This window comes from Anastrepha obliqua, chromosome 1, assembly GCF_027943255.1.
Source record: "Anastrepha obliqua isolate idAnaObli1 chromosome 1, idAnaObli1_1.0, whole genome shotgun sequence".
Lineage (NCBI taxonomy): Eukaryota > Metazoa > Arthropoda > Insecta > Diptera > Tephritidae > Anastrepha > Anastrepha obliqua.
The window spans coordinates 19,119,178-19,191,266 of record NC_072892.1 but is presented as its reverse complement, the minus strand read 5'-3'; the positions used below and the strand labels follow the sequence as shown (position 1 = coordinate 19,191,266).

Sequence of the window (72,089 nt, the reverse complement as noted above, 5' to 3'; positions counted from 1 at the left end):
TAAAACTTATTTTTCTTTTGATTATACAATAGGTTATCATTATTATTTGGAATGTCCCAAAAAGGGCTTAAAAAGGAGATAACTTTGGCTATAAATTGATCAATGTTATAAACTAAATTTTCATCGTTGAAGTTGTAAGTATTGTATCGCCTATGATAATACATTGCTTTACTATTTTTATGTAACATATTATTATTTTTTAGTATTTTTAAATATATTGGTGATAAATATTTTTCTGTTAGAGGTAGTGATATTTCCTTTGCCTTTGACAGATATTTATTTATCAGTTCATTTTCTATGAATGTCAGTTTATCAACAAATCTTACCGACGATTTCATTAAGAAAAAGTCTATGCGTGATATTTTACATTTTTCATATAAACTTTTATTAGAAACTCTTTTCCGAAAAGTACCACTTCTGTAAGGTTGGCGGTTAAGACCGCTACAAATTCTTAAAACACATCGTTCAAATCGTCTGAGTCTCTCCATTGTGCTCGACGAAATGTTGAACCATATCGGATGAGCATAAGATATGATTGGTCTAATTATTTGTTTGTAAATATTTATTTTAATACAGTTCGATAATCCACCCTGCCTTCTTATTAAATTACAATAGCTAAAGAACATTTTTTTTTGCTTTTGTCAAAATGGAATCTATATGTCTTACAAAGGTGAATTTGCTATCCAAAATTATGCCCAAGTATTTGATTTGTTTTTTGTATTTTATATTGAATCCATTTATTTTAATTTGAGGCTCATATTTACGAGCATTTGGATATACGTTTTTACGTATTCCTTTAACAATAGTTCTTTCGCTTTTATTGAAGTTTAGTTTTAGCTTCCATTTGTGAAAGTATGTATTTAATTCATTTAGGTATGAGTTAACGGCTTCATTAGCTTTGGTTATGCGTTAGTGAGATCCCAATATAATTATATCATCTGCGTATATGAGCACTTTAATATCGCAATTATTAATTTCGGAACTTAATGGTGGGTCAGGGAAATCAGCTAAGAAGATGTTATAGAGAATTGGTCCCAACAAAGAACCTTGTGGCACACCTGAGCTAACGTCTCTTGTCAAAGAATTAAATATACCTTCATTAACATAAAATGATCGCTCTTTTAAATAACTATACAACAAGGAAGTTGAACTTCCTGTACATTTTAAATAAGATTCCTTCCACCCAAGCAGTATCGAATGCTTTTTCCAAATCTAGACTGACTAATATCGTCGCCTGTCGTCTATTTAAATTACTACAAATAAAATCAGAGAGTAAAGTTAGTGCGTGGCATGTTGAATGATATGGCCGGAACCCAAATTGATAGTCTTTTAAGACATGTCGCTCTTCAATATGTTGTTTTATTTTTTCAAGCAAAAAATCTTCCAATAACACAGGTCTGCAACGTTTTGTCCTAGGAAAGTGTAGGGTCATTTTCGAAGTAATTTTTTGCGTAGAATCCGAATCCGGGGTTTAAATTGCTCTATCACGTCAGGATTTTGAGATATAACGGGTGATCAATCATGAGGTGCTTTTTTCAATAGTTAAAAAAAAAACAAAAATGTAAATTATGTTCAAAACCTTTATTTATCATTTGAAAGGACATTCTTTGACATTTACTTTTTGAATATGACTTCATTCAAATGTTGGCCGCAACTACGCTTAAGGTGGTCCATTCTGAAGGTCCAATTTTCAATCACTCGTTCGAGCATTTCGACTGGTATGTCGTGAATAACACGCGTAATGTTGGCTTCCAGAGCTTCAATCGTAGCTGGTTTATCAGCATAGACCTTGGACTTCACGAATCCCCAAAGAAAAAAGTCCAAAGGTGTGATATCACAAGATCTTGGTGGCCAACTCACAGGTCCTAAACGTGAAATCAGCTGCTCTCCGAAATGACTTCTCAATAAAGTCATTGTTTCACGAGCTGTATGGCAAGTGGCTCCGTCTTGTTGAAACCAAATGTCGTAGAGATCATTAGATTCAATTTCAGGTAGCAAAAAGTCCGATATCATGGTACGGTAGCGAGCACCATTCACAGTTACGTTGCGGCCATCATCATTTTTGAAAAAATATGGACCGATGATTCCACCAGCCCATAAACCACACCAGACCGTTGTTTTCTCTGGGTGTAAAGGTAGCTCTTGAACCTGTTCTGGTTGCTCTTCATCCCAAATACGGCAATTTTGCTTATTGACGTAACCATTGAGCCAGAAATGCGCCTCATCGCTGAACAAAATTTTGCTCGAAAACAGCGGATCTTCTTCAATCTTTTCAAGAGCCCAATCAGCAAAACGGTGACGTGCAGGAAGGTCATTTGGCTTTAGTTCTTGTACGAGCTGTATTTTGTATGCTTTTAAATGAAGATCCTTCCGTAAAATTGACCAAGTTGTTCCATACGACAGCCCAAGTTGCTGAGAACGGTGCCGAATCGATTCATCGCGGTTTTCACGTACACTCTCTGCTACTGCCGCTATATTCTCAATGCTTCTTGCTGGACGTGGTCTATTCGGTCGAGAATTATCCACCAATGAATATTCGGATTCAAATTTGTTGATGGTATGTCGAATAGTGTTTAAGGCAGGCCGATTATGTTGACCATAATGCGGTCTAAGCGCACGAAAAACATTTGTCACAGAACGCTGATTTTCATAATACAGTTGAACAATTTGTAGACGTTGTTGCGGTGTGAGTCTTTCCATGATGAAATGCCAAACGCTGTTCAACAAATCCACGATGACAGTTTGCCACAACTCGCGCGCGATCTGTAAAAAAAAACGCAAATGAAAAAAACTCCTCTTAATTGATCACCCGTTACTAACCTAAAAGTGCAAAAAACGCTGTTTTTGTCCATTTTTGAGGTTATGTAGCTATGCAGATTTAGATCTTCATAAAAAAGTAAACATAGTACAATATTTTAAAGCATAATTCTTCCTCTTTTAAATGCCGTTGAGTTTGCTTAAATATCTTTATTTTTCACTGAGATATCGCATTTTGAAGTTTCCATGTTTGTGAATTTTTCGATATTCGAAAATCCATTGAGATAACATGAGATGTGATGCGGTCGATTACATAGTCGCACAAAAAACAAACATGGAGACTTCAAATTGCGATATCTCAGTGAAAAATTAAGATATTTGAGCAAACTCAACGGTATTTAAAAGTGGAAGACTTATAATTTAAAATACCACGTCTACTTTTTTATGAAGAACAAAATCTGCATAGCTACATAACCTCAAAAATGGATAAAAACAGCGTTTTTTGCACTTTTAGGTTAGTATATCTCAAAATCCTGACGTGATAAAGCAATTTAAACCCCGGATTCGGATTCTACGCAAAAAATTACTTCGAAAATGACCCTACACTTTCCTAGGACATTCCGAACCCATTTTTTTGCAGACCTGTGTAATTTACTAATATTTGAAAGAAGAGATATTGGGCGGTAATTAACAAGAGAACTAAGGTCAGTGTTTGGTTTCGGAATGCATTTTATTTTTGCTGTTTTCCATTCCAGTGGGAAATAGCCTATATTAAGTGAGTGATTAAAGATAATTGCTAAGAATCTCCAGAAAGTGTTTGTTGTTTTCTTTAGCAAAAAGTTTGAGATACCGTCTTCCCCACAGCTCTTTTTACTATTTTTTAATCGTAAGATTATGTCAATTTTCTTTGCGTTTATAAAAGTGTATTGAGATTCAACTGTAGTTTGTTCACCATCAGCTGTTATGCTGTTCGTAAAATGTACAATTGGCTCAGCTGTGTTAGCTAATTCTAACTCACTACTTTCAACATGAGCTGTAAAATTTGTATCTCCGAGTTGCTGGTTCTGGCGATGTATTTGTTCAAACTTATAGGCTAATGCATTTATTTTATGTAAGTTTTCTGTAAGAACAATGTTGTCACTACTATTGTTACCAGCCGGATTTGCATAAGGGAAGTCAATATCAATATCGTTTTTATTAATTACAAGGTCTGGTTCTTTAACACTTTTTTTAATCCACATAATCCCTTACTATTATTGTATGTTTTGTTATTCGTGCGTATATTGGAAAAGTAATTTGTCCAGTATTTTTCTTCGTGTATACAAATACGCTCTTCTATAATCTTACTAATATAATATTACGCACTATAGCTGTCAAAGTGTTTTTCCTCTGAGGATTAACACATCTTGACGCAATGCGACGTAATCGTTTCTTTTCGGAAATTAAATGTAGTATATATATCACTAGGTAGGTTTATAAGCCCATGATTGCGCACTTCTACTTAAGGAACAGCTCCTGAGTTAAGAGCTGTGTCGAGGGCTTTATTTAAATTTATAATGCAGTTATCAATTTCATTTCGTGTAACGTTACGATTGATTGGTAAATAGTTTGTACTGAGATTGCTTAACAATATATCATTAAAATGTTTTACATCAGTTTTATCATAATTGAAAAACTCAGTTAACGGACAACTAAGTACATTATGATCTGATTTTATGATTAATTCTACTCCACTATGATCCGATTCGTATTCATGAGTGTTTAAGCAATTACAATAATATATCCATTTACTTCATTAAATTGTATTCCAACAAACGGTGACACTAAAAATATATCTAAGTATGAAGCTGAATGCCTAGATACCCTAGTGGGATGCTTTGTTGGTATTAAGTTTAATGTGGGACAGTGTTGAAGCCAATTATTTAGTATACGCCCATTATTATTTATAACGGAGTCTCCCCAATTGGTATGCCTAGCATTGAGATCTCCTCCAATTACTATTTTATTTGAATTAAGAGAGTCTAGAACTAAATTAAGATCATTTACATGTAATAAATCAGATGGGCGATTATATAATGATACAAACGAGATTTCTTCCCCATTTGTACAGTAAATTTTTAAAGCTATTTTCTCCAAATGAACGGTGTCTGGAACTTTTATAAGTTCGTATTTATATTCTTCTCTTATGCAAATAGCAGTAGCCGTACCACCGTGTTTTGCCTATTATGTACCTGTTTAGCGCTGTCGGTCTGTTTAATAAAGTTATAACCTTTGAAATTAATGTTGTGTCTTGGATTGAGGCGATGTTCGGCTATACGTACTATATCCGGTTTGTGTTTTTTCAAAAATAGGTTAAAGTAGTGCCTTTTGTGCTTTGATATCAAAGAGTTTACGTTTATGAGTATGCATTTGATATTTTTGTTAATCATTATTGATTCTTAATTCTGTTAGTAACGCAAACAGGGCAATTGATTTTTCGTCATCATTACGTAACTGTTTATATACTTTTGAAAAGCTTACAATTTTTTTCATGCAGTCAGAAATATTGCTACCAAATAATCTAATACATTCACTATTAACAGTATCAAACGGCTTAGTCACTGTTAAATTTTTTGTTTTAGTGTTACCGCTTTTTATGATTCTTTTAGGCTCATTTCCATGCATAACCGAAGCATATGAGGGTGAATTTACTCGTATACCCATGTTAACATTACTTGTTATTGCTGTATTTGTTGGAATTTTATTTGGGCTCTGAGACTTGCGTGCGTTCATTCCTTTTACTATTTCTAAGCGTTTGGGATAATTTAGATTGTTGGCAGTGTGACCTTCCTTATTGCAATTTATACACCTTACAGGGATGCCTATTTCCTTAACTAACTGACCTGTCTCACTATCAGTATAAACATGTTCCTTGTGATTATTTTTCTTAAGAGGTATTTTACATTTTCCAGGGCCATGATTATCTAGGCATTTAATACACCGGTAGGGTAAATAACAATTACTTGCCATATGTGTATAACGTTGACAGTTTTTACATTGTGAGGGTATCATTGTTTTTAATTTTTCAAAATTAACCTTACAATTAAGAATATATCTAATATTATAGAACTCCGACAAGTTAGATTTATGGCTAAGTTGAATTAGCCAATTATTATTTTTGAATTTTGATAATTTTACAATTTCAATATCAAGATTTAAGTCATTAAGATAACTAACTATTTGATAGTTTCTTAATAATTATTGAATAGGGTTTTTCTTCATTGGGGGTATAAGTATAAAAATTTACTTTACTATCTATTAAATAAGTTTTAATATTTTTGTAGTCATTTATGACACATGAACTTATGTGTGTTACATTTTTGTTGATAATATTAAACACAAAGTTTTTGTGTTTTAATAACTGCTGTAGGTTATTTGTCATTTCTTTTTGATTGATATTATATTATAGCAAATAAACACAGGCGGGTTCTCTTTCTTTTTTTTAATTTCAGGTTTTGCTAGTATGGATTTTGTCAACTTAAGCGTTGTTTTTGGACAACTTTCCATTGTCTGTATGCGGCTCTCTACCATGGGAAGAGAAGGAAAATTGTGCTCCCTTTCATTTTGATTGCTTACTTCTTCTGACATAGTAATATCTGTACCATCTTTGCTTTGATTGACTTTTGCGTATATTTTTAATTGTGCGTTTTCCTCTATGAGAGAGGCCTTCTCAGAGTTAAGATTCACTATTATGCTTTTTAGTTCAGCGACCTGTGCAGTAAGTGCATGCAGTAGGGCCAACAAAGATTTTTTGTTTTGAATTTCTTCAACATCGGGACGTTCTTTGGTTTGCCCGTCTCTTTGCTCTTTTCTTCTTTTTATTGTTTGTTTTACATTGTTTTTAGAGCGAGAGTTATCACTAGCATTGGTGTTGTGGATTGTGTTTTGTAAGTTAAGGTCACCTTGTGGTTCATTTTGCTTTAAATATGTAATATTTGTACACATTTCTTGTTCTGTATTCTGGACCGAATTGTTTTTATTTAGGGGAAAACAATATTCTTTTGAATCACTTTCCAATAATCCGTACGGATTGTTGCTATTATCTTTATCACTCATAGCGTTTTTGATTGATTTTTTTGTTTTAGTCAGTAAGGTTTTTATTTTATTTATTTATTTTCTTCACTTAAGTACACGCCCGCTCCCGTCAAGTTGCGCGCTTCCTCATGAATACTCACAAATGGAAGTAACTCCTGAACGAACTCTTGGAATTAGTGCACGAATTTCTTTTTTTTTTAATTCAATTTTAAATTAATATTTCAAATTCGAAAAATTTTCACTAAGATTTCAAACTTTTCAATGAAAACTTAAAAAAAAAATTAGTGTAATAAAGCGCAGGTTTGAAGTAACTCAAAATTCTCGTTGATTTTTTTTAATTTTTTCCCCGACGGCTGTCGCTTTTTCGCCATATAAAGAATGCACGACTTTTTTTTTGGAGGAAAAAATTTGAAATTTTGCTGAAAATTTGTCGAATTTATATAAATCTCGTACAAGGTTTTAAACTTTGACTTCTCTGATATTTGTTGTAGAATGACGTAATTGTGCATTTACTATTTTAACTGAGTGTACGTAGAAATGTCTATTACTATCCCTGCCTCAGATAGAGCTAATCACTCCATCAGCAATCCGTTTAAATAAACATCATAAATGTAAGTCGTAAAAAGCAGATTCGTAACACCAACGTGATCTTGGGATGACGAGCTGCGTATGTATGTATTAGTAAGATAAGTACATTGCATACTAATTAATTTTACGGTTTTAAAGTGTGCTTTAAAATTTTGAAATTTTATTTCGATGTACTTTTACAGGAGGCAAAAAAAGTCTGCGTACATTCCCAAGACTCAACGTATTCTATTGCCTTTTCATTTTGTTCTACTGTTGTATTCAGTGCGTTTTGCTAGTTTAATCAGCAAAAATTGATGCGACATCGATGAATGTGTTTGTATATAGGGTTTTCCAATAAGAGGTGTTATTTTGATATTCAAAGAAAAATGCTATTTTTTAATATAAATCATCGGATGTTTATTTCATTATGAAGAGGAAGGTATGCCGTTAATAGTGGAAAATAACATCAGGCAAATGACCACCACGACCACGCTTACAGGACAATATCCTTTTCATGAAACTCTCCATAACCGAATTGCAAAGTGGCTGCCCTATGTCCTCGATAGCCTCACGAATTCCATCTTTGAGGTCTTGAATCGACCCTGGGCTGTTGGCGGGGCCCCAAAGAAAAAAGTCACAAGGTGTTAAATCACAAGATCTCGGTGGCCAATTGTGATCACCTATTCGAGAGAGATAACACGGTCCGGCAACTTTTCGCGTAAAAGATCAAGGGTTCGTTGCTTGTGTGGCACGTAGCGCCGTCTTGTTAAAAATAAACGTTGTCCAGATCAAAACCATCCAATTCCGGCCACAAAAAATTGTTAATCATCTCTCAATAGCGCTATCCATTCACCAATAACACCTGTTATTGGAAAACCCTTTATGTACTTACATACATATTAACGTGCATATGATTATTATGGAAATCAAGGAAATTAAAGTTAAATAATTTTGAAATTTTATTAAAACTGCGAGAAAATATTGAGACACTCAAATTTTTTTTACACCCAAACCCAATGAAGACATTTTCGGTTATATACAATAGTATTTAGTGTTGAATTTCAAATGATATTAAATGTGAAAATATTAATTTTAAAGCAGTAATTTGAAAAACTAATTCTGTCAAAAAAGTACCGGGAATTGTTCAATGAAACGCAATATATTTGTTTACTCATCAAAATTTATTTTGTCGCCTTCAAAATAAGCTCCATTCGAAGCAATACCAACGATTAGTCCAGTCATCAAAGCACCTTTTAAAAGCGTTTGAATAAATCTTCTTTAGCTTCATCAGCTCCTTCAGCGAATTCTCCTTAATGGCCTCTATCGACGCAACAATCAAAGCGGCGTCCGCGGAGTGGCACTTTAAGTTTTGGGAAAGGAAATCGTCACAGGGGGCTAAATCTGGTGAATACGATGGTTGATCGCTCATATTGTCGAGTTTTTGAGTTATCATGGGGCAAGATCTACGAGTTTTCTTTCCACAAATTAGGCCTTTTCCCACGCACATTCTCTCTCAAACGTTGCATAACATCCAAATAATACTCTTTATTTAACGAACCATTTGGAATGAATTTCGACGGCACAACACCTTGATAATCAAAGAAAACGAGTAGCATGACTTTCACTTTTGACTGACTTTGACGGGGTTTTTTCGGTTTCGGCTCATGTGAATAGCGCCATTCAGCCGCCTGTTGACTGGTTTGCATGTCAAACTCATAATGTCTCATCACCTGTTATGATGCGTGGATAAACGTTGGGTCTGAATTCACTTGCTCAATCATGTCTTCAGCCACCTTCTTCCGATGGATTCTTTGAAAGAAATTCAACTCTTTTGGAACGAGTCGCACAGCCACGCGCCTGATGCCCAATTGATGGTGTAAAATGTTTGCGAACTGATTCGCGAGACACGCTAAGGTGACGAGCTACCTCCCTCAAACTTAAATGATGGTTTTCCAGCACCATTTCTTTGACTTTGTCGACATTTTCGTCCGTTGAAGACATTGATGGGCGACCAGATCGGGACATTTCTTCCACGACTTCTCGGCCCTCTGCAAAAGCCTTATACCATTCGTAGACCCGTGTTTTTGATAAATCATACTCGCCATAGGCTTTCTGCAACATTTGCAACGATTCGGCACAAGAAATCCCGTTCAAAATACAAAATTTAAGACAAATTCTGGCCATCATTGGAATCCATCACAGGACCCGATTTGTCTGTCTCACTTTAAGGAGGCGGATAGCACTGAGCTTCTTCTCTGTGAGTGTCCTGTCTTTGTTAGAGGAAGGCCGATGTCATGAGAATGACAAACTGTAGGATATTTTCAAATTTACCAAAGAATCTGGAAAATTCTGACTAGCTATCTTTGTCTCTATTCTTTTCTATCTCTTTCTCTCTGCTATTTCTTTCCTTTCCTCCTTGACTATCTACCCTTTTACTCTACAGAGATTTGAATACAGTGGATTTTTTAGCCTGAGTATCTTAGGAGTTATCAATCTCTCGATGCTTCTTGGCAAAAAACGTGTGAAAATGTCCCACTCGTCACAAACGAATGACCCAGTACTAAATTTTATTGCTTCTACAATTTTTAATTTGGTTCAGTGTACAAATCATAATGTCGTAGTTTCGCCCCACTGTACCTTAAAATTATCTTTTCTTTCATAAGAGGCTTTAATTAGCTATAAGCTTTTCCATTTAGTGCTGCTATTTCGCAATAATAAAAACGGTAGATAAATATTTGACGCTGAGAAAAGTACGCTCGCCAGTTACTCTCGCAAAAATTTTCAAGTATCGGCGATTGTGAAAATTAAATCAAGCCTTTTTTTAAGAAAGTTGAACGAATAATAAATTTTTACTTATGCGCCCTGCAATGCCAATAACTTTGCTTTTGTCATTTTAATTAAAATTTATCGCTTTGTTTAAAATTTTCGCTTTGTTTATGTGTTTTACTAATTTAATTTATGATAATTGTGACTATTCCCTTTTTTTTTTGCTGCATGAGACCTATCGATATCGATAACTATGGCTTCACAGCTGAGAGGGGCAAACTTACATTTTTGTTCAGCAAGGTTTGGCAAGTCGTCATGAATCGTTTAACGCCAGAGCAACGCTTCCAAATTGTGGAAAAAACTAATTTGTTCGCGAAGTTCAGAGAGAACTGACGGCATCATCGGCCCTTATTTCTTTCGAAATGAGGAAGGAGCTGCCGTTACGGTGAATGACAACGCTATCGAGCCATGCTGACGAAATTTGTTCCAACAAGGCGATGTAACTTGCGATGTAGCGCGCTTAACAATTGATTTATTGCAATATTCAAGCCTCTATTGGCGCCATACGACCAGATTTATTCATTCCAAGAATATTTCTGTTTTATCATTTTCCAAATTCAAGTTCCCAAGCTCTTAAAAAAATACCTTTTACTTAAAAAATTCTCTTGTACGTCCTTTGATTGGAATAAAACACTCAAATAACAGCTGTGTTTCGATGGTCAGTAATCGGGATCCGGATACAAATTTTGTACGTGATACTGGGCTGTATAATCCAAGGAAATACGATTATACAGGCAAGAAATGTCATTCAATTCAAAAGGTGAATTAAGCCCCCACTTTGTTTCCAGCAACAACTTCAAATGCAGAAATATATTAGGTGCGCAACCAAGTTCTCGCTGTTTTTTTATGAAAATACAACTTTACGTATTCTGAATAAATTGTTACAAGTGAATCATTGAAAGTGTTGCCCATCGCTGGCTACTACTTTTCCCCATATTTCTAGTAGATCTCGCATACCGTCGCGGTAAAAATGTTCATCTTTTGAGGCTATCCACGGATCAAGACATCAAAAAATCTTCATATGAATGGAACTGCTGATCAGCTAGACCATGTGCCATCGATCGGAACAGGTGTTGATCGGATGGCGTAATATCTGGAGAATATGGCGGGTGGGGCGGATTTCCCATTTCAGTGTTTCCAGGTATGTTTTAACGGGTTTGTCAACGTAAGGCCGAGCGTTGTCATGCTGTAGAATCACTTTTTCGTGCCTCTCCGCGTATGCGGGCACTTCTCGCGCAGTGCTCGGCTCAATCGCATCAATTGAAGTCGATACCGATCCCCAGTGATGGTTTCGTTTGGTTTTAACAGTTCCTAATAAATAACACCAGCTTGGTCCCACCAAATACATAGCATAACCTTCGCAGCGTGAATATTCGACCGAGGCGACGACGTAGAAGCATGACCGGGCAGTCCCCATGACCTTATTTTCTTTGGATTGCTGTAATGAATCCATTTTTCATCACCCGTCACGATGCGACGAGCAGTTGTTCACAGGCGAAAAAACGACGTTTAACATTCGTTGGTTTTAACTCATAAGGAACCCAAGTCCCCTGTTTCTGAATCATTCCCATGCAATCGATTGAAAATGGATTGGCGGGTAACTCCTAACACGGATCCTCATTGAGCAATGCCTCAAATTCAGCATCTTCAAAGTTTTTTGGCCTTCCTTCACGCGGACGGTCGTTAACATTAAAATCAAAAATTTCGGCACGTTGTTTCGCTTAAAGCAGCATCTCCATAAACTGTTTGTAGCTCTCGATGCGCTTCAGCCGCCGTTTTTTCGAATGAAAGAGGGAAATCAACACTTCCCGTAAATGACGATTATTCGGCACAAACTCAGACATTTTCACAAAACCAAAAGTAGATGACTTTTTATTTGGTTGTATTTCAACAGTATTGGTTCTGATATGGATGCCTCGAGAAACTTTAACTAAAGTATTCTAATAAATATTTCGAATCTCGGTGAAAGCAAAATTAATAAAAACATTTTTCTAATAGCGGTCGCCCCTCGGCAGGCAATGGAAAACCTCCGAATGTATTTCTGCCATGAAAAAGCTCCTCATAAAAAATATCTGCCGTTCGGAGTCGGCTTGAAACTGTAGGTCCCTCCATTTGTGGAACAACACCAAGACGCACACCACAAATAGGAGGAGGAGCTCGGCCAAACACCTAACAGAAGTGTACGCGCCAATTATTTATTTATTATTTCGTACACTGTAAAGTAGTGCCTTGTTTTGCATTTTACATCCAGCAGTTTTACCACACGAAATACTTACCCGCCTTGAAACTTTCCAAAATTATGTAATTCCTTACTTAATTTTCCACTCAGGTTAAGTTAGGTTGAGTGGTTGTCATCTGACACACTTAGACCTGAATAGGCCCATTGTGATACCACTGGAGCTTACACCCAGTCTATTTGTGCCGGCGTGGTTCCATTCTGGCCAAGTTTGGCTACTTATTTGGCAAGAAAATCATTGCCTCCAACTGGCATTAGCAGCATTGATAGAGTTAGAGTCTATCTATTAATAATTTGCACGAATCTAAGAAAATCTCTGTTAGTCCATTATCTGGTTGAATATTTAGTGTTGTAACTTTCCTTGGAAGCTCATTTGCTTTGCAAACACCTTCTATATTTCTATGGCCGGGCACCCACATCAGGTATATTTCAAAATATTGCGGTACTTTGCATAAAAATTTGTGGCACTACCACTTTTGACGTGTTTTTTACTGACTTTAACGATATCAGAGCTGCCTGACTATCCGAGTAGACATATAAAGGGTAAACAGGTAGGAGGTACTTTTTCCAATAGGGCTTTTTTTGATAGATTACGCGTGACTACTGTCAAACTAAATACATAATTTCTTTCAGTATTCATTGACATTTTATCATGGAAAGACTTACGCCTCAACAACGACTACAAATCCTTCAATTGTATTACGAAAATGGACGCTGTGTGAAAAATGTTCATCGCGCGCTCAGGCCAACTTATGTTGTTCAGCGATGAGGCTCATTTTTGGCTTAATGGCTAAGTACCATAAATAAGCAAAATTGCTGTTTGGGGGCTGAAGAGCAACCCGAAGCCATTCAAGAACTGCCATTACATCCATTGAAAACAACCGTTTGGTTCGGCCTATGGGCTAGAGCAATCATCCGCCCACATTTCTTCCAAGAGGAGGCAGGCGTGAATGCAACAGTAAATGGCGAACGCCCTCGCCCCATTTTGATGTCGGAAATTGAAGCCCGTGATCTCAACAACATTTGATTCCAACAAGACGGCGGACGGCGCTCCTTGCCATACAGCCCGTAACACAATGGACTTACTGCGTCGTCGTTTCGGTGAACAATTTATCTCTCGTCTCGGACCAGTGAATTCGCCACCAAGATCGTGTGATATCACACCTTTGGACTTTTATTTGTAGGGGTATGTTAAGTCGAAATGCTTTGTGGATAAACCAGCTTCGATTGAGCCATTGAAAGCCAACATTACTAAAGACATTCACGAGATAACGACCGAAGGCCTCCAGCGAGTCACTTGAAATTTGTATTTACGGATGGCCGAAATACGCCACAGTAGAAGCCAACATTTGAAAGGAATTATATTTAAAAAATAAATATAGGGTTTTTCAGTAAGAGCGCTTCAACTTTTGAACTTTTTTGAATAAAACACAAACGGTTTGACTTTTTTAACTAATTTTTTTTTATTATCGAGTTTGAACATATACATTTAAGTATGAAATTCGATTTCTTTTGCATGACCACCGCGTGCACGTTTTACGAAGTCCAATCGTTGAACCCAATTTTCGACCACTCTTTTGCATAAATCGGCCGAAATTCCAGCGATTTCGCGTTCAATATTGGCTCTGAGCTCACAAATCGTCGCCGGCTTGTTACTGTAGACCAATGACTTCACATAACCCCAAAACGGGACGGCTTGTTAAATGGACCGTAAAATGGCCGTAATGCTCTTAAAGTAGCAGCAACAGAACGATTATTTTCATAAAAAATTTGCACGATTTGCAATCGTTGCTCAAGTGTGTAGCGTTCCATGATGAAATGCATACTAATGAAGTTTACAAATGACAAGCGAAAAATAAAAAATATTGCGTCGTTTGCCCTCCCTATCGGAAAAAAGTTGAAACGCACCTATTGAAAAACCCTATACTACGAATTGTACACAAAAATAATAAACATTGCCCAAGCAAATGAATTTCGTTGTTTCATTTTAATTTAAAATCCGATACCCCTTTACTTGCCTCGGGGGTAGGGATTTCTTCTTTAAGAGCAAAAAGCCCTCTCTTATGGCGATAACTGAAAGGCACATCAGGGATTAGGCAAGCGGAAGAATGCGCTGATGCTTAGTTTTTTAGAGTAAAGGCCTTCACTTACCTGCTCATTAAGCTCAGATCCGTTAGTAAACATGACTCTATTTTTGTCATCTAACGTACCACTGTCCCAGTCCTCTTTAGAAGCGAATATTGTGCTAAGACTTTATTAAAATGTCACAGAAATCTGTAGTAGCTAGAATAGTGGAAGATTTTTCTAATACGGTCGAATGACCTTTATTGAATGTTTTTAGGAGTGCGAGTTCCTTGAGCCTCAATGCTGACTTGGCAGCTAGTTGCTTGCCATATAAGTCAATTGACAAATTGCGTTTAGTGCTGCTATGGGAGTGGTTCTAAGAGCTCCACTTAAACACATTGCGGTCCTTTGAATACGAGCAAGTCCGTTCACAATATTTTTTTATCAAGTTCCGGTAACCAATCTAATATTCCGTACAGCACAATCGGTCATACCACTGCTGAGTAGAACCAATGTACTATTTTCGGAGATAAACCCAAAGATAACCGTGTGGTTTTCTTGCATGAGTAAAATGCTGTTGAGGTTTTCCTCACTCTGTCTTCTGCGGTTAAATTCCAATTTATTATTATTATTGATTGGCTGTTTGTGCAGCCATGCAGCCTACTCGAATATGCTATTAATAAATCTTAAAACTGCTGTAGGCTTAATTTCTACCATGAGGTTTGGATCTATGGCTCCATTTCCCAGGTAATTTAGTCTGCGTCGTGCCACTGCTGGGCGGTCGCATAGAACGTATTCTGCTGTTTCTTGTGCCTCTTTGCAGAGTCTAAAGAATCGTTTTCTACAGCACCTATCCTTTTCATGTGATAATTAAGTTTACAGTGTCCTGTTAGTAGTTCAGTGTAAAGTTTTATGTACTTTCTGCTTAGGTTAAGGATTGCTTCTGTCTTCATCCGTTCTGGATCTATGAGTCTTTTCGATTGCAGCTTGCCCGATTGGGCTCACCATTAATCGATTAGACCTCGTTATTCGTGGTCACGTAGAAAGGCATTTTTGAAGCTGTTATTTACGCCGCAGAAAGGTTCAGGACCTATGAAGGGAGTGTTTGCTAAAGTGTCGGCAATTTCATTGCTTTCGTGCCCCTCATGTCCCGGAACCCACAGCAAGGTAACAAAGTTTCTTGATGCTAGGGTGTTGAGGTTTTTAAAATATTCCCAAACCAACCTTAATTGGAATGAGAAGCTATGCAGCGATTTTAGAGCTGCTTGACTGTCAGCGAGAATGTTAATATTGACACCGCGCGAAATAAGCCAATGCGAAAGTCGTGGCTTAAAAAAAATCAACCGGCGTCGAAACGCGTCTTTATTGATTAAATGGTAAATTTCAATTACAAATTTTTATATGCTTACAGCTAGTATTTATAATATTTCCTATTGCTAATAGTTGATTCACTTACAATACAATATTTGGTGAATCAACGAAATATGAATATTGCTTATTCTAAGTTTCCTAAATTATTTGCATAAGTGTCGTTGCACTCATTTCATTACAAGCTAATTGTGTCGCTTGCGAAATGCGTTAGTGCAATGGCACTTATTTGGTTGGGTATCGAGTTACGATGACCAGTCCACTTCAATTGTATTTTCTTTTGGAGTAGAATGGTTGAGTGACGTAACTCCCCTTTCCTTTGATTGAAAACACTCCTGGGTTTTTGCATTTACGTTAAGTTCGATGGCTTTGTGCTTATTTGTGAAATGAATAAAAATTACAGATAAAGCTAATGTGCTTATTGCGATGAATGAAATTGTTAGCCAAATATTAATTTGATATGATTTTTTGTGGAAGGTTAGTTCTTCGATTTTTTGAGCGTTTTCAATTTGGTTAATAATTAATTCGTCAAATGTAGGTTCGAGTTGTGTGTTATTTATATTTGATTCAAGGTGACGTATTACATATTTTTGTGTAAATGATTTATTTAAATTTTTATAAGTTTCGTTTTTTACATAAAGTTCACAATCATTGAATAAAATAAGTTGAGTTCCTATGGAATTTAAAGTTCTTTCGTTACATGTACTTTTTATTTCAATTCCTTTAGAATTTTTTACAATTATTAAGCCTTTTTCGATTTCCATAATTTCTTCTTTATAATTTTTGATTTTCTTACAATTTTTCTTTATTACACATGATTTTGAGGCTTTTAGGTTTTTTTGGTATAAATTTCTTGAAAAAGTGAATGTTGTTTTATTTATTTCCAAAAGATGTTCGCTTTTGAATTGTAATTCTTCCGAGTTCTTGTTTGCACATGGAGTGATGAATATATGTTTTGCTATAGTTGTATTTGTTGGGATTTTTAATGAAAATATAATATTATCTGCGGCGGTTGCTGCTCCTAATTCTATGTTTTCTAGTTTAAATATATCTATATTGTATGTATTTATTTCCTCAGGGGTAAGAATGTTGCTGGACATTAAGTTTAGTCTAGCTGATGCTAAGTTATTTTGGATGTGCTCTATACTATTGCTAAGTGATCTAATTCTCAAAAGAATGTCAAGATGTAGAAGCTCTTTATGTATGTCTTGATTTTGATGTTGTACTGAGTTTAATTTTAAAGAGATTTGTCTTCTATCTGATTCTATAGCTTTTTGAATATTTTGGAATGTTTTGTTAAAGTTATCATTTATCTTTATATTCTTATTTAAGGTGTCTATGGCAAAATGGTTATTCGTGTCAATAACTTTAAAATGTTCTTCTATATTTTGTCTATCGTCGTCGTCCATACTTCCATATAGCCATTTCATTGTTGTACCTAATATGTTAATTAGTCCTCTTTTCTGTCTGTGAGGTAGTAATGTGTAAAGTTTGCTTCGTAATATTGCAAATTCCTGTGTTAGAATTTGTCCCTTTTCGATCAGTTTCGAGTCTTTTGCTAAATTCTCAAGTGCGTCAATAATATTTTCTATTTCCTTTGGTTTGATTATGTGGAGGATGATGTCAAAATCTGTGATCACCTGTATGTTGTCGAGTTTTATTTCAGCAAACCCGTCTTCACTTTTGATGTCTTCAGTTATTATCGTTGCGGTCGATCCTATTATCAGTGTTATTAACATCATTGATGTCAAGAGTACCTGCAAATTTTCCTGGTCTTTTAATGTTACTTGCATGAGTGTTTTGAAGTGGTAGCTTTCGATATCTAGGTTCGTGTTTATGTCTAAGTGCTCTATAATTTTTTAGGTGTCCTGTACTTCTTTCATCGTTAAAAACCTCTCTTTTGTTATTAATCTTGTTAATAACTTTTTCTTTAGCTTCTTTTATTCGGTCATGGATTATCCCTTTGTCAATTTTACCAGATGCTATATCTGAAGGTCTTTCTTTCAGTGTGGAATGGATATTATTATTGTAGGTTTGAATACATTTGTACATTTTCTCTCTTGTTGATAGAGTTGGTGATTGGAGTTCCATAATTCTAAATTTTTCTCCTATCGTGTTATGAAGTCGTTCAATATCTGAGTTCCCTGTATGACTATTCGGTTTAGTAAAATGGACTTCAACTCCTTCTTCTCTTAAAAAGTCTTTTACATTCACGCAATTGAATTCATTATCAGTTATAAAGAGTTTAGGTTTTCCTCTCGTTGCAAAATACATCCGTAGGTTTTCAACAAGTGTAATGCTATTTCTGTCTTCTAAGAGGATAGCTACTGCGAATTTAGAAAATTTGTCGATAAAAGTCATAAAGTTGTGCTTCTTAATTGTGTACGTATCAAGGTGTACTATTTCGTTAGTATCCTTTGGTGTTTCGGTCAGATGAAATTTCGGTTTGATAGGTTTTCTATCATATTTTGTTTGACAACATATATCACAGTTATTTATAAATTTTTGAATTAATTGCTTTAAATTTTTGTGATATATGAGTTTTTTCAGTCCTTCGTAATTTTCATTTATGCCTGAATGGCCACTTTCGGTGAAGTGATAATTTTTTATATACCTAAATGTCTCGTCTTCATTCTGCATGTCTTTAGCATGGTAAGAGCATTTGAAAAATTTTATATTTCCATTAAATAATTCTATTAGTTTTTGCTGTACAGTATTGTAATCACTGTCAGAAAGCTCAGAAAAAATTCCAACTTTTCCTGATTTGAGAAATCGTCTGAATATATCAGAAATAAAACCGCTATTTATATCGTCTAGGCAAATATATATCTTTCTTTTATTTCCAATAATTTCAGTCTCTCTATATTTGTGCTCAACTAATATTATTTGTGTGTGGAAACGATTGACTACTGTATCTAGAATTGGAAAATGATCATTAAGGTCCTCTTCTTGAGAGTGTATGGTTGCAGAGGTACTCATATTGTCTAAGTTATCCTCGATTTGTGTGTCCTCATTCGTTAGGTAGATGTCACCTGTTTCGCTATTAATTCTACTTAGGAAATCGGCTAGGGTATTTTCTTTACCTTTAATGTAACCGATGTTGATGTCATATTCACCTAATTTCAGTATCCATCTTTGTAGTCTTGGATTTATGTCCTTTCCTCTGTATTTTGTTTGTAACCACTTTAGTGGTTGATGGTCTGTTAATAAGTCAAATTTCCTGCCGTAAACATAGGGCCTAAAATAATTGACTGCCCATACTATGGCGAGAAGTTCCTTTTCTGTGGTAGAGTATTTTTTTTCGTGCTCATTTAAAGTTCTACTTGCGTAGCATATGGGATGACCTGCTTGCGTTAATGCGGCACCTATAGCGTAATCACTTGCGTCTGTAGCAATTTCAAATTTTTTTCCGAAATCCGGGTACTTAAGTATCGGTGGGGATATAAGTAATCTCTTCAATTTATAAAAGGCGTCCATGTACTGTGTATCGTGGACATTGACTTTTGCATCCTTTTTTAGGTATTTAGTCATAGCTTGAGCTATTTTAGCGTAATTCTTTATGAATTTACGGTAGTATCCAGTTGCTCCCAGAAATGATTTAATCTGTTTTGCTGTTTGCGGCAGCTTGAGCTTTTGGATTGCCTCCACTTTGGTGGGGTTTGGTTTTGCACCTTCTGTAGTCAGGATGTGCCCTAAATATTCTGTGGTTGTAGCGAAAAAATTACTCTTATCAATTTGAACTCGTAGGTTATGTTTTCGTAGTCTATCGAAGATTTTCTTGATACTGTCCATGTGTTCTTGGGCTGTAGTGCTAAATATAAGAATGTCGTCTAAGTAGACAACGCAAATTTTATTGATATAGTCTCTCAAGACTGAATTCATAAGTCTTTGGAAGGTGGCAGGAGCATTTTTTAGTCCAAAGGGCATACGAACGAATTCGTAGTGTCCTAGTGGAGTAGAGAATGCGGTTTTCGCCCTGTCTTCCTCTTTTATAAGGATCTGGTGGAAACCTTTGGCCAGATCTAAAGTTGTGAAATATTGGGCTCTTCCCAATTTTTCTAAAATGTTTTCTATGTTGGGTATAGGAAATTTATCGCTTACCGTGATCTCGTTAAGGGCTCTATAGTCTATAACGATGCGCCATTTCTTTTTACCTGATTTGTCCACTTTTTTGGGGACGATCCACAATGGTGAGTTATAAGGAGAACAGCTTTCTTTAATGATGCCGTGCTCTAGCATTTCCTTCATTTGCTTATTTATTTCCTCTTCATGAATTTGAGGGTATCGATATATTTTAGAATATACTGGTCTGTCAATAGTTGTGACGATTTCGTGTCTTATTTCATGTGTGTGAGAGAGTTTTTGTCCTTCCTGAAAAAATAGGTCGCCATTTTCGTCTACTATTGTTTGTAATAGACTTTTTACCTCCTCGTTCATATCTTCACGTGAAAGCTTTTGTATAATTGTACTGTCCATTTGTGTAGTTTCCAGTGTGTGTATGTCCTCGTAACTGTGTGGGCATGTATCGATGAACTTCGTCCTTGTATTGTGGATTTCCATGTATCCATCTTTTAGGTTAATTATTGCCTCCATTGGCTTTAAAATGTTTTGTCCAAGTATTCCGTCGAATTTTTTGTTCTTCAAGTTTGTCAACTTCCAACTCATTAAATTTTTTTCGTTGAATTCAGTTGGGAGTGGTGTGATAATCTCTGTATCCACTCTTACATTTCCGTCCAATGTCTTAAAATTGAGAGGCTTCGTGAGTCTTTTTCGTTTATAGTTTTGGAGTTTGTCTTCTCCGAGAAGAGAAGTGTTAGAGCCTGTATCAATAAGGCACGTCATTTCGTTTTTTCCTATTGTCAATTTAACTACCGGTAGGTTGTAGTGTGGGCAGGAAACCGAAAATTTTCACTTTCTTCGTTAGTGGTTTCTATGTTATCCACTTCCATGGGTTCGGTCTGATTCGACTTGTACTGTCCTGAACCCCTACTTGTTGTGTTATTTGGAAATCGCCTACTTTGTTGGGAATTTCTATGAAATTGTCCGGAAGCAGGTTTATTCTGCTTAAATTGTCCTGATGTGTCGGAACTAGTAGTTGGTCCGTGACTCCTTGTATTTTGTCCGGATCCTTGTCGAGGATAGTTTTGTGTCGACTCGTACTATTTGACCTATTGTTCCTATAGTCATATTTCTTGAGCATGCCAGTTTCTTCGAGTATATAGTAAGATTCCCTAAGTGTCTTTTTATTCCTACTATAAACTATACTAGCTAAATTTGGGTCTATCCCATTAAGAAATGTCTTTAAAATTATTGATTCGTTAACCTCAGGTGCAAACTCTACTGGCTTGCTTTCGTCCTGTTCGTATTTTGTGTTCAGTTTGTCTAAAATATTTCTTAAATTAGAAAAATAATCACTTACATTATAATTTTTTGTTGTGATCGCCTGGTGGTACAGATTGTGATAGGTTTCTTTCACGCCGAAATTCCTGATCAGCTCCCTTTTTATTTCGTCCCAAGTAGGTGATTGTCCCAATGTCCTGATTGTGTTTAGTGCCTGTCCCTGGATCTTCGTCCTGATGTGACGCTGGAATATGAACTCTTGCAGCGGTAGATTTTGGCTAAATAGCGGAAGGATGATTTCAACTTCCCGTATAAACGCCGATAAGTCATAAGATCTGTCGCCTCTGAACTCTTTAATGCGGGACGCCTCCTTGATGAGTTCGGTTACTGCTATTGCTGGTTGTGGTTGGTCGTTCATTTTTATAAACTTTTCCTTTTTGTTTAAATATGAAGGACCAATTTAATCGTCTTTTTAGTTTCTTTTGATCACTGTGACTGTTCACTATTATTTTTCGGTCCTAATTCTTGACTTTAGTCAGGAATTTAATTTTTCTTTTTTTTTTTTTTTTTTTTTCGGTCCTTAAGGATGCCGATAGTTATTTTAATCACTAATTCTTGACTTCAGTCAGGAATTTAATTTTTCTTGTTTTTCGGTCCTTAAGGATGCCGATAGTTCTTTTAATCACTAATTCTTGACTTTAGTCAGGAATTTTTTTTTTTTTCTTTTTCGGTCCTTAAGGATGCCGATAGTTATTTTAATCACTAATTCTTGACTTTAGTCAGGAATTTTAATTTTTTCTTTTTCGGTCCTTAAGGATGCCGATAGTTATTTTAATCACTAATTCTTGACTTCAGTCAGGAATTTAATTTTTCTTGTTTTTCGGTCCTTAAGGATGCCGATAGTTCTTTTAATCACTAATTCTTGACTTTAGTCAGGAATTTTTTTTTTTTCTTTTTCGGTCCTTAAGGATGCCGATAGTTATTTTAATCACTAATTCTTGACTTTAGTCAGGAATTTTAATTTTTTCTTTTTCGGTCCTTAAGGATGCCGATAGTTCTTTTACTCACTAATTCTTCACTAGCTCTTTCAATCAATTCTTCGGAATTGATTTCACGGCGGTGTATATCTTAAGTTAGATTTCAATTTTTTTTTTTTTTTTTTTTTTTTATAATCCTTAAGGATTCGACTGGGTTAGTGATAAATTCTTCGGAATTTATTCACGGCGGTGTACAACTTAAGTTTGATTTCCGCGACGGTATTTTAAGTGTACCGTGTTGAATTGTTGTAACGGTCCTTCAGGACTCGTTCCGTTCTATAATCAATTCTTCGGAATTGATTCCCTTTCGACTGCGCCAAATAAGCCAATGCGAAAGTCGTGGCTTAAAAAAAATCAACCGGCGTCGAAACGCGTCTTTATTGATTAAATGGTAAATTTCAATTACAAATTTTTATATGCTTACAGCTAGTATTTATAATATTTCCTATTGCTAATAGTTGATTCACTTACAATACAATATTTGGTGAATCAACGAAATATGAATATTGCTTATTCTAAGTTTCCTAAATTATTTGCATAAGTGTCGTTGCACTCATTTCATTACAAGCTAATTGTGTCGCTTGCGAAATGCGTTAGTGCAATGGCACTTATTTGGTTGGGTATCGAGTTACGATGACCAGTCCACTTCAATTGTATTTTCTTTTGGAGTAGAATGGTTGAGTGACGTAACTCGCGTGCCTCTCCGTAGACATTCTCTAGCGCACAGCTTTAAGGCATGGACCTCCGCCGGGAAAATGGAAGTGTTTTTTCCCATTGCAACGCCTTTTTTGAAATGTGGTCCGACAATTCCAGCCACGGTACTATCGTCCTCCATTTTGGACCTACAACACCTGTGCGCCCTGTTTTAAGGATATTTCATTGTTTCTCTACGCTGAGCGGTCACTAATGACCCCTTTGAATTTCTTGAAGAATTCTAGTTTCCTTTCCATTTTGTCGTGAACTGTCAGGCACGGAGAGTTCCGGATTGAACTCCGAATCCTTACATGTCTTGTAAGATTGCCTTCTTTGAGATGGAGTAGATTAGGAAGCCTTAGAGCTGCACTGACTGCCGACCCTTCGGCTATAAGAGAGAGGGGAATAAGTCCATTCCTAAATCCGCTGTGGGTCATGTTCGCATTGCTCCCGTAACGCTCAGATAGGCGTCGTGCCACTGTATGTATTATTAAGTGTTATCTGAGTCTTAGTTTGGTCTACTTTTGGCCACCATATCAAATTCCAATTGAGCTTTCTATCTAATACCAAGCCTAGGTAGCGCGCACGTTCGCTGAATGACAAGATGTTTGCATTCAATGTCGGGGACCTTACATCTGGTAAATGATGTTTCCTGGTAAATAATACCAGCCATACTCACCTTAGTTAAACATAAGAATTTTCCTTTTTTTAAGTCATTTTCATATAAATATTGGATTTACCTTATCCTAACTAAAATCGACTTTTATTACAGTTTGCTCTCTATTTTACACCAACAAGCATTTTGTACAACACATACAGACACGCTTAGGTGGATTGCGTAAATACTACAAGAAATCGTTTAGAAATTCATATCACATTATTTTAGTTGCATATGTATAAGTAAATGCAAATCATTTACACGCATTTGTTACTATTGGATCTCATCTAGCAGTCCTCTGCGATCGAAGTAAGGTAAAAACGCTATGGTGCTTTCTTGGGTCCTCTTGTTTGTGTACAACAGATTGCGAAAATTCCGCGAGCGTTCCCCATCTCCCATAAAGGCGCTAAACTCGGCTTCATCGGTTTTGTCATTAATGAGTAAAGCCTGACATCCCAGTGACGAAACCACAGCTATGGGGTAATTTTATTTACATAAATGACTTATAGCTGACGCAAATATGCAATATTTAGTACGTACCATAGAATCGGCGTGACTCCATTTGCACACACAACTCGTGCAATGTGGGAATGTGCCCACCGTAGTTTAGTTGACGCAACGTATCTGCTAAAATACCATGATAATATTGAATGAATTCATCTTCACGATGCAATTTAAATTCCAATGGCAGCGATGTGTGGAAAAAGTAATGCAGATCGATAGCCGGTGAGGTCCACGCGCTGAATTGAAAGTCAATCAACAGAATGTCCTTGATTGTCTTGCCACTCTTCGACGGTTCGTCACCACTACCGCTATACCTTAACATCACGTTATTTGTCCACAAATCGCCATGTGTTAGTGTTAGAAAATGCCCAGTCTGCGGCTCAGTAGCGCGCGCTCCATATTCCATAGCATGCGGCTTCAGTTTCAGCAGTTTCTGCTTATAATACGAGCCCAAAGCTGTCGATTTTTCGGCAAAGTCACCACAAGCATCCAAAATACCCTCGAAATATGGCGCAAACCCATTTGTTTTACGATTGAAGATTCCGCGCTGCAATTTATTCAAAATGCCGGGCATTCGCTCATTAAGCACGGCGGCTGTGGCGTGCATTTTGGCCAATTTCTTCAACGTCAACATAGTTTGTGCCTCATTCATGCCAGTCAGGCGATCGGGTATGACGAATTCCAGCACCGCCAAGTCTTCGAAGATTATGGCTGAGTGCTCGTAGTCCACATGAATGGTGTTGGCGAAGAGTTTGTCCGTATCACCGATTTCCTTTAGCAACTCAGTGAGTTTTGGCAGAATTCGCTCGTACATCAGCATCTCCGTTCTATAAATATCGTATTTGCTTATAATGCCGGACGTAAAAGGATCACTCTCGTGCGAAGTTTTCACAATATATGAACCATGTTCGGTTTCTTTGTTGCTTAGCTTAAAGCCGACACCAATGCGCGTCATCACACTGGCATAGTTATCACCCTTTGCCGTTGCCGGTTTAATATCAAGATTTGTAATGGTGAGTCCTTCATCCTGTTTGTATATGCGTAAAATAGGCTCGAGATACTCTGTGGTCAGCCACAGTGGCGCAGGATGGAATGTTGTGTCTTTCATTATATAAGAATAACTGTAAGCTGAAGCGCTCGTATGCAATTGAAATTAGTTTGTTACGGTCGTGTTGGTCTTCACTCAGTGAGAGTTTACTTTATTCTGAAATCTTTCTCCCGCCAGACGCCGGCATATATACCCGATGTGGGGTGGGCTCTTAGCGCATTACGAATCGCCTGTAGTTGTTGACTTGGGGGGTGCTGCCAGTGCATGCACAGTTACAACAGACACGAATATTTGCGATGCTGATATGCAAGTGCAAAAACGCGAATGTTAACTATCATTTAGATATGTGCATATGCATGTATGTATGTGTGTGTGCACGTAGCACTATCGCTTTGTAATAAAATATATTTTAAGCGATAAATTTGTGTACTATTTACAAATATAATTCTTATTATCATGCCTACGTGTGTGTGTGTGTGCATTTGAGTGCATTAATATGGTCCACTTTTTCAAGTTCAGGCATTTGTTTACTCACCGTGGGAATCATAGCTATAACGGTAAATAACTCTTTATGACAAAATAAATGCATGAAACAAAATTTCATTATTTTTTTTATTTTATTTGGTGTATATATATTGAAGGTAGGTAGGTAGGTTAGAGGGGAAGAGTACCCCAGGTACACTACACGTAGCACTTACGTGCCGTTTTGATACTATAATGTGGACTACTAACTGCGAAAAAATTTAGGGAAGAGAAAACCGTCTACAGCCATCCAGTGCTGTTGATGTAGTGGAGGAGAGAAAAGAGATATAGACTGAAGAATTTCTTTAAGCCATCCCCAGACAGCACGCCTAACCGCCAGAGCGGGACATTTGCAGAGCAGAGAAAGTGCTCAACAGTCTCTTTCTCTGCAGGATCCACACAGCTTCTGCAATAGGGATTGTACGGAATTCCAAGCTTCTCCGCATGAGTACCGATCACCCAGTGACCAGTGAACACCGCAATGAGCTCGGAGATTAAATGGCGGGGCATTCCCATCACTTTAAGCGTTCTGTTTCTATCGTAAGGAAGCCATAGTGTTTTCGAAATAGCACTCGATGAGACAGACCTCCTCTATCTGTCTTACGCTTTTTTTAGAAAGATACACAATTTCTTTCTTTTTCCATTTCACAACGGTCAAGGGGGCATCAATGTCTGAGAAAGGGGCAACTGAAACCGGTTCTATCGACCCTTTCCTGGCAAGCTCATCGGCAATTTCATTTATCTCTATATTCCTGTGCCCAGGAACCCAGATAAGGGATATATTTCCTGCACTTTCGAGGCGGTTGAGTTCCTCCGTACAGGAGTTTACGAGGAGAGAGCTGCAATAAGGCGACGACAGGGTTTTGATCGCAGTTTGACTATCGGAAAAAAATATTTATGGCTCCTTCTCCCAACAGCGATCCCGAAGCAGTTTGCATGCTCGCAGGATCGCGAAGACCTCTGCTTGAAAAACGCTGCTTGTTTCCGGCAGTTTAAAGGAGACCGAAATATTGGCTGATTTAGAGAAAGCCCTAGCTCCCACTCCAGATTCCATCTTAGATCCGTCATTGAAAACAGAGGTACCTATATCCTTCTTTCCAATCTTGCATTTTCGGAAAGATAGCCCTAACACATCCTCAAAACCCAGTTTGCGGATGGAGAGATCAGTGCGAAGTACAGAGAAGGAAGGGGATATCTGCTTCAAGATGCTACTATGTCCTATAAGTTGCCTCCAAAGGCCAATCTCCTTCAATCTAACAGCGCTCTGAGCAGCAATGTATTTAACTTGCAGATCCACGGGAAGTAAGTGCAGAATGACGTTCAGGGCAGCAGTTGGACATGTTCTACAAGGCCCAGAGAGGCCCACACATGCAGTTCTCTGCGCTCTCTCTAGTTTAGTGGTGTTGTAGCCCTTCTGAAGAGCTACCCACCAATCTAGGCAACCATATGCAAAAATTGGCAGAACCACTAACTTGTGCATCCAAAGTACGACACGTGGCTTCAGACCCCCTTTTTTTTTGCCGAACATAGATTTACAGGAGAAGAAAGCTATATTGACCTTCTTAACTTGATAGGTATTGAAACTTGCGAGGCAAAATTTCTTGGTACATTAGTTTTTATATAGGATAGAGAAACAAAGAGCTTTTCCATAAGGTAATTTCAAAGGGTTACATATTATTACGCAAAAAGTTTGATGATTTTTTGAAAAATTGTATGTGAGTTTTTGGTTTTCTACAGCTGGTTTCTTACTGGCGGTCTTCACTTGCTTGAAACGCTGACTTACCTCATGAAGCAAGCGAGATGTCCGCAAGGTAGTATTCTGGGTCCACTTTGTTTTTCTTTCTGGTGCATTAATAAGTGTTTCCGTGTTACCCTGTTATTGATACCTCTGTCCCTGTTATTGACACCACGTCCCTGTCACGTGTAAGTGAATTTAAAAACTTGGGTGTTATATTTGACTCGAAGCTTACTTTTGCTAGTCATATAAATATCTTCTTCTTCTTTCATTACAATGCCCGGTGCGTCAAAGCTTCCTTCACCATACTCCACCAAAGCAGTCGGTCTTGAGCTTTTGCTTCGTAGTTACGTATTCCCAAATCCTTGAGATAGTTTTCCACTGCGACTTTCTATCAGTTTCTCGGTCTGCCCTTTGGCCTCTACGCCCATTAGCTTTCCTGGCATGACCTTCTTCACGGCACAGTCAGTGAGGCACACGGCACTGCTAACAATCAACGCGCAGCCAGCAACTTTAAGAGTACATACCTCATATCTATACGTTAAGATTGGTCGGATAAGGGTCTTGTCCATAGTTAGTTTTTTAGTTTTAAACAATAGACTACTACATGCGAACATAATTATCAAATACTTCAAAAGTTAGCTTAGATTAGCCTGGTTGGCATTCAGCCACTCATCGACCTTTTGGTCCCTAGCGATACCAGATTGAGATCGACCTCTATGAATACTGAAAGTAGACATCATGTAGGATATCAGCGCTTTTGGCGAATCTAAGCAGAGCTGGGTGATCCGCTTTTGAGACTTCTTCCAGACCGTCAAACAGTGGGGTTCCCAGGCATTTTAAACCCGTTTTTAATAATGCCGGACAAACGCACAGAAGATGTTGTAAAGTTACACATAACTTTTGCTGTTTTGGATGTGGACAGATTAGTCAAAAGTGTAAGCTTTCACATAAAAATTGTATGCCTGTGTAGGCCGCCACGGCATCAGCAAATATTTCGATTTGCTCTCGTTTACAAGCGGAGCAATGTCGTTCGTAGTTTCGCGATTGCGTTGCGATAACGAGGCTTTTTACTTTAGCTGGAATTCCAAAACTTAGCAGTACCTGGTGAATCCTATCTCATATACATTTTATTATTACCAAATCGTACGCCATGCTTGCTTTTGTTAGGCGTCATAGCTCCGATTTCTCCGACCCTTATACGCTGAAGTCTTTGTGTACGGTGCTTGTCCGTTCCAGACTTGTATTGCATCATCATTTGGTCTCCGTATTATATGTTATGCTATTAGAATCGAACGAATCCAGAAAGTATTCTTGCTTGCGTACGCTCCTCATGTCTTATCCTTACGTATGAAGCTCGGTGTTTAATAATTAGCTTAAAATCATTACAGAACAGGGGAATAATCCAATATGTTTCTTTCGTTTTTGATTTAATCCGTGGAGCTGTTGACTGTCCGGTGCTTCTTGAGAAGATTTTCTTTAATATTCCGGTCAGAGCTCTGCGTAATTCGGAGTTCTTCTATGTTGGTCTCTCAAAATCTCGTCATGCTAAAAATGCTCCTATTACTAGAGCCTGAATCGAGTTTAATGAAATCTCCAAATTTGTTCCGATAAATTTTTCATTTTCAAAAGATCGCCTTTTTAAAAGTTTTGAATATTTATTACAAATATTTTAATTGTACTTCTGTGTTTTTTTTTAATTATTAGCATTAAAATAAGGTCCACTTGGTCTATAAGAAATAATAGATTGTGGCATAATAAATAAATAAAATACCGCTGGAAGTAAGAAGTATGATTTTCCCCGCTTCAGTCGTGGTTTGGCAGCCATTTTCTACTTTCGACGTGTCTTTCATTGAGGTAACTTCGTCCATTTTGGCGGTGAAGACAAATTGATAGACAGCCATTTTTTAAAGTGAACGTAGTACCTGTATATCTACCTAACAACAAAGGAAAATTATTTGACCACCTCTTTCTGTTTTTCATTCACTTTTTCAAAATTTGAAGAGCGCGCAAGGATCTGAAACTGTCTTACTTGACGACAGTTTTTTTTGTTTTTCCTTGTTCACTCCTCTTAGGAGCATAGGGCCTCGACAAGATTTATCTTGGTGATTAACCTGCCGCTGACGACAGGATAGAAATTAAAGATTGTGCTTTCAAATGCCCAGCCTACAAAATTCTATCTCGCTTGCGAGAAAATAAAGTACGACGCAAGCGAGACTTTCAACCGAGTGAAGTGTTGCGCAGATTTTATTTTTCAAAGCGATAATCAGCTGACTGGGCCCGTTTATGTAAAGAGATCCCATCTTCCTCTTCCGAAGGGATGCTATGAACAACTGGGGAGATATTGACTTCAACAGTCATTAGATGAAATGAAGGTTTGAAAAATTGGCTAGATTTTTCATCCTCAAATAGTATTTTCATCCTGCTTTGCTAGACTTTGTCAAATTATTTTCTAAAAGCAACACTTTTTATTTGTACAAGTATAATACAAAGCCGACTTCCTGACTATTCCAGCATCTTCCAGACAGAACTACTAGCGATCAGAGAAGCATGTAAATCACTTGAACTCTACAAGGAAGTTGGAGCTACAGTAGCTATCTTTTCAGAGAGTCAAGCAGCTATCAAGGTCACCTCATCCAAACTAGTCTTACAGTGTAGGAAGGAACTAGAATTGCTTAGTCATTGTCTTAAATTACTGTGAAGTGAGTTCCCGGTCATGGGAACATATGGGGCAATGAGATATTGGATGAGCTAGCAAGAAAAGGTTCGACACTAAACATAGCAGAGGCGGTGGCAGTCGGCAATCCACTCAACACAATAAAAACATTCATTACTTCACATTATCATGATTTAGCCGAAAGAAGGTGGAAGCAATTAACTACATGTATTACAACAAAAAACACATGGCCGTCGTACAAAATCCAACCCTTACAGGTTATTGCAAGGTAGGGATGCAGCCAGACTCAACCTTCCTTTCAATCTCATCTGCAGAAGCCGTCAGGCGGAAGTGGTGAAGGAAAGTCTTTTCCACTATTTATGTGAATGCCCAGGGCACGAATTCGCTCCTTCGGTACGCCTTTCTTACAGCAAATTAGTGAGATCTCAGACATCGAGGTAAAGAATTTGGATTTGACTTAAAAACAAAGAACACAAGACATCATCACACGAAATAGTGGTAGTAAAACGGCGCTGGTCGCTAATTAGGACTAATTCAGTAAAAAAATATTGAACCACTTCAACAGCAACAACAACAACAAAGATTGTGTGGTTCTATATATTAGGTAATTTGATCTTTGAGAGGTTTCCCTTTACGCTTGGAATGGGTTAGAATAGATAAAGAATGAACTTCACAATTCTATTGTGAAGGCTACCACGACTTCACCTTTCAAGTTGTCCTTACCCAGATGCTTCTTTTAATTTGTGTTCACTGCTATTTTCATATCGGCTTAAATGCAGTAGAGCCTATCGTTTAAAAAAGCTCTGTTAAATACTTGCAAGTTTTTTTTGCGCCACAAAGGAAAATTTCTCTGCAAACATAGACCACCCTAATGTTATGCCTTATTAAGAAAGCAGTACTAAAATTGACGAGTGTCTTGTCTTGTCATAAAAGTGTATTTATAATTAATATTTTAAGCTTACACTTTTCTATCGGCACAGGGAATACTTGATTTATCACTGCAATTAATGTACAAATAAATCTGGAGCATTGAGACAATGACACTTGCATATAATTTTTCCTGTCAACATTTTTAGAAAAAAAAAAAATTGTAATTAAAAATAATAGCTTCTAATACAGAGGGGCTCACACGTATGTTTTCGTTAAAACAAACAAAAAATCAAACGAAATGGCGAACGCCGCTTGCTTTGCTTCGGCTCTGCTCGCTTAACGAAAAATTTGCATGTGAAAGCAACAACTTAACAACATATCGATCGAGATTCACCAAAAGCCATAACCGAACTCGTATAACTCATTATTTTTAATACTGTCAACTCTCTTTTCTTATCTTTGGCAAGTTTCATTAGACCGCGTTCACATAGGGGAAATTTTTGTTGCTTCAATTTCTTCGAGTTCTCAATATGCAATGGTTAGGTTTTAGTCCATAGTCAACAAACACATTGTGAGCAACGAGAACACAAAGGGTGTTGACTGAGTATGAGCATCGCAAGTAACGAGTTGAATCAATAAAAGCTTCCCTGTATAAACGCGGTCTTACTAATACTTATTAAGTGCTTCCAAATAAATGTAATTTTTGGCAGACCCTTTCCAGTCCAATGTATTAGCTTTATCTTTTCGCCACACGCTAACGCATGTCGAATCGAAGACCCCTATTGACTTGGTTTATGGTTTAAGGTTGACGCACGGGTATCGGCTGTCTGTTAGTTGGCTATATGACAGTCCAAAGTATTGTTTACAAGCACGCGGAGGCATTTTGGCGCGAGTAAACGCCAAAAAAGAAAATAAGTAATGCATTTCAAACGTAATACTGGGGCTGCATTATATTTGGCTGGAAAATCACAGCCAGCGATTGTTCGTGAGCTCGAGCACCTGAAAGTGAAGAAAGGTTTGTTTATCGCACCATTACTCGTTACAATGATACTGATAACATCACGAAACGTCATAGAGGTTGTAATCAAAAGACTGGAACATCACGAGAAATGGTTCAAAAAGTGAAGAAGCGATTTGAAATCCTTGACGAAGTGCCAATCAATTGGCAACAGAACTGAAAGTATTTGAGCGTAGCATCCGCCACATATTGAAAAATGATCTCAAAGTTAAGCCTTACAAGATCCAAAAAGCGCATGATCTCACACCAAGGCAGCAAGAAGAAGAAGTCAGACTTGAGAGAGCGAAGGAGTTGCTTCGCTTAGCCAAAAACGGTCAAATTCCGAACAATGTGTTTTCTGATGAGAAATTTTTTGAAATTGAGCAATTCATAAACTCCCAAAACGATAGGGTTTATTTGACCAACCGTTCATACGAGAATTTGAGTCATCGATTGGCCACCAGGAGGCAGCATCCGCCACAGGTAATGGTTTGAACCGCTGTAACCGCAGATGGACACTCTCCAATCGTTTTCATCGAGCCTGGCGTCAAGATAAGCACGAAATATTATCGGAAAAGTATTCGGGAGGTTGCTTTGAAGCCGTGGGCAGACAAACATTTCGGTAACAGACCATGGATGTTTCAATAGGACTCGGCACCGTCTCACAAAGCTCGAGTCAACCAAAAATGGCTAAAAAACAACGTTCCGAACTTCATAACGACCACACAATGGCTCTTAAATTCACCAGACGAGAATCCGATGGATTATTCTTTTTGGGCCATTTTGGAGAGTAAGGTCCGAATTAAAAGATTCATCAGTCTCAAGGCGCTGGGAAAAGCCATTGCCCGCGAGTGGGCCAAAATAACGGCAAGTCACATTCGGGCAGCTTGTGATTCGTTTCTGGACCGTCTCAAGGCCAAAGTCGAGGCAAAAGGTGTAAATTGATTCTTAATTTTGTATTATTTTTAATTGGTTACATTTCGAGTGCCGGACCCTGTATTTTGATAAACGTTTGTACACAGATATACAAAAATCAGCTGAACAACGCTCACCCCGTTTTATAGAAGTAGAAAATGCTATACCTTCGCCTGGTGCGAGTACAACAGTTTGAGAAGAGCAAAGAAAAACTTGACAGCTGTGGTGAAGGATGAAATGTATGCGGCAGAATTCCGTGAAAAGAAAACACCACCATATTGAAGCAATCAGCAAAAAAACGAAACAAAAAAATCAAGCAAGGAAGTGCCAAATTTTGTCCGGACTTTACATAGTTAAAAATTAATTGGACTGGAAAAACAAAGACATACGAAGCGTCCTCGCTATAACTTTACTTAAATAGCTTCGCTCTAAAATCCAAATCAAGCCCAATTTAATTTGCAAAATTATACAATTTTTAACACGAATTTTTTAGCTCAGCAATCAGAAATGAGGTTTTTAAGCAAGCAATTGTAAATGCAGATGCCTAAATAAATTTTGGGGACTGTTAATGAGTGATGGCTCTTAACCGGATATAAATCCCGCTCGCTCTAGCAGCATAGACCCCACAGTATTGGCTTAATAGTTCTGAATGCCTTTGATACTTCCGTATAATAATAATCTAAAACAAAGCATACATATCTCTACACATACATACATACGTATATGATGTAGAGAATGTATTTGTAGATTAGAAAATCTGATATATCAACCTGCAGTCTTAACAGCCGGTCGAAGTTAATATAAAATAAAAGCAGCTGAATAAAAATCAATTATGAATGCTTTTCTTTCTGCTACAAATCGAATGCAATAACAATTACAAATATCTCTCACAGCAGTTTTTAAACGAAACGCGGTTATAGTTTCTTGAATTGATTTACATACTTACATACAGATGTGAGGCTGGCGAGAAGAACATATTTCACAATAGTTTAATTAAAATTTTATTATGGCTGTGTGTATTGTGGACATATATACACACATACACCTCACTTTCAAAAACTTAAGAATCTACGTAATAAATTTTACAAAAAGTTCATAAAAACTAATAACCATCAGTTTTGTATTAAATATCAATATTTTCCAAAAGAATATAATCATATTTTCATTATAATATATACAGCCATGGTCATATAAATAGCGCATTTAGACTTTGAAAGCAAAGAGTTGAATATGTTTTTAAATAATTATTTTTTATTGGGGGAAAAAGTAACATAAAAGTAAAAAAATTATTTACTTTCCCTTTAAAACAAAAAAATGGTCAACAAGAATTTTAGTTCTGATTTAATTTACGAGAACGTTGATAACTCACGAAACCTCCTCGACACATAAGTAGCACATCCTAAAAAATTGCAAATAAAAGCAAAAATAGTAAACAAATCCCATAGTTAAGTAATAATATTCTTTTACCAGATTAGTATTTTGTACTAAAGGGTGGTTACGCTTTAAGGGCCGGTGTTGATTTTGAATAAAATACAATTTTTTTAGGAAATTATTGTTATCTCTCTTTATTATGATAATATTGGTATGGCTCAATTACGTATGGAACAAAATTGGGCCGATAATGGCCGCTGCGGCCTCGGCGGCACACCTCCATTCGATGGTCCAAATGTTCGATGACGCTGAGGCATAATTGAGGTTATATGCCGTTAATGTGCCGAATTATCTCATCCTTTAGCTCTTTAATTGTTGCTGGCTTATCGACGTACACCTTTTCTTTCAAATAACCCCAAAGAAAGAAGTCCAACGGTGTCAAATCACATGATCTGGGCGGCCAATTGACATCGCCGCGACGTGAGATTATTCGGCCATCAAATTTTTCGCGCAAAAGAGCCATTGTTTCGTTAGCTGTGTGACAAGTGGCACCGTCCTGTTGAAACCACATATCGTCCACATCCATATCTTCCAATTCGGGCCATAAAAAGTTCGTTATCATCTCACGATAGCGAACACTATTCACAGTAACTGCCTGACCACCGGCCTCATTTTGGAAAAAATACGGCCCAATGATGCCACCGGCCCATAAACCGCACCAAACAGTCACTCTTTGTGGGTGCATTGGTTTTTGGGCAATCACTCTTGGATTATCATTCGCCCAAATGCGGCAATTCTGCTTATTAACGAATCCACTGAGATGAAAATGTGCCTCATAACTGAAGATGATTTTCTTCGAAAATTGGTCATTCACTGTTGCCATTTGCTGCCATCATTCTGAGCATTAACGACGCTTGAAATGGTCAAGAGGCTTTAGTTCTTGAGTCAATTACACCTTGTAAGCGTGTACCTGTAAATGCAAGTCTTTATGCATAATGTTCATCAACGACGAGCGTGAGAGGTGCAATTGTTGGGCACGACGACGAGATGAGGTGGACGGCTCTTCAACCACACTATCGCGAACAGTGGAATATTTTCTGCAGTACGAGCTGTACGAGCATGCACTGGTGTTTTAACATCTCCTATAGACCCGGTTTTCTCAAACTTTTGCACAATTTTTCCGATTGTACGCACTTTTGGACGATTAAATTGAACGACCGTTTTCATAATAAGCCTGAATAACTTTAACGCATTGCTTTCCATGGTTCAAATTTAGTTAGTCTAAAATTGAAAAATTTTAAATGAAATGCAGAAAAAAACTTGACGTTTAGGTGTGGTTCACATTCAACATCGGCCCTTGAAATTTAACCACCCTTTATATCCACCGTTTTTGATCACTTCTTTAAGCCATCGCTCCATGCTTTCTACAAGCTTGTGGCAGCTTTCCTTTGGAATAGAGTACCAAGCCTCCTCTATTGCTGCCTAGAAATCATCAACACTTCAACATTTTTAAAATTTTTGTTAGCGATTTTGACCTTAACGTCATTCCACAAATTTTTTATTGGATTGAGATCAGGGCTTTGCGCCGGCCAATCCAGTACATTAATATTTTCTCTTCTGAACCATTGCTTCACTGTCTTTGCAGTATGCTTTGGATTACTGATGGTTCCAAGCTAAATGATTAAGTAGGTGGAGGCCTTCACTCTAATGAAATGAATGCCAACATCTCATTTCGGTTACCGGATCACTTTAGTGTATTTCAAGCCGAAATTCTGGCTCTCAGGGAAGGCCTGTTAGCTCTAAATAAAAGCGTTCGCACCAGAAGCCTGAAAGCTTTACGATCGCCTAATATTAACTAGTAAAAGAATGTATCGACGTTTTGACAGAACTATCACAGCACTTTGTTAAAAAGCTACTCTGGGTGCCGGGTCATAGCGACATAGAAGGCAACTACAAAGCAGATGAACCTGCGAGATTGGGTACCACATTACCGATCTAACCAGACAAAGCGAACATACCTATACCTTTAGCAACTTGTAAGATGCTTATAGACAAACACACGATCAGAGCTGCAACATGCAGCAGTCCCAGTCCCTGACCTAGCCGGAATGGAACATCGGCCGCACAAACCGACTGTTGAAACTAAACAGGAAAACATGAGAAATCTTCCCGGAGTCCTAATAGGGCATTGTCTAATTGGCAGGCATGCCAGTAAACTGGGAGCACCCTATAACGACTATTGCAGAAGCTGTAACGACATTGAAGAAGAAGAGACTATGCGAGGGCATGGCTCTGGATAGAAGAAGGTTCAATATTTTAGGAAAAAGTTCCCTGAAAAACTTGGCAGAAGTAGCCAATATAAAAATAACAAGTCCTGTCAGATATATCAAAGCACAGGTTGGTTCAATGAGGATAATCTAGAGTGAGGAAAGGGGACAGCCCCGGTGGTATCACTATGAGCCTACAGCAGGCCTAGGTGTGTCAAACGACAACCACTATACCTACCTACCTACCTATGCTTTGGATCATTGTCCTGCATAAATTTCAAATTTAATGGCATAAACTCAAACACAAAAGGCTCCATTTTATCCTGGAGTATATCCAGATACTAAAATATATCCATTTTATCAACCGTGCGAACAATCGGCCCAACAGCATGCCAGGGAAAAGCTCCCCAAACCATGATGCTTCCCCCGCCGTGTTTAATCGTGTTTTTTGTGAACCTATTGATTGATTTTTTTGATTTTTTTTGGACGACGTACAATAATTTTCCCATCTAGTCCCATCCTATTTATTTTGGTTTCGTCGATCCAAAGTACGTTTTTCCAAAACTGAATAGATTTGTTTTTGTGGGCTTTTGCAAAGGCAAGTCGGTGTTTGATATGTCTTTTTGAGAGGAGTGGTTGTGTTTTCTGCTTATGCGGCCGAACAGCTAGGTTTCATTAAGTTGCCTTCCTACAAGTTTTCTGGACACCTGTATACCAGATTCTTGGTCTGATCGACGTCTCAAAATCGGATCTCCCAGTTCTGCTTAGATTCGCCAAAAGCGCTGACATCCTACATGTCTACTTTCAGTATTCATAGAGGTCGGTCTCTATCCGGTATCGCTAGGGGCCAAAAGGTCTATGCGTGGCTTATTGTCAACCAGGCTAACCTAACGTAACCTAACTAAATTAAGACCATTATAAACCACTTTCCGAAAGCACATAATTTCAGCTATTTCTGCGTAGCTTCTTCCGTTTTGTCTCATACGGTATATAAGAGCTCTTTTCTCCGGCGTACAATGTTTTCCACGTTCCATTATCTATCCATGGCTGTATATCTCCGAGGCATCTCATAGGTATACGAATTTATAAATTGTGTATAATAGAATGCGGACTTTTTTCATTTACTCTGCCGACAAATCACAGCAGAGTTGAAAACGATTAGATTTTGCCGAATAAATTTAAGCGCTGACATAATAGAGAAATAGCGGCACGGACGAATATTATTTCAGGGAATTATTCGAACAGTTCACTCGCTGTAAGAAATTTGTATATTTGAAAAGAAAAAATAAATAAATAAAGCCATACGAATGTGGATAGCGGATGACAAGAATAAAATTACTTGAAATACTGTTAGGTAAATAATGTTTACCACAGGTGCACTCAACTATACGCGATTTATTAAGAATAATTAAAATTCTAATGAAACTTGCCGGCGCTAACCAAAGTACCTTTCTACTCTTAAATAACATAAATATGTACATGCATACCTATAAACATATTCTGAAAAGGTTTTTCTTAAATCACATTCACGGAACACTCCATTAGACCCCCAATGCTGGCGTTGCGCGCTCAAAAATGATAGCACACAAGACTGCGCATATTAAAATGGGAAAAGGCCCTAGTCAAAAGTCTCTCTTAAAATTATATGTATATTAATATTGAATATGGCAATAAGTTTCCGTCCTCGTAAAAGAGATGTCGCTGGTGATACTTTTTTTGTGTTCGCTCTCATAAAATACTGGTGATTTGAAGGTGTATGTGAGGTCCCGATCGCAGTAGTTGACATTTGTTTGAAGCGTAAAGATGATTTTTTATCTGACGTCAAAAATTTCTACGTTCATCCTGAAAAAAACAGTATTTGCGGGAAGTCATGCTTCATTATTAGCTTTTAAGGAAAAGTGCAGCTGAAAAGTGTCGGTCGTATTTTGATCAATAGTTACGGTAATCACACTCCATTAGGTACAACTTGTAAAGAGTGGTTTCTGATTTCGACGCTTCCAAAGAGGCAGTTTCGACGTGAATGATAAAGATCACGAAGGGGCACCGAAAAAATGCGAAGGTACTCAACTATTATTGGATGAAGATGCATGTCGAACCCTTGATGATATGTCTAAAGAGTTGGATGTTGACGATCAACCGTCGGTAAGCGTTTGCACGCGATGCGAATGGTCCAGCAAGCAGGTAAGGGAAAGGGATATCGAGAGACGTTTGGTGACGTGTGAGATGTTTCTTGAACGACAGAAAAGAAAAGGTTTTCTGCATCGCATCGTCACTGGCGATGAAAAATGGATCTATTATAACAACCCTAAACGTCGAAAATGTTGGAGTCTACCAGGTGAAACAGGTCTATCGACAGCGAGAAAAAATATTTATCCTCAAAGTTATGTTGTGTGCTATGCTCTGGGGGAAATGGCAACTGTTTTCAAAACGTAAGTTTTTGCCATCCTGAAAGTAGCCGAATGGATAATCGAGAGGAAAGGAGCAGGAAACAGATTGGAGTTTTCAGTGACAGTCAGGCTGCACTGAAGGTCCTGAAGAACGCGAAACAAACCTCAAAGATTGTTCAAGAATGTAAGATGATGCTTAATTCTGTCGCAAGACAAAACAGGCTATGGCGATTTCAGGACACTCCGGTGTTCTAGGAAACGAAATTGCAGATGAATTGGCCAACCGAGGATCAGCGGTTCCCCCACAAGGGCAAGAGCCCATAATCTGAATCAGTTCCGCAGGAATCATGAATTGGATTAGCGATTAAGAACGCTACAGAACTGTAAAGTTTTTTGTGACAAGTCCGAACAGAAAACTGTCAAACTTTTTACTAAAACTTGGAAGAAAAGACGTTCGGTTGATTGTCGGTATTATTACAGGACCCAACCCATGGGGTCAGCATACGACCACGATTGGAATCATTGAAGACCCAATGTGCCTGTCATGCTTGGAGGAGGCGGATAGCACCGAGCACTTTCTCTGTGAGTGTCCTGCCTTTGCTAGAGCACGGCTACAAGTTTTGGGTTCTGATGGCATGAGAATAAGTAATATTCGTTCTCTAAAAGTGGAGGATATTTACAAATTTGCCAAAGAATCTGGAAAATTCTCACAGGACTAACTATCTCTATCTCTTTCTCTGATACTTTTATCCTTCCCTCCTTGTCTATCTACCGCCTTTCCAGAGCTTTAAATACAATGGGCTTTTTAGCCTGAGTGTTTTAGGAGCCACCAAATCTCCTGGTGCTTCTTGGCTCGACCTTTTCAAATTTCAAATTTCATTTCAAGTCAGTCGTTACCGACTGCAGCTAATGAGTTTGAATCGAGCTCTCAAAGGAAAGCGGCCGGAATGGGATGGTAGACATGACAAACTGATTTTGCTGCTTGACAACGCCACACGTTGCTATATCGGTCCAGAAATATTTAGAGGTACTGAATTGGGAAATCTTTTCCAACCCGCCGTAAGCCTCAGATACTGCACCTTTGGAGTACCATCTGTTACTCTTATTGGAGAGCGGCTCACTTCTTACGAGATCATCGCAAACTGGCTCAATGAATGGATCAAGCGAAAAGAACTCGAATTTTTCGGCAGAGGAAACCGTATGCTGCCTGAAAGATGGAGTAGAGTTGTAGCTTCCAATGGCAGATACTTCACATATTATCAGGTATTATTTCATTGCTTAGTTTTAATAATTAATTTAATTGTTTAAATAATTCGAAACTTTGGCTAAGAAAGTACGGAAACTTATTCCCATATGGCCGAGCTCCTTCTCCTATTTGTGGCGTACGTCTTGATGTTTTTCCACAAATGGAGGGACCTACAGTTTCAAGCCGACTCCGAACGGCAGATATTTTTATGAGGAGCTTTTTGTCATTGCCTGCCGAGGGGCGAACGCTTTTCGAAAAACTTTTTCTTCATTTTGGTGTTTCACCGAGATTCGAACCTGCGTTCTCTCTGAATTGCGAATGGTAGTCACGCACCAACCATTCGGCTAATAATAAAAAAATGATGAAGCAGGAAAGCAAGCATCACTTTGAGTGAGTCAACTAAAGGCCTGATCGCATAACTTCGGATAACCTAGTACAACTTTTACACGCTTAAGGCTGGTTATGCTTCGCAATCAATCATACATAAAAAATTAGTGTTTATTAAAAAAAAAGAAAAATGATATACAATAAAATATAAAAAATAATAATAAATTACATTTGCAATTTTCTTATAAAAAGTGGTTAAGTTTCAAGGCCGGTGTTGATTTTGAATAAAATACAATTTTTGTAGGCAATTATTGTCATTTCTCTTTATTATGATAATATTGGTATGGCTCAATTACGTATGGAACAAAATATCGGCCAAGTTGCGCTAATTTCCGGGTAATCAGACACATCCATACGCAAAGCGCATTCAACGCATGTTATCCAACAGTTTAAAATTAATGCGAACTTGTCCGATGTGTGCGTAATCTGACCTTGAGAGCGTAAAAACAATCAGCGTTTGCAGAAAAAATTAAAAGTAGGTCAGTTTAATGGAGCAAGGAAGATTTTTTTATTTCTTAATGAAAGTTGTGTGGTATTTGTACGCTGCTATGTGAAGAAATATAAGCGTCTGCGTTACTACCGAGTCTGTCAATGTGAATACTAGTGGCGCAGCAATTATTTTGAGGAGGAGGGGATTTATTAAAAAATCTGTATTAATTTCGCGTCTTGCTTATTCGATATGGACTAAACAGCATCCGAAACCAGTTGTCAAAATTTACGCAATTTGAATATTTCTAATGGGATAGGCTTAAAATTCGCAGAAATGTAATCCAAACACTTAAAATCCTCAGCTTGAAACTTATCCCCAAACTCAAAACACCCAAATTTAAACCCCCAAGCTTTATATACTTATATTATATAAGTATGTAAAAAATAATAGTGCTCTTCACACCGCGCTAAGATCTACACGGACGGATCTAAAATGGACACCGGTGTAGGATCAGGGTTATATTGCGAAGAACTTGTAATCAGTGAATCCTTTAAACTACCGGATCACTGTAGTGTTTTTCAAGCGGAAATAAACGCTTTTCATGAAGCCTTGAAATGGTTAGAGATAAACAGAATATCACCAACAGATATCTGCATTCTATCAGGCAGCCAAGCTGCCCTACGGGCCCTGGACGCATTCCAAATAACATCAAGGAGTGTCTTACATTGTCGCCAATCTCTTAATGAGATGACGAAACAATATCGTATTATCATATGCTGGGTTACAGGCCACAGAGATATACCAGGGAACTGTAGGGCTGACCAACTTGCAAGAGTAGGTACCTGAAAGCCAAACATAACGTCCCCTTAGTATAACAATAGCCTATGTGCTCATAGGCTATTATTTTTTTTTTGCATTTTTCGATTCTCCATCGTCGATTTTATATGTGTCAAAATTTTGTCAAATTCTTGTTCCACAAAGTGGGTCAAAACGTCAGTCAAAAAATAATAAATATTTACAGACATAACGAGAGCTACTTTGGACAAAAAGTTTGAAATTCATTTTCTCAAAACATCAAAAAATTTATAGGCTATTTTAATACTAAGGGGACGATAAGTAGTTTTATGGGGGTACCTCTCACAACTTGTAAGCTTCTTATTATGAATGCACTTATCAGTTCTGTAAATCAAAGTTGGATTAGTGGCAATACTGGTGAAATTGCTAGGCAAATATGGCCAAGACTAAATCTACGTCTGTCCAAAAATATTATAAAATTGAGTAGACTTCAAATTAGGACTTTAGTAGAGCCCTCACTGGAGATTTTCTCATTGGAAATCATGCTTGGAGATTAGGCGTTTACATGCATGATTTCTGTCGTAGCTGCAGGAATGTGGAGGAGTTGGAAACAATTCAACACCTGGTTAGAAGCAGGAATCGATATTTAAGATCCTACTTCTTAATGAATATAGATAATCTATACACTTTAGGTATCAACAACCTTTGACGCTTTGTCAAAAGTTCAGGATGGTTCAATATGGAAGGGAAAATGTAGCCCAGCCCCTGCAGCTCACAACGGACCCATTTCGTGGTCTAAGTGGGATCGCTGGCTCTATGTGCGATGCGGCTGCCAAACCTAACCTAACCTAACTTCACACCGCGCTTAGTATCCGTTAACTCGGTGCTCGGTAATTTTTCCCTGTGTGTTTGTTTTGTATAAAACTATTTTAATTTCGGTTTACCGATTATCGAATTATCTTGGTGGAACTATCAAAAAAAGAAATGGAAGAAAGTTATTGAAAAGTCTGGATTGTGAAAAATATTTCGAAAATTATTATCAAAATGGAGGTAAATGTTGGAAAAACTAATAAAGAAAATTATTTGTTATTTGCTTACCATCTGCATTCTTAAAATAAAAATCAAGAGCTTCGCTGTTCTTGTGGTGGACCCATAAATTAAATATAACAAAAGCGAATTCTAATTTAAAGGAAATGGCAGTGTTTTCGGGACTTCAAACATCGCAAATAATAAGAGAAGTTATTTTGAACTGTGAACTGCGGCCGCCGTAGCCGAATGGGTTGGTGCGTGAGTACCAGAAAGAGAACGTAGGTTCACGGTGAAGCACCAAAATGAAGAACACATTTTCTCTAATAACGGTCGTCCATCGGCAGGCAATGGCAAACCTCCTAGTGTATTTCTCCCATGAAAAAGCTCCTCATACAAAATATCTGCCGTTCGGAGTCGGCTTGAAACTGTAGGTCCCTCCACTTTGTGGAACAACATCAAGACGCACGCCACAAATAGGAGGAGGAGCTCAGGCCAAACACCCAAAAAGAGTGTACGCGCCAATTATATATATATATATATTGTGAACTGCAAAATCACCTGCACCTTCCATCCAAGCAAGTACAAAAGCGTCAAGTTGTCCGCAATCCCAAATTAGATGATGTATGTAGTCAGAAAGCCGCAAAATTTCTTCTTCTTCTTAATTGGGGCAATAACCGTTTACGCGATTTTGGTGAGTTTAACAAAGCGCGTCAGTCGTTTCTTTCTCATGCTAACAGGCGCCAGTTGGACACACCAAATAAAGCCAAGTCCTTCTCCACCTGATCTTTCCAACGCAGAGGAGGCCTTCCTCTTCCTCTACTACCACCAGCTGGTACCGCATCGAATACTTTCAGAGCCGGAGCGTTTGTATCCATTCGGACGACAAGACCTAGCCAGCGTAGTCGCTGGAACTTTATTCGCTGTGTTAGGTCTATGTCGTCGTAAAGCTCATACAGTTCATCGTTCCATCGCCTGCGATATGCGCCGTTACCAACGTGCAAAGATCCAAAAATCTTACGCAAAATCTTTCTCTCAAACACTCCAAGCGTCGCTTCATCGAATGTTGTCATCGTCCACGCTGCTGCCCCATACTTAAGGACGGGCATGATGAGAGTCTGGTAGAGCGTTAGTTTTGTTCGTCGAGAGGGAATTTTACTGCAAGAGAGATTCTACGTTGGATTTCCAGGCTGACATTGTTATGGGTGTTAATGCTGATTCCAAAGTATACGGAATCCTTTACAACCTCGAAATCATAACTGTCAACAGTGACGTGGGTGCCGATACGCGAGTGCGCCGACTGTTTGTTTGATGACAGAAGGTACTTCGTTTTGTCCTCGTTCACCACCAGACGCATTCGCTTTGTCTCTTTATCCAGTTTGAAGAAGGCAGAACTAACAGCGCGGTTGTTAAGGCCGATGATGTCGATATCATCGGCATTCGCCAACAATTGTACGCTCTTATAAAAAATTGTGCCTGAGCGATTAAGTTCTGCGGCTCATACGATCCTCTCCAACATCAGGTTAAAGAAGTCACACGACAGCGAGTCATCCCGTCTGAAACCTCGTTTGGTATCAAACGGCTCGGAGAGGTCCTTCTCAATTCTTGACTGCTTCGCAAAATATTCCCTTAAATCCATAAAAGATAATAAATGATGCTATTTTTTAGTAGGCATGTTGAAAAGCTTGTCATTTATTCCACCTGCAGACGTCTTACTTTACTACAAAAAACGAATTGCCAGCTCTCAAGATAAGAATTTTAAAAGGATAGGGGTTTGGTTTAAAGAAAACTATTTAACTGGAAAAGCCGGATCGAACAATCCTAAACATGATCCTAAATTTTGGAGTGTCGCAGACTCCTTTAAAGGTAACTTTCCGCGCACTCAAAACTCCAGGGAAGTCTGGTAACGATGACTTAAAGTTGTTGTTGGGGGAAAAAGCTGTGGTCTCTAGAGAATGATCAAAGAACTTGGAAAGGAAATGGTTTTAATAACAACCAACTTACAAAAGTTACAGTGGGAAATAGTCATACCACGAAGAAAGCAAATTTGAAGAAGAAGAAATATAAAAAAAGAAAAAAAAGTCGTAGTAAACTAAGTGAGTTTGAATTTTTACGATCCATATTTTTCTTGCTAGTTAAATGTGTTATATATTTTTTTGTTTTAAAAAGTTGTGTATGTATTGAAATCTCTTATTTGAATTCTTGTTCTGTGAACTTACATGTGGATGAATGTATGTCTCTTAAAAATAAAACAAATGTTCCAACTAAAATAACTTTGAAGGCCAATGTGACCCAAACATGAAATCCCCATGGTTTGTGTGAAAGGTGTTTAGCTTAGGTCTTAAACCGCGGCGATTTTTTTGGCGATTTTGTTTTGTTGATTTCAAGCTCAACCTCTTTCTAATACAATACAAATTTGAAACATTTTTATCTAGAGCTACATTATAATACACGGAAGAAATATAATTAAAGCGCGTTGACGGGTATAGGCCGAGATTCCCTTCAAATTCAATGACGTACATCTTTTGCTGCTTTTCGACCAATTCTCTCATACCAGTCGTACATTTCAAGCAACTCACGAGTCCAGCCCGCAATTTTCCAATAAAATGCATGAAAATTTGTCTTCAAAGACCCCAGGCCACTTTTATGGAATAACAATAATATGTCGATCCACCCCCCCTCCCGTATCCCGTTAAGTATTCATTTGTTAATCTGCTTGATCCACTTCCAAAAGTCCTCGGTTATCGAATATAGGCAGCAAATTTATGAGATTCTTCTGCACCTGCTTATTCTTGTAGGCGTTGTATTTGAACTTGAGTGCCCGCTCATCCTCGCCCATCAATGCAATGAAGTCTGCATCGTCTGTATTTTCGTTGATCATCACCGGCTGTACGACACAGGATGAATGAAAGGCTGAAATAATCAGATGAATCATTAGAAATATGTTGAACTTATGTCATTTTCATGGCACCTTACCGAAAAATCGTTTTTGCTCCACCTGTTGCCGGAAGAGGTTTAACGTAGGCACCGGATGCTTACTATAGTTTAGTCTACTCAACACATCAGTGAAGATGCTGTGATAATACTGGAAGAGTATATCCTGCTTATGCAGACGCAACGGTTCCTGCAAAGAGGTGTTGAACAGATGGTGCAAATCCAGCGTCGGCGAGCCCCAGAATGAATATTGAAAGTCGATGATCAATACATCTACGGGCTCGCTTGTCTTCGGATCGTATTTGAACATTACGTTGTTGACCCAGACATCACCATGCGCCAGCACATTAACATGTCCCGGAGTGGGTGCAAAGCAGCGTTTTCCAATTTCCATATAATAAGGCGCTAGCGCTTTCAATTTGTTGCCGTAGTACGCGCGCTCGGGCATATTCTTCAAAATGAACTCTGCACATGCCAGCAGAGAGCCAACAAAATACGGACTGTAATTGTCCGTGTAGCGATTGAAGAAGCCGCGATCGTAAGTTTCTAGGCAGCCATTCTGCCGCTCATTCAGCACCGCCGAGGTTGCATGCATTTTGGCCAGTTTACGCAGTATCAACTTGACATGTGTCATATCGAGTCCATGTAATCGGTTAGCCATGACAAAGCCTCGCTCACGCAGGTCCTCGAATATCAGCAATTGCCGTTTATAATCCACGTGTATGGCTGTGGCAAAGAGTTGCTCAGTGTCGCCGATTTCGCGTAGCAGCGCGTTTAGTTTAGGCAGCACCTCCTCATATATACGCATTTCACGATTGAAGATGTCATAGGGCGCCATTATGGCACTGGAAATAGGATCTTCTTCGTATGATGTCTTCACAACAAAGCTTTTCTCCAATTTCTGCTGCGCGTTGCTGAGTTTATATTGTGCTTTGACGCGTGTTAGTATGCCGCCATAATTCTCGCCTTTTCCCATGGCTGGTTGGACTTGCATGGATAGCAGCTGAAGGCTGGGATCTGCATGATGAACACGCAATGCCTCCTGCATATAATTCTCGTTCAACCACTCTGGCGCATCCATGTTATTTTGCTGTTTTCTTACTGCTCGTTTACTCTTCTGAGAGTGTAGGAGTATCTAAAAATTCAGATGCTTGTTGCGCCTTTTTATACTGCGTTATCACCGGTTGCTGCGACGATGTGACGTGCTTCAATATCACAGCGAGGGATGATAACGTGCACACAAAGCTACTGTTAACACTTCGTGCTTCATATAAATGTCAATATTTAAATAGGAATTTGTTATTCTAACATTTCAATTCTTTACGACCATTTTAGCTAAGTTTGTTGCAATCGTTTCAGCAGCATTCTTTCATGCTCAGACGGCGAACACGTCGTCCAGACGAACGTGCCGGTATCTGAATGGCAGCAGACCCCGTTTTAATATTATAAAATCAAATTACTCTATGTGTATACCTATATACAATATTTTTATACATATTCATAGCACTCCAATGCAAACATTTACAGATACCTAAGCAAATAACTTCACAGCGTAACGATACATTTTTTATTTTTATTTTTTTGGCGATGCGCTTTTGTGATCCAAAAAATTGTAAAGCGAGTATTAAAGCGGGGAAATTTGCACCGAAGCTTCCATCTCTGTCTTCACTGACTGTTCCAAGATGGAATCGGGAATCGAAGCGAGGGTTTTCTCTAAATCAGCCAATTTATCTATCTTCTTTAAACTGCCAAACCCTGCTAGTGTTTTTCAAGCAGAAGTCTTTGCGATCTTGCAGGCATACAAAATGCTTAGGGAACGCGAGAGCGAGGGAGTTATTAGCATTTTCTCCAATGGCCATGCCGCGACTAAGGCTCTAACGACGCCATGAGGCAGAACGAAATTTGTAAACTCCTGTAAAGAAGAGATCAAATCTCTTGGGTGTGCAGGAAATTGCTGATGAGCTTGCCAGGAAGGAGACCTCCTACCCGGTCATCGGCATCCCCCTGACAGTTGTTAAAGGGGAACTGCACAAATAATTTCTCAGGAAAGCGCAGAAAAGATGGAGCTCCATTTTTTCACGTGGTATTTCGAAAACCCTTTGGCCTCAATACGATATAGGAAGGACTCAGAAAGTTCTTTGGACTCCTCGCCATTCAATTTCCAAACTCGTACCTAGGGTTACCATTTAACCCCCATTGCAGAAGCTGTGGGGGCCTTTCAGAGAAGGAGACTGTAGAGCATTTTCTCTGTAAATATCCGGGTTTGGCAGCTAGACGACTAAAGTCACTGGGCACTCCTCCCTTCGACAGCCTGGGGCCGTACGCCAACCTAAATCCCATCAATCTTCTCCATGATATCAGCATCTCTGGCTGGCTGTAGATATCTGGCTGTTGGAGGTCTCGTAATGGTATCAAAACGGCGCTTTAGTGCTACTAGAGGAGTGACAGGTGCACTCCAACCATTTTACCTACCTATTAAAGCGCTACGGGTATGAGACGTTTTAGATCTTGTTCACCTATTCACTTTTCAGTCTTGTTCCAATTTTGAAAATTTTCACTTTAATTGTTCAAAGTATCATATTTGGAGGGTTAAAGCAACGACGTCCTTCCTCAAGTTTATATGTCAACGCGCTTTCCTAAGTAAATGAAATATTTTCTTTATTAGTTTGTGCATTCGGCAACCGCACAAAGTCACTTAAACTGAGATCGGCGGTTGGACTTTTAAATTAATTTGAGCAGCCTGTTTGCTCTATAAATAGAATTTGTATGTTCTTGTTATGACACAGGAGGCGTAAGAGAGCAGTAGGTTAATAAAAATATGTATGTATGTAAACTCGAATACAAAGCGCATTCTCAAACTAACAACGAGACGTGTGCGACACTCAATTGAAATTTATACATTTATGTGTTGCGACCTTGTTTCTCCTTGTGATCTTGCATAGCAGCATCGAGCATAGCGACGGGTGGCTTCCTTTTATTCTATTGCAGTGTAAAAAATATTGAATATGAACTTCTCTGTTCGAAATGAAACAAATTTGAATTTATGAAAGCATTTCGAAAACATTCCGAAAAGCATGCAAATATGAAAAAATTCATATTGGGTTGTTCGGAAAGTAATTTCGTTTTTATGTGGATAAATCGAGCTTCGAGGTTAAATCCATGCCTTTCAGGTGGTCTTAAACAGTTGATTTCGATAAATTTAACCTCTCTGCGATCTCATGTGTTGTTGCTCGCCAATTTGCATCAACTAATGCTTTTATCGCGTCTTTATCAGCTTCAACCGGCCTTCCAGAACGTGGTGCATTTCGACATCAAAATTTGCTGGATCGAAATTTCGCAAACCAGTCTGGTACTGCCGTATTGTCAACACATCTTCTCCACACACATCGGTTAATTTCTTTCTGGCTTGAACAGCATTTTTACCTTTTTTATAGTAAAAAAGTAACATATGACGAAAATGGGGGCTTACTTTTCTGCTCTAGTTTAAAGACGAGAACTGCTTGTGAAACATTTTCCTTAAGATAATAAATTCCCGACTCATTGGAAAGCGCATGGACAAGCAGTTTTTTATTGTCAAGGGTTAGCTCTTTTTAGAAATGCTTTAAAGAACGCCATTCATTATTTATCGCTGATTTTTGTTTCTTTGAAATAATGGCTGTTTCACCTGGCTTTGCAGTAGCCCACCTAGCCTAACAATTTTTCTTCATATTTAGACAATATTTCTGAATCTTAAGCATGATTTCGAAATTAGCGACAAACCCACTAAAAAAAAAAGAAATAGTCTAACGGTATTAAAAACCGCCGTTCCATGGAGACCTACTTATATCACCAAAGCAGCGGATTATACGTCTATCAAATTTAGTAAAATGTAAGCAGTCGACTGTTGGTCGACTTGTGAAATACTTTCCAAGTCATTTTGCTGAAATCAGAGCTCGATGTGGTGTAAAAAAAGAAGTTAGCATGTCCCTGCAGTACTTAACATTGTTGTTGACTCCGTACTCAACCCAAACAGTCACACTCTCCAGCGCCGTCTTGATACCAATTTGAAATTTCCGATAGGCAGATATCTACAGCCAGCCAGAGCTGTTGATGTAATGGAGAAGACATACAGAGAAAGTGATGAACAGCCCCCTTCTCTGAAAGGCTTGAGTTTAGATTAGATTAGATTTGTAGGCGGTTGGACAAGTCCAAGCACTCAGTCAGAAGACCATTGTACTACACCCGGATAGATTTCAGTAGAAAGAGATAGAAAGGATAAAAAGTGGGTGGTAGGACGGATAAATTAGTTTGAGGTCACTCTTCCACAAATCTCTTGGAATTATTGATAAATCTTAAGACATCCGAAAGAGGAAGAGTATGAACTGTACCCATACTCAGTATATCGCAACCCAATATCCTAAGTCTGATTCTGGAAAACGCCGGAGAGCTGCAGAGAAAATGCTCTGCAGTGGCGCCATCTTCAAGACAGACAGTCATGTGCCGTATTTCGCCTAGTCGGCTAAGCGCAAATTTTCTGAGTTCCAAGACAATAATTCTGTTTGTTCACTTAGTTGCCGAAATGATAATGCGTCGCTTCCGAATAAGTGATTTTTTGAGTTATATTTGTGCCAAAAATCTTCCGCTTGGTAAAGGTACGCTTGGGGCGATTATCTAAAAGATGCTGTAAGAGCTGATGTGCTCGTAGAGTTCCAAAAGCAGCCTAAGAATCTCCAGATCCATAGTCCATAGTAAGCGGCGGTGTGTGATCTGCGTATCAGCAACACGAAGCGTTGTAAAAATAGTGGGAAAAATAGGCTTAGGTTAGGTTAGTCAGGTTACTTGTCAAAGACAAGACACTCGGTGGTGCTAATGCCCATTGTGATGCCTACATTTGATTTCCATACCCTAACTAAGTTACTTTTAGGAAGTTCTCATCTGAGGCTTTGCACATCTTTTCATTGAGATCCCCCTTTTTAAGTGGCAGGTCCCAAACCCAGCGCACAACCAGCTATCCTGGGATGCTTCAGCTTCTCATGTTGGCTCACACCCGAACGGGTGTTCAGAAGCTACCCAGAGGATACTTGGGCTAATTCCGGAAGTTGTGAGCTGTTTGAACCATATGTAGAAGAATCGTCCTGGCCACTCACAAGTGAATGGCGATCAGTAACTTTCCTCTCTTGCGTGGACTTCTACATATAGAACCATCCTCTTGTAAAAGGCTTCGTTGATTTAGGAACCAGCATCAACACCGAAGACAAAGTCAACCTGGAAGTCCAACGTAGAATCTCTCTTGCCAACAAGTGCCACTTTGGACTAAGTAGGCAACTGAGTAGTAAAGTCCTATCTCGACGAACAAAACTAACACTCTACAAGACTCTCATCATGCCCGTCCTTAAGTATGGGGCAGCAGCGTGGACGATGACAGCAACCGATGAAGCGACGCTTGGAATGTTTCAGATAAAGATTCTGTAGCCGATAGAACGATGAGCTGTATGAGCTTTACGACGACATAGACATAGCGCTGCGAATAAAGATCCAGCGGTTACGCTGGCTGATTCATGTCGTCCGAATGGATACAAACGCTCCGGCTCTGAAAGTATTCGATGCGGTACCAGCTGGTGGTAGCAGAGGAAGAGGAAGGCCTCTTCTGCGTTGGAAAAATCAGATGGAAAAGGACTTGGCTTTATTTGGTGTGCCCAACTGGCGCCGGTTAGCACGCGAAAGAAACGACTGGCGCGCTTTGTTAAACTCGGCCAAAATCGCGTAAGCGGTTATCGCGCTATTTAAGAAGAAGAAGAACTACTTAATCCATTTAGATCTTTCTAAGAAGGTAACTAGTCCATCTAGTGAGACCTTATGCAAATTTCCCAGGTCTTCGAAGAAATAATCGCCGTGATATTAAAAATAATATTGAATCTTGTAGGATGAATAATTCCGTAGTGATGGGTCATTTCAGTTTATTACGGACTTACTATGCAGGTACTGCTTAAGGAGACGCTTTAAGTCAGCCTTTTCAAGAGAGTCAAAATACAAAACTGGCTCCATAGGGGATTTGTAATTCGATCAAATCTCTAGTATGCAATTAATATCGAATTCCTCCTTTGGCCTAAGGCCAAGTAAAATCCCAAAATTCTTAAGTACCGAATTTCCGACAAGGTTCTTTGCTTTGCATGTTCTAGCACATTTGGGTACAATGTTTGTACTTGCTCGTATATCAGTATTTACATACATATGCATGTATGTGTGTGTGTATGTGAGAACATCTGAATTACTTTCCACGTTAATTAACGTAAAAAAATTTGCACTTTACAAATAATTGTGCTTCACACGTTTGACGTTATTCGTTATGGCAGCTGAGCTTATTTAACTATGGATCTACAAAAATTCAAACAAATTAGGTGGCGTGCAAAAAATGTGCTTCTTCCACAATGCCATAAATCAGGGCACTCATAAAAAGTGGCCAAGTCGTTACGACTCGGCTGAGACGCGGTATTGCTTTAGTTTCGCTGCCGTGACATTTAAAAAGTCACACTCGTAGCATTGCATTCGTTATTTCACTACGAAGTCTTGGGTAGGGCATACGTATTCTCCCGCATCGCGTTAAGATTTTAGATTTTTAGATTAGATTGCAATATGTCGGCGACTGATATAAGTATTATGAGCTCCACTGAAAATTTGCCGAAGTTGTCGAAGGAAGTCTTCAGTGCTCCAATTGCTCAATCGCACACCGAAGATTTCGAGCAATCAGATGCGCCTGCTTGGCTGACAAAAGACTACCTCGAGCGTTGTTTGCGTGCCTATCACGAAGATAGCCAATTAAAGATACTCAGATGGCATGTGCGGCCAGCACTGGGAAAAGGTGAAAATTATGCAGGCGTTTTGACGCGCATACGTGCCGATTATCAAACAGCCGTGGGTACCGTTGCTACTGGCCATTACGTCGTTAAAACATCCTTTGAGGCCGATGAGTTTGCGCGCAAAACGATGGAGCCATACGACATTTTCAATCGCGAAATATCGGTCTACGAACAGGTATTACCGAAGCTAAATGCATTGTTGCGTGAGATCGGTGACCACGAACAGATCTTCGCCGAGACGATGGCGGTTGATCGTGCACGTTCGGCACTCATTTTCGAAGACCTAAATGTGCGCGAATTCACAATGCCCAATCGGGTGGATGGATTGAATATGCAGCTGTCTAAAATCGTGCTACGCAAGTTAGCCAAAATGCACGCTACGTCTGCGGTATTGAATGAGCGCGAAAGTGGTTGCCTTGAAACTTATGATCGTGGTTTCTTCAATCGACATACAGACAATTATATACCTGGTTTTGAAGGGTTTTTGATGGCTTGCAGTCGACGTGTAGCCCAATGGGAGGGCTACGAGTATTACGCGAAGAAGCTGGTGAATTTGAGGACTAAATATGCCGAATTGGGCAAGCAGGTGTTTGACGTTGTACCAGGACATGTGAACGTGTTGGCGCATGGTGATCTCTGGACAAATAACATCATGGTGAAATACGATAAAAAGACTGGCGAGCCACTAGATGCGATCATCATTGACTTCCAGTATGCAGCTTGGGGCTCTCCTGCGTTGGATCTGGACTACCTCCTTAATACCTCGTTGGAGGAGCATATGCACTTGCACCAGCAAGATGAGCTCATACGATGCTACCATGAAACCTTTGCGGACACTTTGCTCAAATTGAACTACCAAGCTAAAATTCCCAGTTTGCACAAGTTCCATTTGCAGCTGGAGGAAAAGGCGTTTTATGGTGAGTTGTAATATTTGTTAACTACGGCGTCTATGTAAAATAATCTTGGGAAATATTTTTTCTCACAGCTTTTCATGCAACCTGCGTTATTATGGCGATTCAACGCAACGAGGACACCACAGACGCCGACTTCAACGCAATAATGCAGAACGACGCGCGCGCGCTTCGTTTCAAGGACACCTGCTTTAAGAGCCTTCATGTTCAGCGGATAATCAAACAGCTATTGCCGGTATATGAGCGACGTGGCTTACTGGAAACGGAACAGTAGTTCGTTTTCCCTCTCCTGTGATCTTTATTCTAGTGCATTATTTTTAATTTTTTATTGGGTTAAGGTGAAAAAAGCAATAATGCTGATAATAATAAAAAATATCAAATATTTTTATAACAAATAAAAAGCAAATAGTGAATATTAAACACAGAATTGAAAAAAAAAAATTATGAGTTATTTATATTTCTAGTTTAACAATAGAAAATGAATATTGGTAGTTGAAAATGGTGATATTGTTTCGCAACCAACTGTTTCTGAACCAATTTTAGAAGCACTTGCAGCGCGTTTTTTAAATTGTGTGAGATCCAATGCGACCGTACCCTTTTTTGGCTCGAGGAGATTATGCAAAATCTTATTGGTGCTCGTGTTACTAATGGGCAAAGATGCCTTAGTCTCACGGCACCTCATGGGAGCTGACGATCTTACTCAATCATTCGCGCTAGGCCTTGATATTTTCCGGCATAGCAACTGATTTTGACCGACCTTCCGGCATACTACGTCAGCGAGCAAGCAGCGACTACGAAAAAAATCCTTTTACCAGTTTTTATGGTGCTAAAGTATGGTGCTTACTGGCCGTGTAATAACTTTGGTTCATCCGTGCACTCAGGTCCTGTTAATTCACGTCAAAATCTGTGGAAAATAATCGCGCGAAAATGTGCACAGTTTGCTGAAATGAATTTTTAAAGCCACTTTAAACAACACTAACATGGCTCAAAAATCAAATCATTCTGAGTAGTATACGAGAGTGGTATACGAGTATGTCAAAGACGGCGGCCGCCGTGGCCGAATAGTGGGTGCGTTACTACTATTGCAGCCTTGCGACTGCAACCTTGAATAAAATATTCACTGCATTGAAGGCCTATCTACCACGCTCTTGGTGGATGGTGAGGGTCGCCTTAGATTAGAAGAGATGATTACACCAGCCCTAAAAGCTTAGACCCATCAGCATGGCTTCTTTCATGGTGAAAAGTCTCGAACGACTGGTGGAAATGCGCATACGTCAGAAGTCGTTGAAGGCGTACCCTCTGTCTCCATTTCAGCATGCCTATGAAAGTGGAAAATCCTGCGAGACGGCACTGCAAAACCTTGTTGCTAGGATAGAGCTTGCCATCGACAGGAGAGGCTACGCTATGGGCTTCTTTTTCGACACAAAAGGAACGTCTGACAATGCCACTTTTGATAGTATGTACAGCTCTGCTAGTAGGGACGGCATCGACCGGGTGCTAGTGAATTGGATTCGTTCGACGCTGACCCAAAGAATCGTCACGGTGCGAGCAGAGGTAGATCTGCTGGTGTCATCCGGGGTTATTAGAGGTTGCCCCAAGGCGGTGTGCTGTCTCCATTGTTCTAGTGCATGGTGATCGATCCTCTGCTCACCAACTTAAACGACTCGGGAGTCTACACACAGGCATATGTGGATGGCGTTGCCTGTTTGGTAACAGGCCGTTCGCTTATGGAATTCTACAGCAAAGTGCAGAAAACTCTGGATATGATTGACACTTGGTGCTGTGCGAATGGGCTATCGGCAAACCCCACCAAGACTGACGTTGTCCTCTTTCGCAGAAGGATTAAGCTTTCTGGACTCGTTCTGCCAAAGCTAAAAGGAGTCACAATCTAGCTATCCAAAGAAATCAAATATCTTGGAGTAATCCTCCATGGTAAACTTCTTTGGAAGTCACGTGTTGAAACAAAGACATCCAATGCACCGACAGTTTTCTGCTTGGGCTTTGAGGTCAACTGACCTCGGCCCGGAGCCCGTTCTGTCACTCCCTTCTGCAGCCATCAAAACCATATGGACAAAACTGGTGTTACCTCTCATGTCCCACCGACCGTCGCAGTTCCTTCTTTCACTAAGCAGAGGGGACTGTAGGCAGCTGGTTGGACTGTTGACGGGCTACTTTCTATGGGCATATGGAGAGGAGGATGAGACGGCGGACCACTTTCTGTGCGTCTGTCCAACCTCCGCTGAGGCTTAAGGCCTTTGGCACTGATGTGTTCAGAAGTGGCCACCTTGGCTCCTTGGAACCACAAGCTCTACTCAGATTTCTTCGGAGGTCGAGTAGATTTAAAGAAAATTAAAAAGGGAACCCGAGAGCAGTCCAATGGACTTAATTGTGTCTGAGTGGTGTACTTGCTCGACAAAAAAAAACACCATTCAGGAGTGTATGGGCTCGAATCTCCGTGCATGAAACAGCAAAATGAAAGAAACAGTTGTTTTTAATAGCGGTCGCTTAGTGGTAGCCATTGGCAAACCTCCGAGTGTATTTCTGCCATGAAAAAGCTCCTCACAAAAGACCATTTGCCGTTCGGAGTCGACTTAAAACTGTAGGTCCCTCCATTTGTGGAACAATCAAGTCTCTCGCATCAAATAAGAGGAGGGAGGAGCTCGGTCTAACACCTAACAGAGGTATACGCGCTAAATATTTATTCATGTCAAACTTTCCCGTGGAAACGACAAATGACGCTAGAAATTTGCATAGCAACTCTCGTTCTTCGTTTGTCTTTCAGCCAATAGTTTTCAAGAAATATTCTGGTTTTGCTTAGTAAATCTGTTCCGTTAATATGTTTGCGCCTTGCATACACGCAAAAGGTTCTCGGCGTGCATCGGTCACCTCTCCACAGGTAATGCAAACTTTCCGCCCTGAAAACATTTGTTGTTCGCAGGCGGCAAAATTGTAAGTTCTCCTATTTGTGAGACAGCTTCTGGAGACTCACTAAAAATTAAAAATTATAAAATTATCTTATTTTGGTTTTTAGTATATAAAATGTGCTCACTTTGGGCACAGGCAGCTGTCCACTCCCACTCCTACTCGTGGGGAGCTTTTTTCCCACATGACGTCATACAACACCACTTTAACTCAATGACATTCCAGCAAAAACTGTTGTTTTTGTATTTTACGGGAAATAACCTCAAATGTTTATATAATATATACTGTGCTCGTTATGCTCGTAATGAAGTTGCCTTGTGCTACGTTTTTCTCTGTAATAAATTTGTACACCATATGGAATAGGGCATTTAGATTACATATATCTCAATTTCGACATAATTCGAAGTCAGTCGGTTATAGTTACTGAGCAAGAAATTTGCGTGAATCTTTCGAACAAATCGTTCGATTTCCAGAACGTGTCGGATAATCATTAAGGACAGCTACGGTCTGAGCTCCGACCAATCACCAGCTCCCTTTGAGCTGGTTCAAGAAAATGTTTTAAAACAAACTCGGGTCATCTGTCCAACTAAATTGTGGATCCAGAATATTTTCGTAGCTTGTTGGAAAAATCCATTACGACTGCACTATTTTAGAAGAAAATTTAAGAGAGGTGGTGTTTTTATTAACGCAATTTTTGCATAAAAGTACATTATTGATCAAAAAGTTCGCGGAACAACCCCCAGGTGATGCTCTAAGACAACTGATTTGAGTTCTAGTTTTTGTTTGTTAGGTTGTTAAATCTGTGATTAACATCGACAACTGGTGAAAACATCAAAAAAGTGAAGGAAAAGTTGATCAATAACCGCAAATTAACCATCAGAGAGCTGGCAGTGGACTTGAATATTGCTTATGGATCCGTTCGGGGCATTGTAGTTAATGATTTGAGCTTGCGCCGTGTCGCAGCACAGTTGGTTTCAAAGGATGTGAATTTCATGCAAAAAGCGACCGCGTTGACATCGCCAAAGACATGATTTCCAAGGCTGAACCCGACCCAACATTCATCAAACGCATCATTACTGGAGACGAGACGTGAATTTATGAGTGCGACACGCAATACCGACATCAGGCGAACGAGTGGAGAACTCCAAGTCGTTCTCAGTCAAAGAAAAAAAAAAAAGAAAAAGCGATGGTCACGGCTTTTATAGATTACAACGGCATTATACTTATACACCACAAATTTTTGCCAGAAGGTCAGACAGTTAATGCAAAATGGTGCGGAAGCGCTAGTTGGATTCTGGATGAATCACCACTCTAACCAACCAACCAGACAGTTAATAAGAACTTTTATTATTTGGACGTTATGAGACACTTACGTGAAGCAATGCGACAAAAAAGGGAGGAATTGTCGGGAGAGAACTCGTGGATTTTGTAACATGATAATGCCCCGTCGCATAGGGTCATCATTATTCGTGGACTTTTGACGAAGAACGAAACGAATACCACCCAACAGTCATCGAATTCATCTGATATGGTCCCCTGCTATTCTTTTCGTTCCTGATCGAGTAAAAAACCACTAAGTGGAACGCGTTTTCACAGCCGAAAGGAAGAAATGGTCAAATCGAAGACGGATCTGATGGCTATACTGAAAATAAAGTTCCAGAAATGTTTCAAGAGTTGGATGAAACGCTGGCATAAGTGCCAAAGTGGAGGACTTTGAAGGCGATAATACCAATTTAAGGAATAAATTTGCATTCAGACTTTTCTGAATATATTCCGGGAGCTTTTTGATCAAGGAGGTATAATCCTGCTTGCGAAAACATAGACACCGATGGCAACAGATTCAATCTAACCGTGACTATTTCAATCCAAAGCATTGAAGCAAGAAGTCATTAAGAAGTCGTAAGGAATATAGAAGTCAGCCAATGAATGTCTGAACTAAATTACTGCGGATTAAATTTCTCATTGCTCATAATAGAAAATAGCCAAGAACTTAAATCATCACATCAAAGGTTAGTGAGATGACATTCACTAAAACCGCAAAACAAAAAACAGATCTGTGGCAGAACATCTTAGCGAATTGATAAGATTTAATCCATCGAGTTTATTCCTGAAAAGGAGCAAAAGATACTTCAAATGTTAATTCATTTATTATTCGCGTTTTAACCGGTAGAATTTCGCGATTCGAAATTCCAAAACAGCTTTTCTGCCGAAAATAGCATCTGGATGTCACCAAAGCCAGATGCTTAACTTATGAAACGTCAGACAATTAAAGCAATAACAGTAAATGCATGTCTGCAAACTTCCGTCGTAAAAATTTAAACAAACAGAATTTGAATATAAAAATTAAATCCTTTTATAAAAAAACACAAAAAATACAAAAACTCGTTTGATAAGCAGTCATTCTAAATCATGTGTTGAATACCATAAAATGTTTAAATATTTGAAGAGATTTGTCTAAGCTGGATTGTTGTTACAAAACGAACAGACTTACTTATTTACTCAGATAAAGCGAGCTTTTGCGACGAGCCATTTGAGATCTCTATTAATCTCTTATTAATAAGGCTTTCGCACACGCGAATGCCCGGTAGAGTGAAGCCGTGTGCAGATGATTTTGTTAACGATTTTGTTCTTAGTTTCATTTTGGATTTTATTTGAATAAATTTACTGGTATTAGCTGAGAATTATTTTCCTTTTGGCAAACAATTAAAATAAATTAGGGCAAATTTGTCAGCTAGCCAAAATAAGATGCGAATGCGGGGGGAAAACATATCCGGCAACAAATAAAAGTTATAAAATGTATTTATTTTTTACCAAAAACAGAAGATCATACACATTTTAAAAGCTCAATGGTTGGTGCATATGCGAGAGACAGCATAACTTGGCCTCATAACTAACAAGTTGCAAATCACATCGGGGCACACAGTGCCGGTTTTATTGAAATTAATTTAGCGTATGGTGAAAAAGTCTATCATACATGAGTTCTAGCGTTATAATCGCAGTGATGCCAACTGTTTGTGAATGCTCAATTTTTTTTTCGTATACACATTAGGTTAGGTTAGGGGACTTTTTACCCCGAGCCCGGAGTTCTCAGAGGGGCCCGGACTCAAGAGTAATTCGAATTATATGAATTAGACATAATTGGAAAGGGCCCGCATTTGCAATTTTCCCCCAAGGCCCGGATATGCTCTCTACGGCCCTGCAGATATCACATCACACTGTACTTCTGACGCGGCTTTCATTATTGCCATCAGCCTGAAAGACACTACAGCAGTCGAGGAGCCGAAAACTGAAGGAGATCCCCAGATGCTCGGAGTATACACCTCCGTCCACCCTGCCTTCGAGCTTTGAGCCATCTGTGTAGACATGGATATACTCGCCCTGTCTTACATCGTCCCGTTCCCACTCTTCCCTTGAAGGTAGGAGGGTCGTTGCAATGGCAAATGTAGGCGCGAGTACATAGTCCACCAATCCGGGAAGCTCCGAAGTGCCAACCAGGATTTTGCCGTGACAGTCGTTCTTATTTGACCATTTATATATAGTGTTCAGCCTTACGCGCGATATATTTTGCCTGCAGATCTAGCGGCAAGAAATTTAATGTATATACGGGGTTTGATTGAAAAGTAATGAGCCTTATTTTTTTAAGCAGTTTTATTAAACCTTTTGGCTTATACAACTAACATTCTTCAAAATAGGACCCTTGAGCGTCAATACAACGCTGGTAGCGGTCCTTCCACTGCAGGAAACATTTTTTAAACTCATCCGCCAGAATCGCGTTCAATTCGGCTGTCACAGTTTTTTGGATCGCCTCGATGGACTCGAAACGCCTCCCCTTTAGCTTTCTTTTCAGGCGCGGGAACAAGAAGAAGTCCGGAGGGGACAGGTCTGGGCTGTAGGGAGGGTGGTGAAGCACCGGAACCCCCATCTTGGCCAATGCAGAGGTGCAGAGGAAGGCGGTGTGCGCCGGCGCATTGTCGTGATAAAGGTCCCATTGTTGACGAGCTCGGCCCGAACCCGGGCGACGCGGTTTTTCAGCCGAAGGAGCACTTCTTTGTAAAATGCCGCGTTCACAGTGCTTCCTGGAGGTAGAAAATGTTTAGCTTTACGCAAAATTTGATCGAGTAACGTTGCTCCAACGAACGCTGCATTTTCGCCACTGCAAAATCCTAACACACTTTTAAAACAGCTTTCACGCGCGGAGCGATGGTGACTGCACCGCTGTTGCCAGCGAACTGGGACCGGTTTCTAGTGGAAGGGGAAGGCCCAACGATCATTTTTCCCCACCAGCCGATTCGGTTGATCGCTTTGCAGACGCTTCGCGCGGGAAGGCTCAATACTTTTCAATCAAACTCTGTACGACATTGGTATGCTTCCGATGGTGTGGTTGACATCGTGCCAGTTACACGAATAGATGCTAGTCTTTGAACCTTGTCAAGTTTTTTGACATTCATACCCTTCTCAAGGGCATTCCACCATATTACAATACCATAGTAGAGTATAGGCCTAACCACTGCTGTGTACAGCCAGTGTATGATTCAAAATCAGGCGAATATATGAAGTGATTAACAGTTAAAACCCAATATTTAATTTAAAAGTAGTGCCTAGTATCGCTCAATTCTGCACGATATTTTAGCGCAGCACGCCTAATTTAATGCATTGAACACTTCAAGAAAGACTTGTGAAATAGCGGAACTTGTAATCGTATTTATGACTTCTCCATACGAGAATTTTTTGTGATTTTGTTGGTTACTTTGAGTCATACTGAAAACAAAACACTAGTACAAATTTACTTCATGTGGCCTCTTCGATTGTTGAATTTAGAATTACTTATAAATCGGTGATTGTTTATCATTTAGTAAAGAATAAAAAGTACTTCGTAGCGTAAATGTTCGTTGAAGAGATTGCTACGTCATAAACTATCATCACCATTAATTGGTACGTTTCGGTGAGAGTTTTCCTAAGTTAGGCTAGCTCTGGTGGGGGAGATCTGAGAGGGAGCTAAGTTCGAAGCGGTGGAAAAAAGAGACCTGCCTCTGCGTTCGCGTGCCCGTGTCTGGCTCCCATCTAAAGTTTCTGCTTCAAAGGAAATGGAGGAAATCCTCCGATACAGCTACCCAAAACTTCCTACGCACAACTGGATGGTGGTTAAGGCTGAAATGCAGAGTCTCGGGTTTCTATCTGAAACTAAAGGGTCATCACCTTTAGCTTGGAGAGGGTAGCCCCGAAGGTGTACCAAACCGATGACAGAGGGGGATGTCCCTGCAATGCCGAGGGTGATGGGAGTGTTAGGCCCATGCTAGAGAAAGCTCCCGTGGCGATGGATGTTGAATCCGTCATGGCTGACAAGGGTGGCGCTGATGACACCCGCTCACTAGCGAGGCTTGTCTGCAGTATCGGGAAACTGTTCAATAGGGCAGAGAAGGAGTTGCTTCTGGCCTTGGATAGTCAGGACATTACCCTCAGGGTGCAGGAGAGAAGCAGAGTAGTAGTGGAATTTCTGAAATCAGGACGACAAACTACTTACAGATGATGCATAGTGGAACAGGTAAGCCTAGATCCTGCATACTCGAAGAACTAAAAGCATTTATGGTATTTTACCTAATCTCAGCAGTGCTGGCATTGCAAAATAAAGGGCTGTTAAATTTCAAGGGCCGATGTTGAATGTGAACCACACCTAAACGTCAACGACGCCGTTAGACTTCTTTCTTTGGGGTTATTTGTACATGGATAAGCCAGCATCAATTCAAGAGCTAAGGGATGAGATAATTCGGCACATTTACGGCATAGAACATCAGCGCCATCGAAAATTTGGACCATCGGATGGAGGTGTGCCGCCAAGGCCGCGGCGGCCATTTGGCCGATATTTTATTCCATACGTAATTCAGCCATACCAATATTATCATAATAAAGAGAAATGACAATAATTTCCTAAAAAAATTGTATTTTATTCAAAATCAACACCGGCCCTTGAAATTTAACCACCCTTTACCATAAGCCTGAACTACTGGGGCACTCTGGCTGATCTTAGCCTATATGGCGCACGATGACGCTGTGGAGCCACCTTTGATGGTGCTAAGATAGGTCCTAGCTGAGGCGAGACGAAGGAAAACCGGCGCCATTATTGGTTATTAGAACTACATACATTTAATCAGCCCTTTGCTCGTTGTTTATGCTGTGCCACTATTCTTCGAAAATAATAAAAGTCCTGTAGATCTGTAAAAATTACAATTCGTGAAAAATTATCTCGCTATTAGTGATCTCCATAAATACGTTCGATTTTTTTTAAATATTTGCATGTTGAATCTGCATTTTGAATACGTGAAACTGCAGCAAATTTTGTTTCTTTTAGCCTACCTCGGTTGCATGATCACACACACAGCTGTAGACAATTATGAGTGTGTATATGTGTGTGTATGTATACGGAATATGCTTATGAGAGCATTTGCAAGAATATCCTTTTCGTTCATCATTGAGTAGATGCTTGTCTTTCGCTTAGTAATTCGCAACCACTTTGTGAGTGATTCGACTTAAGTACTCTGCGTTGAGCGTAGAAAAGCATACTTACCTGGCGTAGAGGTTAACCGTGATCACGAAGGCGGTTCCTTCGGAGCGAGACCTGATCATTGCACTTTCGATTGGGTTGACCTCTGCGATTATTCCTAATGCGAATAACTCGTGCGTGTAATTTTTGGTAGCCGGGAATGGCGTACGCGCCGTCCCGACGTTTTGAATATATTAAACAAAATATATAAAAGGGTCTTTCAAGATTGACGCGTAGATGTCAATAGTGAATAATTCGTAAGCGTTAACAAGCGTGTTTGTCATTTGTCAAGTACTCGTAGATAGATGTACACATGGATACGTTAAAGTTATTGAAACTTATTTTGAAAATGGTCGGTCTCGTTAACACTAGATTGCCCAAGGAAGTCATTTTGACTGCCATTTTAGTTTCAATTAGAAAAACAATTACGTATGTAATGACACAATTTCTTAGAATTTTGTGCAACATATATCGCACCCTAAATACAAAAGGGTCACAACTCAAAATACTAAGATTTTCAGGAGAGACGAAAAACGTTTTATGTAATAATTATTGTAATATTTAAAGAAAATATTGTTCCATCATGAAAATATACAACATTGAAGAAGGTTCTACTATATTTTTTTCAATTTTATATTATGTTTGCGAAGGATGGTTCCATGTGTAGAAGTCCACGCAAGTGGGGAAAGTTACTGATCGCCATTCACTGGAGGATGGTTCCATGTGTAGAAGTCCACGCAAGTGGGGAAAGTTACTGATCGCCATTCACTTGGGAGTGGCCAGGACGATTCTTCTACATATGGTTCAAGCAGCTCACAACGTCCGGGATTAGCCCACGTATCCTCTGGTTAGCTTCCGAACACCCGTTCGGGAGTGAGCTAACGTGAGAAGGCGAAACATTCCAGGATAGCTGGTTGTGCGCTGGGTTTGGGACCCGCCACTTAAAAATCCCCCCCAATGAAAAGATTAAAAAAGCCTCGGATGAGAATTGCCTTTACTGATGACGACCCCTGCAAACGAAATAAGGAATATGATTTGAGGGCATGCACCTGGAATGTCCGGTCCCTTAATGGGGAAGGTGCCTCTGCCCGGCTGGTTGATGTCCTCGTGAGAGTAAAGGCTGACATCACTGCCATCCAAGAGATGCGATGGACGGGGCAAGGAAAGAAAACCATAGGACCTTGCGACGTCTACTACAGCTGCCATGTAAAGGAGCGCAAATTCGGTGTCGGATTTGTTGTGGGAGAGAGACTTCGTCGCCAAGTACTGTCGTTCACTCCGGTGGACGAGCGTCTCGCAACAATCCGCATCAAAGCCAGATTTTTCAACATATCGCTAATTTGCGCCCACGCCCCGACGGAAGAGAAGGACGATGCGACCAAAGATTCCTTCTATGAGCGCCTGGAACGTTCCTATGAGCGCTGCCCCCGCCACGACATAAAAATCGTGCTTGGCGACTTCAACGCCAGGGTGGGCAAGGAGGGAATTTTTGGTCCCACAGTCGGAAAATTCAGCCTGCACAACGAAACATCCGGTAACGGACAGAGGCTGATCGACTTCGCCGGGGCCCGAAACATGGTAGTCTGCAGCACCAGATTCCAGCATAAGAAAATACACCAAGCTACCTGGCTGTCTCCTGATCGAAAAACGCGAAACCAGATCGATCATGTTGTGATAGATGGAAGACACGCTTCTAGTGTATTAGATGTACGTACGATCCGAGGACCCAACATCGACTCGGATCATTACCTTGTTGCAGCCAAACTGCGCACCCGCCTCTGTGCAGCAAAAAACGTGCATCTACCTACGCAAAGAATGTTCGACATCGAAAAGCTGCAATCACAACAGACAGCCAGAAGATTCGCCACTCGACTCTCACTCCTGCTCTCCGAAAGCACTGCCCAACAAATCGGCATACGCGAGCAATGGAGCAACATTTCTCGTTCCCTACGTACCGCCGCCGAAGAAGAAATCGGATTCCGGCGAGCCCGAAAAAACAATTGGTACGACGAGGAGTATCATGCTGCCGCAGAAAGAAAAGATGCCGCCTATAGAGCCACGCTGCGATCGGGCGCAACGCGAGCCATGTGGGATCGCTACAGAGAGCTGAAAAAGGAAGAGAGACGTATTATCCGACAGAAGAAACGAGAGGCCGAAATACGTGAGTGCGAGGAGCTTGAGATGCTGGCCAATAGGAACAACGCCCCAAAATTCTACCAGAAAGGCGGCTTACAGAAGGTTTCAAGACCGGGGCGTTTTCCTGTAAGAACAAAGACGGCGATCTGGTGACTGACGTACAGAGCAATCTTAAATTATGGAGGGAACACTTCTCGAACCTGTTAAACAGTGACAGCTGCGCATGTCGAAGAGAATGTGAAGATCCCGATACCCCAATCGATGACGACGGAATTGTAGTTCCGTTACCCGATCATGACGAGGTGAGAATAGCGATAACGCGCCTAAAGAACAACAAAGCCGCGGGCGCCGACGGACTCCCGGCTGAGCTATTCAAACATGGCGGCGAGGAGCTGGTAAGGTGCATGCATCAGCTCCTATGCAAAATATGGTCGGATGAAAGCATGCCTGCCGATTGGAATTTAAGTGTGCTCTGCCCAATCCATAAGAAGGGCGATCCTGCAATTTGTGCCAATTACCGCGGGATTAGTCTTCTAAATATCGCCTATAAGGTTCTAGCGAGCGTATTGTGTGAAAGGCTGAAACCCACCGTCAACCAACTGATTGGACCATATCAGTGTGGCTTCAGACCTGGAAAGTCTACCATAGACCAAATATTCACAATACGCCAAATCTTGGAAAAGACCCACGAACGGAGAATCGACACACACCATCTTTTCGTCGACTTCAAAGCTGCATTCGACAGTACAGAAAGGAGTTACCTGTATGCCGCTATGTCTGAATTTGGTATCCCCGCAAAACTAATACGGCTATGTAAGATGACGTTGCTCAACACCAGCAGCGCCGTCAGAATTGGGAAGGACCTTTCCGAGCCGTTTGATACCAAACGAGGTTTCAGACAGGGTGACTCGCTGTCGTGTGACTTGATGATATCGATATCATCGGCCTTAACAACCGCGCTGTTAGTTCTGCCTTCTCCAAACTGGATAAAGAGGCAAAGCGAATGGGTCTGGTGGTGAACGAGGACAAAACGAAGTACCTCCTGTCTTCAAACAAACAGTCGGCGCACTCGCGTATCGGCACCCACGTCACTGTAGACAGTTATAATTTTGAGGTTGTAAAAGACTTCGTGTATTTGGGAACCAGCATTAACACCTATAACAATGTCAGCCTTGAAATCCAACGTAGAATCTCTCTTGCCAACAAGTGCTACTTTGGACTAAGTAGGCAACTGAGCAGTAAAGTCCTCTCTCGACGAACAAAACTAACACTCTACAAGACTCTCATCATGCCCGTCCTGACGTATGGCGCAGAAGCTTGGACGATGACAACATCCGATGAAGCGACGCTTGGAGTGTTCGAGAGAAAGATTCTGCGTAAGATTTTTGGACCTTTACACGTTGGCAACGGCGAATATCGCAGATGATGGAACGATGAGCTGTATGAGCTTTACGACGACATAGACATAGCGCAGCGAATAAAGATCCAGCGGCTTCGTTGGCTGGGTCATGTCGTCCGAATGGATACAAATGCTCCGGCTTTGAAAGTATTCGATGCGGTACCAGCTGGTGGTAGCAGAGGAAGAGGAAGGCCTCCTCTGCGTTGGAAAGATCAGGTGGAGAAGGACTTGGCTTCACTTGGTGTGTCCAATTGGCGCCGGTTAGCACGAGAAAGAAACGACTGGCGCGCTTTATTAAGCTCGGCCAAAATCGCGTAAGCGGTTATCGCGCCAATTAAGAATAAGAGAGAAAATAAAACAAAATTTCGACTTATGACTCTTTAACTGAAATTTTTTCGATTAACTAGTGATATTATGTTAAGTTGTGCCTTTTTAACTGATAAAATGTTTTAATTTTATAAGTTTCCTAACCTAATTGAACTCACTTTTCACAACTAAAGAGGCACAATGCAAAATAATATACCACGAAATTTATCACTTTTTACAGTTATAGAGGTAGAACTCAAAATAAAACTCTTTATGTGCAATAAAAGTAATCAGCTGTTCTTGAGCCCATTTACGCAACTAAAAATAATTCTCTTTAGTTGATCGTGCAAAAGCAACACACTTGACATAAAAATAGACATAACTGTATTTTTCCAGTTAAAGAAGATAGTTATGTGAACGAAATATTTGCAGCAGTTAGAAATGTGTACTCTGAATTAATTTATGCAAAAAACTCAGTTTTGGAAAATTTTGAGTTGTGACCCTTTTGTATTTAAGTTGCGATATGTAAATGCGTTTATTAATAGTTGTAGTTACCTCCCCCTCCTTAATTTCCGTTATATTCATATGTGTTATACCTATATTGGCAAAAGCAGTAATTTTGACTAGTTAGGACATTTTAAATAATCAAATGACTCATATTGAATTGAGTAAATTTCTTATATGACCAGTCCGGCTCTGTATTGAAATAACAGTTTTCATTTTACCGTTAGAGCATTTTTCGGTTGCCGCCACATGATAATTTGTCGATTTGGCAGTATACTTGATAAGTTGCAGTTGCTCAATAAGCTACAGTAGTACTTGTTATTCGAATCATTATGCAGTGATACTTGTTCTAAGAAATTGTTTATTTTATTTCTTTTGTTCCCTAAATTCATGAAAGAAATGTCGAATAGAAGTGGGTTATTGGAAAAGCTAACGAACATACACATGGTAGAAAAAGTCTGCGTTCACCCACTGTTATAAAGTATTAAAATACAATAATTTAACGTGTTTATCTTAAAACTCTCAATTATTTCTTTTCACTTATTTCAAAGAAAATTATTTGTAGAGGGTATGAACAAAATTTTTTGGAGTTTGAGCTGCGTCGTGTTCAAATAACGGGATAAGTAACTGTACTACTTAAATAGCCTGAGCAGAAAAAGTGTGCGTTCATTTCGAATAGTGACGATTATTTGCATGGCAATTACCTTAAATTTAATTTTAAATCATTCATGTAGTTGACGGGGTTCAGAGCAAATCTAAAGAGGGGAAAATTGATATTAGAAATACATTTTTTGTTACTATGGACCAAAGGCGAAGAGAAATAGGTATTGGTGAAAGGAAAATCATTGTAAGTTTGTGGCAAAATAGTAAGAGCTATCGGGAGATCGCGAAAATTGTTAGGAGGCAATACTCCTCGATCCAAAGAGTGATAAGCAACTTCAAGCAAACGAATTGTTTGGAGTCTAAGCCTCGTTCTGGGCATCCAAAAAAACTGGCGGAAAGAGAAGAACGCAACATAACTATTCTTGTGAAGTCTAATCCACGACTAACAGCAAGCCAAATTTCAAAAGGCATAGAAGTAAAATACCAAAAGAAAGTACATCCAGATACAGTAAGAAAAATTCTAAAAAGAATCGGATTTCACGGCAGAGTGGCCCGAAAAAAACCATTCATATCGCGAGTAAATCTACTTAAGCGGATGGCTTTCGACAAGGAATACGTAAACAAGCCTGGGTTTTGGAATAGTGTGATTTTTCCAGATGAGAGCAAGTTTTGCATTTTTGGGATAAAAGGTCGTAAAATTATTTGGAGGAAAAACGGAACGGCACTTGGAAACCAAAATCTGGTACCTACGGTAAAGCACGGGGGAGGAGGTGCCAAGATATGGGGGTGTATGGCTAGTTCGGGCGTTGGAAATATACAGTTTTTTGAGTCGATAATGAACAGACATGAATATCTCGATATTTGAAAAACGAATTTGAGAGAAAGTGCAATCAAACTGGGACTCGGTGAAAGATTTGTTTTCCAACAGGACAACGACCCGAAACACACAGCAGAGATTGTTAGGTTGTGGTTGTTGTATAATGTTCCAAAACAACTTCGCACACCCCCACAATCACCTGACCTTAACCCCATTGAGCACTTATGGGACGTTCTGGAAAAAAAAAATACGAGAGCGTACAATAACTAGCAAGGAAATGCTTAAGAACGCGCTTAAAGAGGAATGGGGAGCCATAAGTCCAGAAATAACAGCCAACATAGTTGGATCAAAGAAAAGACGCCTTCTAGAAGTCATAAAAAGGCGGGGATATCCAACTAGCTATTAATTTTAAAACATTTCTATGAACTTAAGCCTTTTATTTTATTATTATTGAAGTGAACGCAAACTTTTTCCGTTTAGTTTGAATGGCTTTTTTAATTTTATGTGATCTCATTTTAAATTTGATTTTGTTATTGGTAGCGAAATATGTGTAATAGTTACGTTTAAGTGAACTAAATAAAACTCATTAAAAAAAATTTCTGAAATATTTATTGTTTTGAACTTTTTCTAATGCAAAGAATATTTGCATAGGTGAACGCAGAATTTTTCTACTATGTGTAAGTGAAGAGTGCTCCGATATACATACATATGTAGAGTCAGATGCAACAAATTCTGAAGTACCATCTGAAGATGAAGCGGATTATATTCAAAGTGAAACATCTGACACTGAAGATAGTGATGAAGAGTCGATCACCAATGATGAAAATAAAAGTGTCATCAATATGCCCAGGAAAAGGTGTTGGGTGCTAAATAGTGCAGACTCTGATGAAGAAACTGAAAATATCTTTCAGGAGACCGAAACAGCTGCCGATGGTACTGTATGGTCAAAATTTGACGAAGGTGGTATTCCTGGAAGGTTACCAAAGGTTACTTGTATTTTCAAGGGTGTGAAAGGCCCAACAGGCTACGCAGAAAGGAACTTTATGGCAAATAATCCTATCAGTGCATTCTCGTGGATAATACAATAGATAACTATATTATCAAACATATAAAAAAGTGCACAGAATGAGAAGGCCGCCGAAATTCGAGGAACGATTGGACAACATCATTACCGGAAATACGTGCATTTATTGGGATTTTATATGCTCGTGGAGCTTACGAAGCAAAAAATTTAAAACTGAGTTATTTATGGTCAGCAAAGTGGGGTCCCGATTTTTTTAGAAAAACTATGGCCAGAGAAAAGTTCAAGCAAATCCTACGATTTATTCGGTTTGACAGAAGAAGCGAAAGAAGTAGACGCCTACAAACAAATAAATTTGCCTTGGTTTCGGAAATATGGGACAAGTTCATTAAAAATAGTCAAGCTTGCTATCAACCAGGGCAAAATATAACAGTTGACGAGCAATTATTTCCGTCAAAAGCCAGGTGCAGGTTTACCCTGTATATGCCTAATAATCCCAACAAATTTGGCATTAAATTCTGTCATGCATCAGATGTTAGTAGCAAATATATTTTAAATGGTTTTCCTTATTTGGGGAGAGATGAACAACGACTATCGTCAATGCTTCTCAGTGAACACGTTGTTCTGAAAATTGTTGGGCCATATACAAACTGAGGAAGAAATATCACGACCGATAACTTTTTCACTAGCTTGTCACTCGCGACAAAATTATTGGCCAAAAAAACAACTCTAGTTGGAACTATTAGATCAAACAAAAGAGAACTACCCAAAGCAGCCAAACGAAGGAAGGATAAGATGCCTTGTTTTTCCACTCTGCTATGTAAATCAGAGAATTGTGTTCTTACACTAAATAAAAGCAAACTAAATGAAAGAGTAGCTGTTCTAAGTTCTAAGCATATATTTGTGAAAATTGATACAATGTTACCGGAATCTATACAATTTTATAACAGCACAAAATGTGGAGTTGATATGACGGATCAAATGGCTAGAAAATACACAGTAAAAGCTAGTTCTCGTAGATGGCCCCTCCAAATATTTTTCAATATTTTAGATTTGGCTGCAATTAATGCTTGGATCCTTTCAAAGAAACGACAGGAGTACAAATACAACGAAAAGAGTTCTTGTTTCAATTGGCAGAACAGTTTTCCACTGAATGCAGAGCTGCAAGACAGAAAAATTCATCAGAACATGAAGACCCACAAAGATCAAAGATCAAGATGATGTTGCACATCAAATGCAACCCATTCTAACAAACGCAAAATTTGTCAAATACGACTTTGCTACAAAAACAAATCAAATAATATATGTGCAAAATGTCAAAAATATGATTGCGGAAGATGTACACATAAAAAGATTTCCACCCTAATTTGCATAAAATGTACAAATAAAAATGAATTAATTATTTTTTTTCCAAGTGAAGTACATTTTTTTTATGGTTATTATGTACTAATAACTGTAAATAATATAAAAAATATTAAAAATTAACCTTAAACAAATTTTTTTACACATTAGTTATTCTTTCATAATGCAGTCATTTTGACTGCATTTGGGCAATATACATATGTAGGCATATACTAACTTTCAGTCCTTCTAGTGTTAAGAAAAACAAATCGCAAAATTCGTTATTTTTTTGGAAATAATCATCCGAATGAGTCGACATGGTAAAAAATTTCAGCAAACTGGTCCCGTCGAGGACAGAAAAAGGACTGGCAGACTAGGAACTGAACGTTCTGTTGAGAATATTGCTAAATAACCTTCAAGTTCGATGTCTTGAGGTTCTCAACATTGAGATTGCACACAAAGTGGAAGTGAAGACGAAAAACGGTGCTATAGTAAATATGTGAAAGTCACCACAGTGCAAGCGGAAGGAAGATGAAGTCAGCTCGAAACTGTGCACCGTTTTCAAAGGCGAACCGAATCTAATTAAAATTAGATTAAAAAATACTGCGAATGGGTTTCTGTCTTATTTTCAAATGAGTCTCAAAGGGGAAGGGTTGCTTTTCTTAAAGCTAGGATTGAGGTTTAAAGTGTTACACCTCTTTCCTGTAAGTGGGTACATAAGTAAACATTTCTTATTCAAATATCTGCCGTGCAGTCACAAACAATCTTTCAGCAGCCATGATCGAGATTTTATTAAAATATGACCATTGTTTTTTGTCCGACATTTTTATTAGAAACATGTCAGGTAAAAAATAACTCTGGTAAACACTTTGCACTTCTAAGTACTAATCAATTTATGTTCCCATGTTAACTAACACTCTACAATGCTCTCATCCTGCCCGTCCTAACGTATGGCGCAGAAGCGTGGACGGCGACAACATCCGATGAAGCGACGCCTGAAATGTTTGAGAGAAAGATTCTGCGT

General features: G+C 39.2%; 3 protein-coding genes and 1 non-coding gene across 4 annotated transcripts; 2 read left to right on the top strand and 2 right to left on the bottom strand.

Annotated features, from left to right (window-relative positions):
* Positions 1–23,697: 23,697 nt before the first annotated feature.
* LOC129253451 (uncharacterized) lies at positions 23,698–25,341 on the bottom strand. The gene is made up of 2 exons (XM_054891825.1): positions 24,161–25,341; positions 23,698–24,093 (listed from the first exon to the last, which is right to left on the bottom strand). The coding sequence occupies exons 1-2, from the start codon at positions 25,230–25,232 to the stop codon at positions 23,894–23,896; spliced, it is 1,272 nt and encodes a 423-aa protein (XP_054747800.1). The 5' UTR covers positions 25,233–25,341; the 3' UTR covers positions 23,698–23,893.
* Positions 25,342–44,898: 19,557 nt separating this feature from the next.
* On the bottom strand, positions 44,899–46,973 carry LOC129235441 (uncharacterized). Its single transcript, XM_054869276.1, has 2 exons — positions 45,774–46,973; positions 44,899–45,710 (listed from the first exon to the last, which is right to left on the bottom strand). The coding sequence occupies exons 1-2, from the start codon at positions 46,810–46,812 to the stop codon at positions 45,505–45,507; spliced, it is 1,245 nt and encodes a 414-aa protein (XP_054725251.1). The 5' UTR covers positions 46,813–46,973; the 3' UTR covers positions 44,899–45,504.
* A 5,230-nt stretch (positions 46,974–52,203) lies between these two features.
* Positions 52,204–53,908, top strand: LOC129235350 (uncharacterized). Its single transcript, XM_054869153.1, has 2 exons — positions 52,204–53,484; positions 53,553–53,908. The coding sequence occupies exons 1-2, from the start codon at positions 52,344–52,346 to the stop codon at positions 53,750–53,752; spliced, it is 1,341 nt and encodes a 446-aa protein (XP_054725128.1). The 5' UTR covers positions 52,204–52,343; the 3' UTR covers positions 53,753–53,908.
* Positions 53,909–62,954: 9,046 nt separating this feature from the next.
* Positions 62,955–63,120, top strand: LOC129236622 (U1 spliceosomal RNA). The gene has a single exon (XR_008581682.1). It is a non-coding gene; the product is annotated as a U1 spliceosomal RNA (small nuclear RNA).
* Positions 63,121–72,089: the final 8,969 nt, after the last annotated feature.

Excerpts from the sequence above, each read along its gene's own strand:
- LOC129253451 (XM_054891825.1), bottom strand. The coding sequence starts at position 25,232 with ATGAAAGACACAACATTCCATCCTGCGCCACTGTGGCTGACCACAGAG. Across the intron at positions 24,094-24,160 it reads GGAGTCACGCCGATTCTATG|CTGTGGTTTCGTCACTGGGA; the intron begins GTACGTACTAAA and ends ATTACCCCATAG.
- LOC129235441 (XM_054869276.1), bottom strand. The coding sequence starts at position 46,812 with ATGGATGCGCCAGAGTGGTTGAACGAGAATTATATGCAGGAGGCATTG. Across the intron at positions 45,711-45,773 it reads GGAGCAAAAACGATTTTTCG|CCTTTCATTCATCCTGTGTC; the intron begins GTAAGGTGCCAT and ends TGATTATTTCAG.
- LOC129235350 (XM_054869153.1), top strand. The coding sequence starts at position 52,344 with ATGTCGGCGACTGATATAAGTATTATGAGCTCCACTGAAAATTTGCCG. Across the intron at positions 53,485-53,552 it reads GGAGGAAAAGGCGTTTTATG|CTTTTCATGCAACCTGCGTT; the intron begins GTGAGTTGTAAT and ends TTTTTCTCACAG.